The following is a 72089-nucleotide window of genomic DNA, read 5'->3' as shown; positions in this document are numbered from 1 at the left end:
GTTCAGTAAAGGCCCTGCACATCTTCCAAATGCGTTGCGGTGTCTTGATTGGCATGCATACCCTTCAGGCTGTCTGCCAGCAAGTTTTCAGGCAGAGAATCTTGTTGAACTTAGCATGTGTCATAGCAGCATTAAACAACTTTGGAAGAAAGTAAAGGTATGATCAATATTATATATTTTAACTTTATTGACTATATGACTATACTGTCATGTTCTTGAGAGGCAGTTATTCTAATTTTTTCCATTTGTTTCAACAGCCTCTGCCCAAGTTGAAACTCATCAACCTCAGTCACTCCCATAGGCTATCCAGAACCCCGGACTTCACACTTTTTCCAAATCTGGAGACACTGATTCTTGAGGATTGTATGAGTTTGGTAGAGGGTCACCCATCCATTGGAGTTCTCAAAAGGCTTGTTTTTCTAAGTCTGAAAGACTGCAAAAATCTTAAGAGATTTCTGATTGGTATTCATTTGGAATCTCTTGAGACTTTTATTCCATCAGGCTGCTTGAAATTATGTAGGTGTGCAGAAATCTTGGGGGATATGGTATGCTTATCAGAACTTTATTTGGATGGAACTGCCATAAAAGAACTGCCCTCGTCAATTGAACATCTAACTAGCCTTACTTTGATGGATTTAAGTGAATGCAAATACCTTACGAGTCTTCCAAGAACCATTTGTAGGTTGAGTTGTCTAAAAACTCTCTCTCTCTCTGGGTGCTCAAAACTTGATGAATTGCCAGATGACCTGGGAAATATAAAATGTTTAGAGGAGCTTCACGTAAATAAAACTGCTATCAAACAACTACCATCCTCCTTTAATCTTTTGGAAGACCTTAAAGTTTTATCCCTCAGTGGTTGCAAGGGACCAATATCTCAATCATTTTTTTCATCTTGGTTTTTACCAAGGAAATGTGAAGATTCTTTGTGTTTGGTGCTTCCTTCTTTAGCAGGTTTGAATTCCTTAACGAGACTAGATCTTAGTGATTGCAATCTGTTTGGAGGGATCCCCAGTGACCTTGGCAGCTTATCCTCTTTGAAAAAGTTGAATTTAAGCAGAAACAATTTTGGTAGTTTACCTGCAAGCATTTCCGGGCTTTCTCAACTTAAAACCCTCAAGTTAGTAGGCTGCAAGAGGCTAGAAGCATTACCAAAGCTTCCATCGTGTATTCTTAAATTAATGGCAGATGATTGCCAATCATTAATAAGCATTGGAGATCTGTCAACAAATAATAGATCACTGTGCACGGTCACATTCACTAATTGCTTTCAGCTGTTAGAGTATAACTGGAGTAAAAATGTGGTTGATGTGTTGCTGAGATTGCTCTTTCAGGTTACTCTCTCTTCCTCTTTCTATATACTACGTATATATGAGTATGTTGTATTTGAATGAATGACATGTTTTCTTGGTACAGAGGATCAGTGTCTCAAATACTATTTTTGTTGTTGTTTTACAGGGAAGAGAGATTCCAGAGTTCTTCAGCCCTCAGAATTTGGGTACTTCAACATATCTGCAACTGCCTCCAGATTGGTGTAACGAGATGAGATATGTGGGGATTGCCTTTTGTGCTGTTTTTGACTTGGCAACTGCAAACTCACCTTTGAAGATGTCATTCGGTTTCGTAGAAGATCCTAATAAACCAAGTCCTGTTCTTGTCAGTAGTCACTTATGGATTCCCACAGATTCCGAACGTATCTTGCTGAGCTATGTTCCAACAGATTACCTTCTGAGTCTGGATCCAAATCCAAAATGGTGCCAACTTGAGGTTTCCCTTGATTTTGAAGATCCGAAAATTGGTTTCAGGAGTTTGCCGATGGAGAAGTGGGGATTCCATCTAGTGTGCGTGAAAGATGTGAAAAAATGGAAGGATGGGTGTGGGAATTTGGGAATCATTGACGAGTCTGATGAAGCCGCAGCAGTACTGGAAGACAAAAATAATAATACTCTCAAGAGAAAGCGTGATGGTTCTGATGATGATCAAAGCCCCCTGGCTAAGAGAGAGTATGTATTTTGAGATCATTATCATATTATACATTCGTGTTTCGGTTAATGTTTTTATGGTTTCTTGCTATAACATTTTGAAAAGTTATTTGTATAATGTGACGTATGGTGTGAATTTACTAAGGATGTGTTCGGCTGTATGGAATTGAAGAAAATTTTAGTTTAATTTTAAGAGTCGTTTTTCTCCATTTCCACCAATTTTAATTTTAAGACTTCAACTCCATGCAGCGGCACATCTCCTCTTGCATTGTATGCTTTTAAGTTCTACATTTTTATATCACCACACCTACTTGAGAAAGTCATTACTTTTGAACAACATTTACATCAATGACAAACCAAACCCACCCCTCTAACCGCGGTCAAGGATATTTTTGAAATGTGGAATTCTCTCATCAATGTAAAATTTATACAGTTATATGAGTAGTTAGTTTATATAATATTCTTACTTTCATTTGTCCTTATGAAGACTTGAACCAGGTCCATACTACTCAGAGGTGCATGAAATTTTTTTCTTATTTTTATACATTCTACAAGAACTCTCTGGTATCTTAAAAAAAATGTTTACTGAATAGTTTTACATTTTTAACGAAATAGCAAACCCTCACAGAAAGTGAATAGCATTCGAAGTGTTCCTTCTTCTACTCTTCAAATTCTTCACACAATCACAAGCTTTTTGGTTCCCAATTAATAATGGCTTCAGAGGTGAAGACACTCGCAAGAAGTTTGTAGACCACCTGTTCGCTGCTTTGTCTCGTAGAGGAATCTAAACCTTTAAAGATGATAAAGAACTCAGAAGAGGGGAAGACATTTCACCGGCGCTGCTGAAAGCGATCGAAGAATCGAGGTTAGCTCTCATCAGCCTCTGTAAAAACTATGCTTCCTCCAAGTGGTGTTTGGATGAAGTCGTGAAAATCGTTATGCAAGAAGACGATGGGGCAAACAGTGGTACCAGTGTTCTATGATGTGGATCCTTCGGAAGTGCGGAAACAAACAGGGAGCTATGGATCAGCCTGTGAAATTCATGAGAAAGTTCAGTGGGAACATGGAGAAAGTGCAGAGGTGGAGACTGCTCTGGTGGAAGCAGCAAATATAAGCTGGTATAGTGTTCCGGATACAGCAAACGGGTAATTATCACAAGTTTAGGGCATTCTATTTTATTATGCCTGGTCATAGCACCATCTCATGGAAAAGTAAGGAGCAATCTACTGCAATCTACTGTTTCTCGTTCATTTGCTGGAGCTGAATATCGTGTAATGACTACAACGACATGTGTTCGATTATGAATGATGGATACTCTAAAAGATCCGACATCACCATCATTAGTCAAAGGACTATAACTCAATGGTATAATCTCTCCGACCTTAGAGCAACTCCAATGCTCTCTCATTTGGGTCTCTCAAAACTCAAAATATGAGAGTTGGGTAAAAAATGACCTTTCCAATGGGCTCATATTTGAGCTCTCAAAATTTGAGATTCTCAAATTTCTCATATATGGCAGCTGCCAAATTTTTTTTAGTAAGTCTCTCATTTCCCAAAATGGTACCGTTTCTCACCAATCATTACCCACTTGCATCTCTATATGTATATTATATATATAATATATTATACATATATATTATATATAAATTTCAAAAAAAAAAATTATATAAAAAAATTAATCCACAAATAGTGGTAAAAAAATAATAAAAATTTTGTTTTGTTTTTGTTCTTTTTTGACCAAATATTTTAAATTTGTACTTTTTTTTAATTAGATTTAATTTTAGTTTCTTTCTAATATCTACAACTTGACTTGGAATGTGCCTAATATTAATATTACTGATACAAATATGAATGGTAGGAATGCTAGTTGAAAAAGAATAGTAGTTGTGTTAAAAAATAGCAGTTTGAGTGAAATGTACTATTGGAGCAGAATTGCTAAAATGTAGCATTTTGGCACTGTAGCATCTATCAAAATATAGATTTGGCATGCGAAAATATGTTTTAGCATTGCATATGCTCTTAAAAAAGAAAGAGAGGGATTCGAGCTCTAACATCAAAACCTCATGTTCGGAGATACTAGGGGTGGCAATTCGTATTTGCAGGTCGTAATCGTGTCGTATCGATCTAAGGGTATTATACTAAATAGCTCAATTCGAACACGACCAGTTTAATAATCGTGTCAGAAACCCTCAACACCGCGACCTTTTTCTTTTTAATGACATGTTTAATAAAATTAAATATTTTATTATTTAAATTATTAATAATACTCGATCAAACATTAAATACTAGAAAAATATAAGTTTCAATCCATCCAAATTACTAAATAATTTCTAATATACAAAAGAATAAATTATAAGATACAAGTTTAGATAGTTATTTTGAAATTTAAATATAAATTTGCTTATGACACGTATAGTTAAACGGGTTACACGGGTTAAACCCCTCAACCCAAATACGACACGATTAACTAAACGGGTTAATCATGTTGACCTGTTTACTATCCGAACCCGTTTAAGATCAACACAAAACCATTTAACTCGTGTCGTGATCACTGCAGCTGAAACCCTCTTCAATTGGCTCGCGAGTTGGTGTGTTTGGATGTGTTTGGTTTTCCCTTCTCATGAGTTCCTCTCTCCGTATACTTTCTCTCTCTTTCTATATATATTTATATATATATATATATTTGCTTTTATATAGAAATTATTATGTGTAATTTTATATTTTCTAATATATGTGATTATATGTGTAATGTTATCATTTCTAATATATTTGTGTGTGTGTGTATATATATATTGCCCATGGTGGTGATGGGGATTGTGGTAGTGTGAATTGGTATTTTAGTCACTAAAAGTGGATTCTATGGGTAGTTAAGTCTTTTCATATAATAAATAAGTTTAGTCTTTTAGTATATTTCTTTAATGCCTTTTATTTTATAGTTGTTACGGTATATATATAGTTGTAAATTTGCAAAATATTTATGGATAGTTTAGTCTTTTAATATATTTCTTTAGGTTAAAGTTTTTTTTGACAAAGTTAAAGGACATTTAAGTCATTTTATATAATGTCTTATGTCTAAAGATAACAGTTGGGGTGTAAGTGAAAAACAGAACAAACGTTTGTAGCATGAGTGATAGTAATTTTTGAAAGTTGTTTCAATGTCATATTTGACCAAACTTAAAAGGGTGTCAGTGAAATTATCTTATTTAATAATATTAATTAGTAAATAATAAAATAAGATATTAAGATAGGAAGTTAGAGTTTATCTATATTTAGTTTAACGTGCAAATCACCATCAACTTTGACCGGTCAATGTGAACAAACATTGAGATTTACACTATTCTGGTCATCCTAATTAATTAAGGTTGCTTAATTTGGACTTACTGCATATTACAAAAGTCCCACCTGCCACAAATTAGACTCGTTTCAGTTTCCTTTTTGAATTAATTAATCAATCGATAAGTTTACATTGTCCAATAAATTGTTTACTATATCAGGCACAATGCTAATTATGCTCCTTCAACCACTATTTATGGTGTTCAAAAATAAAAATAAAAATTAATACTACACTAAAAACCTAATTTGGTAAGTGAATATCTATTCACCATCTTTGATTTGGTAATTAAAGATTACATGTTTATTTTTTATTGATTCATATCTCACTACTGTGGACACAAGTATTGTCTTTTTTTATTTATATCATATCATATAATTGATTGATGATGTAAATGATAATATATTTCTCATGTAAAAAGTTCTTTTTCTTTTTCCAGATTCACACTATTCTCTTCAACCTAATTAAGGTTGGTGATTTGAACAATAAGACAGATAATTAGAGGTCCTTGAAAGAAAGGTTAACAGCTAACAATGGGCATTGGAAAAAAATTTGTGCTCTTAATTATTTTGCCACCATTCTAATTTTACTGCATGTTTACAAAAAGTGCACAAATTAGACTTTTATCATTTTCGATTTTGAATTAATTAATCAATCAATAAGTTTACATTGTCCAAGAAATTGCTTACTACACCAATCACCGTATACAAATACCAAACCCTGCGAAGAGCATTCCGAAGTGTTCCTTCTACCCTTCAAATCCTTCACACATTCTTACCAATGGCTTCCACGAGCGCACACACAGTGTCTTCCTATTCTACTTGTACCCCTAAGTGGCATTATGAAGTATTCTTGAGCTTCAGAGGTGAAGACACCCGCAAGAACTTTGTAGACCACCTGTTCACTGCTTTGTCTCGGAGAGGAATCTACACCTTCAAAGACGACCAACAACTCAGAAGAGGGGAAAATATTTCACTGGCGCTTCTAAAAGCAATTGAAGAATCGAGGTTCGCTCTCATCGTCTTCTCCAGAAATTATGCTTCCTCCAAGTGGTGTTTGGATGAACTTGTGAAAATCATTGAATGCAAGAAAACGATGGGGCAGACAGTGGTACCAGTGTTCTATGATGTGGATCCTTCGGAAGTGCGGAAACAAACAGGGAGCTTTGGATCAGCCTTTGAGATTCACGAGAAAGATTTCAGTGGGAACATGGAGAAAGTGTTGGGGTGGAAGACAGCCCTGGTGGAAGCAGCAAATATAAGCGGATATAGTGTTCGGGATACAGCAAACGGGTAATTATCACAAATTCAGCGCATTCTTAGTTCACTTATCTAGTAATTATATCGTGTTTTGGATAATTGAAAATAATGCAAAAAAACAATTTTGAATATATTGGGTTTTGCATGATTGAAAAATAAAGGGATAATTTCACTCATACCCCCTGATGTTAGGTCATATTTCACCTAAATGAAGATTTGGTTTTTAACTTTCACTTACATCCCAATTTGCTTTTTGGACTCTGACACATGTGAATTGACTCTTTTATCCTTAACTTTTTAATACAAAAATATACTGTGTATAATTTTAAAAGACAAAACTACCCAATGATATCATACACACAAACACCTACCATTACCTCATCCCTCTCATACAAGCCTTCATTCTCTTCAACCTCTGGAATTATACCCAATAAGGCCCACAGTTCTTTACGTCACAAAATATAGAAGATTAGAACAAAAAGACCAGTCACAATAAACCCTAATTCGACCACTACCTTGGACTCGGGACTCTCTCCTTTGACAGAATCTAAACCCGGCGTGCTCCCACCATTGCCGACGAGCTCCAAAGCTTCACTACCTAATTCGGCAAGCCCAAAGAGCAACATCGTAGTTCGGCGACCTAACTCCTCAACTATCCATCATCACCACAGAATTAAACTCACAGGCAAACCAGTACTCTCCACAGCCGTCCTCACCGCCATTCCAAGCTCTTTTGATCACTATTTCTCTTGAGCTTTGTTCTATGCTTGTTATTTAGTTGCTCTATTTTTCTATTCTCCCGTTTTCTTTACTGTTCTAACAAGTGTAACAATGTTAATATAGTTGTTTTGAAATAAAAAATAAAAATCATTTACTAACAATCTATTTGCAGACAACTTGTATCAGTTTATATATGTATAGATATACACACAAAATTACACACAAATATGTATATAGATATATACACACACATACAAAATAGAGCCGGGGAGCCAACAAGGTCAGCCGGATCGATGATAGGGCGACGACACCAACTCAGCTAACATCGATCTCAAGAGGTGTAGGCGGTGGCGACACCAACCCTCGATCTCCCAACCCTCTCAACCGCCGACCTCCCAACCCTCTCCGATTTGCCTCCCAATCGACGACGACCTCAAGACCCAACATCCAATCTCTTCGATTCATCTCCCAACCCTCTCTGACGCGCTCTCTCTCTCAAAATCCCTCCACGACGACGCCGTTCTTCAGTTGCCGTTGAAGATGGAGTCCTTACGAGTCAAAGAACTCGGTCACAGCTTAGTGTGGGTTAATTGGGATGATTGTCTGAGAGGAGGAAGAAGAGGAAAGGTGTGTTGGGGGTAGTTTAGTCACAAAAATAGTCAACATAAGGTCAAAAGGTAACATAGTCATTTAACACCTCAAAAGTGCTATGACCCCACCAAAAATTGACATTTGGGGTGTAAGTGAAATGTTAAGTCACTAATTCAAATATGGCTTAACCTCAGGGGGTCTGAGTGAAATTAACCAAAAAATAAAAGAGTAGTTTTGAATATTTATTTTTTAAATGAAGTTTCAGAAAAGAGGCATTTTTGGATAACAATCTTTAATAATTCTATCAGAATTGCCCCTTAATGTAAATTTAATAAAATTTCAATTGTCCTAAAATGATTTTCATTTTAGGTTTTCTTTTTCTTTTTAATTTTTTTTTTCTAAAAATTAAGAAAATTTTAAAATTGTTCCAAGGTATTTTTATTTTCTTATAGACGCACCATTAATAAAAATTTCAAAAAAATTTTATAACCACTATTCAGGAAAAAAAGTTATAACCACCATGCCAAATGAGTTATTTGTATTAATTTTAATATTATATATATATATATATATATATATATATATATATATATTCTTTAGAGCACGTGTACCAGCCCCACAGCACACGCACCATTCAAATCAGGAGTGTAGTTTGAAAGCGAGACCTCAAGGACTTACGTTCCGGATCCCTACCAACGCCGCTATGCCCCTGGGGACATTTTAATTTTATATTAAGAGAACCCATTTTCTTAAATTTATATTAAGGGGCATTTTCGTCATAAATACATCACTTTCCAAAAACTTGGATAGTTAAGGGGGTTTAATGTCAACTTTTTCCAGTAGAGGGGTTTCTTGCCATAAATTGAAATTTGAGATGGTTTTATGCAATTTGCCCTATAATTAAAAGAGAGAAAATAGAGGTGGTGGCGGTAGTGGAGAGGTGAAGAAGAGAGAACATAGGAGGGGTGGTAGTTGAGTGCAAGAAATGGTATAAGTGGGCAAGGGCAATTTTGTCTTTTTAATATTTTGAGTTGTTTATGCTAGCATGACACATAGAATAGTTGTATTAGAGATGTGGTAGTTTGCTGATTTTACCGCTACCATTCACAAATTTGATGACTTGTAGCTTTGACGGGTGTGTCGCACTTTTATTTTAAAAAGTTTAAGCAAAGTAATAAAGACAAACCTCATGAGTGGTAATAGTATTCATCCTTAATTTCATTATACTTTACATACATATTTCTTGGGCTTGGCGCTTGGGTTTGAGAAAGAGATGTAATAAGGGAGTGGGCACGTTCCAATATCACTTGTAACAGGTTTGTTGTTATCATCCAACCCAAAAGTTTAAAATATTAGGTGGTGCTTCCTACCGAGCATAGCTTCGGCAAGTCGCTTAGCCTCATTCGTCTTTAGGGTAAGAGAGCTTGATAAGTCAGCTATTACACACTCTTTCTAGGGTGATTGTTTCTAGGCACCCCTTATAAGCCCCGACCCTCCCCATCCGTATCCAATGTGAGACAAGATCCTTGTGACAATAAGCCAATTTGCAATATAATTGGTTAACGTCTTTAATGTTAATTTGGCTTACACAAAACGCCAAAGTCATAAAGAAAAAAAAAAAAAAATTACTCTGACGTGCCTTGAGGTTTGGAATAATATCCCATAGATGAAACTTTTGCAAAAATAACTCTTACATCCCTTGTCAGAGTTTATTGGACAAATGTTGTTAACTTATTAATGTGACTGACATTTTTACTCTTAATATCTTAATAGTTCTTGAATAAAAAAAAAATAACAAGAATAAGGAAAATTAAAATACCATTGCTCCCTTTCAAAACCCTTTATATTTCTCTAATACCCATCTGACCATTTTCTTTTCTCTCTCTCCACCGCCACTCCTCTGTCTCTCTTTAAACCCGGCCTCCACCACTGCTCCTCACCAATGTCGCGACTCTCTCTTTGTCACAACCTGCCACACAGTGTAGATATTGCCTGCTTTTCACACTCTCCTCTTGGTGGCCACAGTTTGCTCAAAACCCGTCTACATGGTTAAGGGGTGTTTACACATGTAAGTCTTAGCAACTTATTCCTCCTAGGCAAGGGGTGTTCACAATCTAGAGGTTACATTTGATGTAATGAATCTAATTTCTTATAAATGATTATGATGAATGTATTATCTTATCTTAGATCTTATTTTCTCATGATTGTATAGCTTGCATTTTCATAGTGACAATGGAAATGAAATTGTTAAATGGGTTTCTTAGCATGTTGTATGAGAATCTTGATATTCCATAGCTTAGGACCTCCTTTGATGGACTATTCTTGACTCTTAACTTCATGTGCTCTTACCGTGTGATTAAAGACTTGATAATCTCTAGCTTAGCAAGCATGTTCAAGACTACACCCTAGTTTAGGTAGTTCAAGCATGTGTAACTTTGATAGGTTATTCTTGCAATTAATTTCATGAATTTCTTGAAGGAATGTAGCAATTTTGTGTTGTAGCATTTCATAGTCACATATTTGTGTTGTTTCCCCTAAGTTTACCTCAATTAGCATACTTATAGGGTAGGTAGTGGATTCACTTCCGTAATCTCCTCTACTTATATCTCTTTCCTCTAAGTTCTTACAAATTATTGCTTTAAGCACATTTTAATTTCAAGTGACAAACCCAACAAAACTCTATACTTCTTTCATCCTTCTAAAAGTGATTTTAAAACCTTGGTTGCCATAAACTAGCAATCCCAGTGGTTCGACTTACCCGACCAATAGCCCTATTTTACAATGATTTGTGCTATTGCAAGAGGGTTGATTTATAAATTGTAATCGATCCGTCGATCCATTTTTGGCGCCATTGCCGGGGATTGCAAACGGTTTTGTGACTGAGGTTTAAAGATCACCTTTAGTTTGATTGTGAATATTGTGTTCTTGTAGATATTTTCTTGTTTGGTTTCGGTAATATTGTGTTTTCAGTATTCCTGTGAGATTCTAGTGACTCAAGACTTGCCGAGGGAAAGCTAAAAAAAATTCGTAAGTCTAGAGGACTCCCGGTAAGTTTTTCAAAGTTCTAGTCTCAATAATTGTGAATATTTTGCATGTGTTTAACTTAGTGATATTTAAATTGTGAAGCCCTTGTCGAGGCTATTCCCATTTACTATATTGTAAAGCATCGGTCTTTGTCGTGTCCATTTATTTTTTTGTCTTGTTGATAATTGAGGAAAAAGGAATCATTGCATGTGGATGTTTTGGTGAATGGTTGTTGTGTATCTTGTTTGTGTTGTATATATGTTGTGTGAATTTATTTTTTTTTATGTATCTCAACAAGAGGTTGAATTAGTTCTAAATGGAAGTTAATTTTCCTTCAACTCAATTTTACACACCACATGAGTTTTGTGCAATTTGCTCTAGTCATACCCATCATACAAGAGATTGTCCTCCACCGGGACAATTTTCAGATTTTTATCTAGAGCAACCAAATGTAAATTTCTTTGAATCGGGTAATGATCTATATTTAAATGGTTATGACTCGGGTTGGGGAGATCATCAAAACTTCTTGTGGCATGACATAGGAAATTCTGCCTCACAATCTCATGGGCAACATTTTCATGCCAATTTTCAACCCAGTGATCATTATTTCCAGCCCTCTTCTCTTTTTCCACCATCTCAATTGGATGAGTTTATTGCTGCTAACAAACAAATGATGGAGTCTATCAACATGCAAATGCTGGATTCCAACAAACAAATGTTGGATGACACTGTTAGCAAGCAATCCACCACCTATTCTCATTCCCAATCTAGAGTTGAGTTAGATAACCAAATAACCCAAATTCAACAAATGGTTAATGCTCTAAATCATGAAAAGGAAGAAGAATTTCCCGTTGAACTTGTGGCCAATATAAAAGAAAATTCTATGAATGATGAGATTACTCCTAGTAATTTTCATTATGAGAATGATCAAATGGTTACCACATGTGAAAATGAAGAAATGGTGGTTTAAAATGAGGAAAATAATGATGAAGAGATTGTCTCCCTTGAAAATCCAAAACAACCCCTAAAGAATCCTTTGCTTGATATACCTCCTTCAATGGAGGATCCTCTAAAAGTTTGCTTGGCTCATTTCAATTGTGAGGATTTTGATGTTGACAATTCTATTTGGGAGGTAAATTCTTTACTTGATATTCCTTCCCCCATTCACTCTCTTCCTTGGGCGACATCGAATGTATCTCTTTCTTGGGAGCTTGCATCTCCTCCTATTCCCTCTCTTGAGTTATCTCAAACTGTTGAGCCCGAACCACCAGATAAGTGTAAGGAGGATGTTAAAAGTGTGAAGGATATTTTTCCAGAAATTCCCACGCCAAATCTAACCTTTCACCAGTCTTTGCTAGATGTGCTCTCACTTGATCCACCTTCCCATAATCCAAATCAGCCTCATAATCCAAAGTTCTTCATTGAGGATGAAGAGTGGGTTAAGGTCTTTCCTTTACCTCTTTTCATTTTTTTTCTTCAAGCTCTTTTTCTTCCGCTTCTAAAAGAACTTTCTTATTTGGGGAAGTATAACTCTCTAGAGAGACTTGGTGTAGGGTAAAACCTACTTTGAGATTCATAGTTAGATTTTATTTTATGTTATTTTAGATTTTATTTTATTTCATTTTAATTTTTAGATGTTTTGATTTTACTAGATAACTTTTTTTATTTGGTTTCTTGCATTTGTGAATATGCTTAGTTTAGTTTCCTTTGCACATTTTTAGTTTGTTTTTGTGCGCCTATGCTTTTATACTTGTGCGCTTTAGTGTTGTTTTCATAGGTTCTTATGTCCAAGTTTGGGGGAAGATCATTTTGGCATCTCTTCATGGGATTGCATGTGGCTACAATGCCAGAGTTGCCTCACTCACTTGGTATTATTGTTCCTTTTACCCCCCCTATGCTATTTATTTATACATCTTTGCCATTCAAGTTTGGGGGTATTGTGTGTTGTATAGTGTTTGCATTTTGCTATTTTGTTCAAGTAGACATTTTGCTGTTTTGTTCAAGTAGATTATTTTAAAACTGAAAATTTAAAAAAAAAAAATTGGAAGCAATGATTTTGGAATTTTGGAATTTGTTAGAGATTGAAGCATGCGTTAAATACCTTGTGTATAGATGTAAATGATATTTATGAAATGAGGAAAAACTAAAATGAGTATGTGGGTTCCAAATGGTTGTATAAATGTTTCAATTAGATTATCTTCGAGTATCACTCTCTTCTATGCTTCACATTTCACATATGCACACCGGAAACTTAATTGTGAGGCATGCAACCTGATTGACCTTGACCTTGACCCAGTTGATTTGAATTGATGACCCTAATGAATGGATACCTTTGGCATGTTGAAATTAAAAATAAATAAAAAAAAGAAAAAAAAAAAAGAAGTGAAGTTGAATAATGATAATGACTAGTTTAAATATGTAGCCTTGCTAACTCGAGTTATTAAGCCTTAGGAGTGTCTTTGCACTTAGCACCCTAAAGCCATCTGGCTTGGGAGTTGTTGGCCTAACACTTGTTACATGGGTTAGTTAAAAAGCTTAAGGGACTTAGGCATTGCACGGTCATTCACGAAATAAAAATAAATAAATATGGTTCGTTGGAGTTCGTAGCCTTGCTGACTCGAGTTATTAAGCCCTAGGAGTGTCTTTACACTTAGCACCCTAAAGCCATCCGGTTTGGGAGTTGTTGGCCTAACACTTGCTATATGAATCGGTTAGAAAGCTTAAGGGACTTCGGCATTGCACGACCATAATATGTATTTAAAAAAAAAAAAAAAAGCAACAAAAGTTGTGTTTTGAATAAAATCATGCCTTAGAGATCTCATTTAAAAGGAAATTCAATGAATTGAAAAATTGTTTTCTTGAAATTGGAACAAGAGAGTAAAAGCTGCATATTGGGAATCCGGTTCACTTTAAATGAAACTAGAGATGATTTCTATTATAGATATAATAATTGAAGTATTTACATAGACTATGATGTTGATACTTGAGAACTGAAAGATGATTAGCCATTTTGTTCTATCAATGCTTCATATACACAAGGTAGTCTTCATAATGATTCCATCTCTAATGTTCTTTATGTTCCAAGTTTGCAAATGAGCTTTGTGCATCTTCATGCACCATGTTGATGTTTATGGGTAACATTCCTGTTAAACCCTCACGAGACTTCACTCGTCCTCTAGGGATGCCTAAGGGTTTAAAAAGCTTGTTACATATGCTAAATGCAACCGTCACTCCCACGAAAGAGGAGAGTTGTTGTTATTTCATTAAGTATTTTCATTCTAGTTTTGCTATGGGACTAGCAAAATGTAAGTTTGGAGTGTGATAAGCGTCGAATATTGCATATTCAAGTGCCTTTATTTGCATTAGTTAAGTCCATTCATTGATCATATTATACATATTAGCTTCATTTGCGTGTTTTTGATCATTTTCAGGTTGGTGCCCCAAAGATAGTTAAGAGCGCTGCTTTGTTGAGTTTTTGAAGAATCAAAGCATGCCGTTGCCGGGGACCTTCACTTTGCCAAGCCAGTGACCCATTAATCTCATGTTTTCCCTGCAAAAAGTGCTAAGGAGGATGCCTGCCAAAGTGGAGCCAAAAGCAACCTGGCAGCAGTGAAGTTCAACTTTGTTATTCATTTTCGACCCATCACAATTGAGATTTGGACTCCCATTAAAACATGACATACTTAGATCATTAAGTTAGCTTTCCAAATCATCAAACGATTCGTCATTTGGAGTTTGGAGCAAAGAGTTATGTCATTTTTACCCCTGGTGTGCAATGCTGAAATTTACAGCCTGGCAGCAGTGAAGTTTGACTTTGTTCTTCATTTTCGACCCACCAAACTAGAGAATTGGACTTCCATAAAAACATTACGTACTTAGATCTTTGAGTTAGCTTTCCAAATCATCAAACGGTTCATCATTTGGAGTTCAGAACAGGGAGTTATGGCTATTTTACCAAAGGTGCGCAAAGCTGACAAGCACCCGCGGGCGCCCGCCAAGAACCCGTGGGCGCCCCCTATTTGGGCAAAAACTTCATGCATCCGTGGGCGCCCGCCGTTTTATAGACCAATAGGCATGGGCCTCCATTTTCTTTATCAAATGTTATCCCCTTTTTTAGGAGATTGCTCTAGTCTTGTCTAGGGCTTTTAGGATCACAAATTTGGAGTAGATAAAAGGCTAAGGTTGATATAATAGAGGGTGGTTACATTGTAAAAGGGATATCTCACATTTTTGTAAAGTTTCGAGAGAGAGAGAGAGATTGTAAGCTTGGGTTTAGAGTCTTGGAGCCCTTAAGCACGAAAATGGAAGGGGAGATCTCTCCTTCTCCTTCATCCATTGCTCCTATGGGTAACTAACTCCCTTTCTAGGGAGGTGATAAAGCCCTACATTGTAAGCATGCTCTAGCTTTTGGTTTATTTTGGGGAAAATGATGTATATATGTGACTACTTCACAATCTAGAGGTTACATTTGATGTAATGAATCTAATTTCTTATAAATGATTATGATGAATGTATTATCTTATCTTAGATCTTATTTTCTCATGATTGTATGGCTTGCATTTTCATAGTGACAATGGAAATGAGATTGTGAAATGGGTTTCTTGGCATGTTGTATGAGAATCTTGATATTCCATAGCTTAGGACCTCCTTTGATGGACTATTCTTGACTCTTGACTTCATGTGCTCTTACCATGTGATTAAAGGCTTGATAATCTCTAGCTTAGCAAGCATGTTCAAGACTACACCCTAGTTTAGGTAGTTCAAGCATATGTAACTTTGATAGGTTATTCTTGCCATTAATTTCATGAATTTCTTGAAGGAATGTAGCAATTTTGTGTTGTAGCATTTCATATTCACATATTTGTGTTGTTTCCCCTAAGTTTACCTCAATTAGCATACTTATAGGGTAGGTAGTGGATTCACTTCCCTAATCTCCTCTACTTATATCTCTTTCCTCTAAGTTCTTACAAATTATTGCTTTAAGCACATTTTAATTTCAAGTGACAAACCCAACAAAAATCTATACTTCTTTCATCATTCTAAAGTGATTTTGAAACCTTGGTTGCCATAAATTAGCAATCCCAGTGGTTCGACTTACCCGACCAATAGCCCTATTTTACAATGATTTGTGCTATTGCAAGAGGGTTGATTTATAAATTGTAATCGATCCGTCGATCAATTTTTGGCGCCGTTGCCGGGGATTGCAAACGGTTTTGTGACTGAGGTTTAAAGATCACATTTAGTTTGATTGTGAATATTGTGTTCTTGCAGATATTTTCTTGTTTGGTTTTGGTAATATTGTGTTTTCAGTATTCCTATGAGATTCTAGGGACTCAAGGCTTGCCGAGGGAAAGCTAAAAAAAATTCGTAAGTCTAGAGGACTCCCGGTAAGTTTTTCAAAGTTCTAGTCTCAACAATTGTGAATATTTTGCATGCATTTAACTTACTGATATTTAAATTGTGAACCCCTTGTCGAGGCTATTCTTATTTACTATATTGCAAAGCACCAGTCGATCCAGCTGCTGAGCATATAGATATTTACTTAGAGCGTCCTGCAGACGACGCAGAGCAGTACTCTCCAGCCAGGTCGCCCATTCACGACCAGGAGCAGACTCAGGAGCTTTCTTCTGATTCATCTATGCCTGAGGCTCTAGATCTAACCCCTTGCTTTGGAGTACGTCTGCAGACGCTTGAGGATGCTGTTGTTATTGGGAAACGTGCAAGTTTTTAAAACTTTTGAGGGATTTGCAATCACGGATCTTGATTCATCACACAGAGACAAGTTTTATGCAAAGATAAATAAAAGATGATGCATAATTCAATAAACAGATTGAATACTTACATCAAAGGTCTGAGTAAACCTTTTGAACTTTCCTCTAAAGTGAATGTTCTCACTTATTGTAGATCCCTTTAGCAAGATCCTTTCTCCTTCCGTTCGATTATTATCTTCCCTTTAGGAATCACCAATATGCCTTGATGAATGACCTTGGAATCTAGGCTGGTGGTAGCCTCCTTTAGAAGAGAAAACAAAACCCTAAAATCTAGAGAGAGAAAGTGTATTCCTTTTTCTTGTTCTCCAAGTCACCCCTAAAATATACATGAACTCATGTATATATAGGCAAAATAAAAATAAGAATAAGGAAACAATAAATCATTCTCCATCTCTAATTCAACTTTCTCAATCCTAACATGACTCCAATATCAACTTGGGCTATTGGTGAGAATCCTTTTGGGCTTACTATTTTCTTGGCTCTTATAAATTAATAATTGGTCCGGTCCATTAAACCATGGACCCAATTCAATTAATTCATAAATTAATTTCTACTCCACTAAAAGAAATTAATTGCACTCCAATTAAATAGTAAATAACCTCTAAGTCAATGTTGCACTTTGACCCCTCTATGCTTAATTATTTATCGGATAATTAAAACCATCAATCCGACAACATAATTAATATAATTATTTTGTTACCTTTGATTATTTCCGGCTCGATCACAATAAAATATTTATTTGACAAAAAATAATAATAATTTATTAAATAAATATATATATAAAACATTTGTCTAAAACATACGAAGGCCTTCGAATTTAATTTGTGATCAACCATAATCAAAACAAAATAAATACAAATAGCACTGATGCAAATATTGAGAATATAGCCCTCTAATTATTAGTTACATAACTACCCAAAGTGTCGATCTAAAGATCCCGAGGTATCCGCCGAACAAATCAAAGTAATTATTAATTAATAAAAGAGTCTGTACTTCTCTCATGCTTGAGAGTCAAAAGCCATGACTGTGATAAAGAGCAATTGCATACGACAGCTCTCGCAATATATCTCAATCTATCGTGGACTCGGTTTAAGTCTTAACTAATTAAATGTCCATCCATAATTACCGACTTTAAACCATTTATGATTACTAATTTATATCATAGTATTAATTGCCATTACATACATATATAAATATATATTGTAATCAAGCGGACACCATCAATTCCATAAAGAATCGAAAAAATAATACATTCCATTCACCAATTGTATAATGCTTTAATAATAATATCCAGACAAGAAACCATGACTTTTACAATCCAAAATTAGAATTTGCTATGCTAGGGCACACATATCCTAACAGCTCACACTTGCACTTATAGCCAATTCAAATCACATCTAACTCCCATGTTCTCCGTATGACGATCAAACATCTTGATCGGTAAAGCCTTTGTGAATGGATCAGCAAGGTTATGTTCCGATGCAATCTTGGCCACAAGTATATCTCCTCGCTTTACTATATCACGAACCACATGATGTTTCCTCTGAATGTGTCTTGTTCCTTTATGAAATTTTGGGTCCTTGGTTTGGGCTATAGCTGCACTATTATCACAATGAAGCGTCATAGGCCGATCTATATGCTCCACAACCTCCAGTTCAATTAGAAAGTTTCTCAACCAAACAGCTTCTTTTGCTGCCTCAGAGGCTGCAATGTATTCTGCTTCCATGGTTGAGTCAGCAGTACAACCCTGCTTGACACTCTTCCAACTAACTGCCCCTCCATTGAACTTAAACACATATCCAAATGTAGATCTCCTGGCATCTGGATCTGATTGAAAATCAGAATCCGTATATCCGACTGGAACCAGATCATCACCTCCATAAATGAGCATTAGATTCTTAGTTCTTCTAAGGTATTTTAAGATATTCTTCACAGCTGACCAATGATCAAGTCCAGGATTGGACTGATATCTACTGACAACCCCTACCGAGTAGCAGATGTCCTGTCTGGTACAGACCATGGCATACATGAGACTACCAACTGCCGAAGCGTATGGTACCCGCCTCATTTGCTCAATTTCCTTATCAGTCTTGGGAGACTGGTCATTAGAAAGAGCCAACCCATGTCTAAATGGCAAAAACCCTTTCTTAGAGTTTTCCATTCCAAACCTGATCAGAACTTTGTCAATGTAAGACTCTTGAGACAAGCCTATTTTCTTTTTAACCCGATCTCGCATAAGCTTGATCCCAAGAATATAGCTTGCTTCTCCAAGATCTTTCATCTCAAATTTATTGAACAACCACCTTTTAACTGATGACAATGCTTCTACATCATTACCAATGAGCAAGATGTCATCAACATATAAAACGAGAATCATGATGACATTACCCTGTTTTTTCTTGTAAACGCAAGGTTCAAACACGTTTTGTTCAAAGCCAAATAATTTGACTGCCTGATCAAAACAAATGTTCCATGTGCGTGAAGCTTGCTTAAGTCCATAAATAGACCTATTCAACTTACATACACAGTCCTCACGACCTTTAACCACGAAACCATCTGGTTGCCTCATGTAGATGTCTTGTTCAAGATGGCCATTTAAAAATGCCGTCTTAACATCCATCTGCCATATCTCATAGTCATAATAAGCACTAATGGCCAAAAGAATGCGAATAGATTTAAGCATTGCAACTGGTGAGAATGTATCCTCATAATCAATACCTTCACGTTGAGTGAAGCCTTTGGCAACCAGTCTAGCTTTGAATGTCTCAACATTCCCATCCATTCCTCTCTTTCGTTTGTAGATCCATTTATAACCAATGGGCTGAACCCCACTAGGAAGTTCTACAACATCCCAGACTTTGTTAGAATACATCGATTCCAACTCTGATTTCATGGCATCTTTCCAACGATTCGCATCTATATCGGTCAACGCTTCCGCATAGCTTACTGGGTCTGACTCATGCTTATCGGGGACGGCCTCATAGACCTCACCCAAAAGTGTGAGTTTTTCGGGTTGGATGATAGTCCTCCCACTACGCCGAAGGACCGGTGCAAGAATCGATGTACTAGATGATGGTAATTCAACAGGGACTTCTTGTGTCTCATCATTCTCAGTATTTATATTAGGTGTGTCCACAGGGGGTATATCTGACGTGCCAACCATCTCCTCTAACACTATTTGGCTACTAGGTTTGTGGTTCATAATATAATCCTCCTCCAGGTAAACAGCATGAGTGCTGACAATAACCTTATTGTCCCTGGGATCATAAAATAATCCACCTCTAGTGCCCTTAGGATAGCCAACAAACAAGCATGCATCTGATCTTACTTCCAACTTGTCTGCCTGTTTCTTTCGCACGTGTGCTGGACACCCCCTTATATGCATGTGATTTAAACTAGGTTTACGTCCAAACCACAGCTCATATGGCGTTCCTGAAACAGACTTGGATGGAACACAGTTCAAAATATACATCGCTGATTCTAAGGCTAATCCCCAAAATGATAGAGGTAATGTAGCAAAACTCATCATAGATCTAACCATGTTAAGTAAAGTTCCGTTTCTCCTTTCTGCCACTCCATTCTGTTGAGGGCAATCAGGTGCGGATAACTGGCGCACAATACCCTCATTGACCATATGATCCTTGAACTCCCCCAAGAGGTATTCACCTCCTCGATCAGATCGAAGTGTTTTGATAAGTTTACCTAATTTACGCTCCACTTCCGCCTGAAATTCACGGAATTTTCCATAAGCTTCTGACTTGTGTCGCATTAGGTAAATATATCCAAAACGTGAATAATCATCAATGAAAGTGATGAAGTACTCAAACCCTCCTCTCGCTTGGGTGTTCATGGGACCACACACGTCTGTGTGCACCAACTCTAATTGTTCTTTGGCTCTATATCCTTTGGCTGAGTAAGCCCTTCGAGTCATCTTTCCTTCAATACAGGATTCACAAGTTGGCATAAGCTCCTCTGCCTCACAAGGTAATAAACCTTCTTTAACCAACCTTTGAATCCTATTTTGATTGATGTGACCCAATCGTAGATGCCAATGATACAATGAGTTTGGAGAAACTGCTTTTCTTTTAACATTCAATCTAGATGAAGTTGCATTTAATTCATAATTTTGCATTTGATATGAGCTAGGAGTTAAAACATATAGATTATCTTTCAATGCACCAGAAGTTATAACACAACCATTTAATTTAATTAAAACATTTTTTCCAAAAGTAAAAATATAATTTTTGCAAACCAACGAAGAAACTGAAATTAAATTGTGCCTAACATTTGGCGCATAAAGACAATCTTCTAAAATAAGACTCCTCCCACTATCAAACTGCATATGAACCACTCCCACTGCTTTAGCTTCCACCTTGGCATTAGATCCCATATGCAAGTATATCTCTCCTTCATTGAGGCTTCTGGACTCCTGGAATCCCTGCAATGAATTGCAAATATGATTAGTGGCTCCAGAATCTATGCACCAGGAATCTATAGATTCAACCACATTACATGCCTCAACAATGAATATACCTTTTCCTTTGCCTTGTGTGCGAAGTATTGGGCAGTTAGGTTTCCAGTGACCCGGTTGACCGCAATGGAAGCAGTTTCCTTCGCCTTCAACCCGCACTTTCTTCTTTCCCTTATCCTTTTGGATTACTTTGTTTGGCACAACCACAGTTTTGGCACCATCCTTCTTCTTTTTCTTGCCCCTCCTCTTGGGCCTAGAAGTGGATGGTCCAACAGACTGAGTGTAGTTGATAGATTCACCCTTGCTTTTGTTTATCCCTTCAAAGGTTACCAACTCATTCAATAGTTCAGCGAGTGTGTACTCAAGCTTATTCATATAATAATTAACCCTAAAAGAGTTAAATGAGTCTGGCAATGAAGCGATAATCATGTCAACCTGAAGTTCACCATCCAAGTTGCATCCAAGGATCTCCAGTTCATTTAAAAAACCAATCATTTTTAAAGCATGTTCCCGAACTGAAGTACCTTGGACCATCTTAATGGTCATCAAATTTGTCATAGCATTTTGGCGTGCACTCTTACCAATTTGCCCAAACATTTCCTTAAGGTTAAGCATGATGTCTGCAGAAGTGAGATATTGAAGATATTGACTTTGGAGTACATTCGAGAGTGAAGCAAGAATGTAGCACCTAGTCATCTCATCTGCTTTATTCCATTTCTTAAAAACTTCATGCTCCTCAGGAGGATCCTCAGGCAAAGGTGGAGAAGGTCTGGGAGTAGTAAGCACATAATTCAACCCCTCATATATGAGTACAATATCTAGTTGCCTTTTCCAATCGATATAATTAGGTCTAGTTAATCGATTTTCTTTTAGTATGTTTGCAAGTGGACTGAATGGACTAGTCATGATAAATCTGAAAATAAAAGCATTCATACAATAAATAAAGTGAATAATAATAATCATGCAAGTATAAAATAATTAATTAATTGTAGGTCCCTTAACCACATTGCACGAAAAATCGGACAATCAATATGCCAATAACTTATCCGGTTGGCGGAATTCATTATTGCTTATTGACAAGAATAACTCATTATTTCCATATCTCTTTTGACAATGCCTTATCTAAATATGAAATAATTCCCGATTAGATTTAGCCTTTCTAAAATCACCTAGTATAGACCACTCTGTTGGGGAGCTAATACTATTGATTTTAGATTGAGTGTATAACATAATTAATGCTCCAACGGAAAAACAAATATTAAATATATTGCCATTAATAGCTTAGACTCTTTAAATCATGCGTAGGGCCCTATTTTTAAAGATCTAACTATAATGGTTATTTAATAAATATATTTTCGTGAGACAACCATTCTTGTAATTTAGACTCTTTAAATCATGCGTGGAGCCTTATTTTTAAAGATCTAATCATAATGGTTATAATTACGAAGGCCATGGGGTAATGTATAAAAAATCCCCGCTCCCACTCAATTTTTAATAATATAAAACTAGGGTTTTTAATTCATGATTTAATGCATGCAAAACGCCTTGATTTTAATCCAATTAAATTTAGAAAATATATGGATTTTAAATGATTCACTAATCTTTAATTTGAGGCAAAAAATAATTTCTAAAAATAATTTTTCTGTTTCCCAATAAATGCCCTCAAATTAATTAGCAATCTAATCCAATTTATCTTCATAATTTAATTAATATAAATCAAGCCATTTAATTAAAAATCATGGATCCAATGTATGAACAATTATAACAACTATTAAATTATTCCATACATCAAATAATAGACCGAAGCAATATAAATGGCCAATAGATTCAGCTTTTAACATTTAAAAACTATTCTTGCTGTACGGGCATCCTTCAACTGTCTGTAAACACCCATAGGAAGCTTGTACGCGTCAGGAGAAGCAAAACGCCGCTTGGAACGAGCCCGGAGGACCCCACACGCGCTGGCACGCGCCTAGGGCAAGCTGCACGTGCTCTCACGCGCCCCCACGCGCCGGCACGCGCTTGGGGCGCATGGAATGCACCCTCACGCGCTCCCACGCGCCTGGGGCGCGTGGGACGCGCCTCCACGCGCCTTCACGCGCGTGGAGGTCAAGCTACCTTGGCTGGCGCGTGCAATGCACGCTCCAGCATGTGCACTCTCCTGGCGCATGTGGAACACGCGCCAGGCTCACCATCTTGACGCCACACCTGATCCGGGCCACCTCCGACGCCCCTTCTCGCCGCCGGCGAAGCTCCGGCCACCGGAAAAACGCCGAAAAAATTCCAAAAAATCCAGAAAAATCCCAGAAAATTAAATTAAGCCTCAAAAAATTCCCGAAAAATTCGGAAAAATTTCAGAAAATTACTGAAGCATAATTTAACCCTTTCGGACCCTCTTGAAGCTTCATAGCATCCTTTAATGAATATTACATGGCTTTAATAAATACTTACAATTTGAAATACAATGGAAAAAATTAAATTACATCATTGAATTTTCAAACGGCTAAAACAAAGCCTTAATTACATTCATCCAAAAATAAAATTACATTCTATATACCTATAAGCTTCATCCATGACCCAAACACACATCATCATCCATTCACAATTATACATACATCAACATGTATTAATATATATCAACATAATAAATCATACATCAACATATATCAATAATTTTATATATGTATATATAATTTGGATCCATGAATATGATTTTTATAAACACATGTTCTCTAGTAATGAATCAAACCATGTGCTCTGATACCACTGTTGGGAAACGTGCAAGTTTTTAAAACTTTTGAGGGATTTGCAATCACGGATCTTGATTCATCACACAGAAACAAGTTTTATGCAAAGATAAATAAAAGATGATGCATAATTCAATAAACAGATTGAATACTTACATCAAAGGTCTGAGTAAACCTTTTGAACTTTCCTCTAAAGTGAATGTTCTCACTTATTGTAGATCCCTTTAGCAAGATCCTTTCTCCTTCCGTTCGATTATTATTTTCCCTTTAAGAATCACCAATATGCCTTGATAAATGACCTTGGAATCTAGGCTGGTGGTAGCCTCCTTTAGAAGAGAAAACAAAACCCTAAAATCTAGAGAGAGAAAGTGTATTCCTTTTTCTTGTTCTCCAAGTCACCCCTAAAATATACATGAACTCATGTATATATAGGCAAAATAAAAATAAGAATAAGGAAACAATAAATCATTCTCCATCTCTAATTCAACTTTCTCAATCCTAACATGACTCCAATATCAACTTGGGCTATTGGTGAGAATCCTTTTGGGCTTACTATTTTCTTGGCTCTTATAAATTAATAATTGGTCCGGTCCATTAAACCATGGACCCAATTCAATTAATTCATAAATTAATTTCTACTCCACTAAAAGAAATTAATTGCACTCCAATTAAATAGTAAATAACCTCTAAGTCAATGTTGCACTTTGACCCCTCTATGCTTAATTATTTATCGGATAATTAAAGCCATCAATCCGACAACATAATTAATATAATTATTTTGTTACCTTTGATTATTTCCGGCTCGATCACAATAAAATATTTATTTGACAAAAAATAATAATAATTTATTAAATAAATATATATATAAAACATTTGTCTAAAACATACGAAGGCCTTCGAATTTAATTTGTGATCAACCATAATCAAAACAAAATAAATACAAATAGCACTGATGCAAATATTGAGAATATAGCCCTCTAATTATTAATTACATAACTACCTAAAGTGTCGATCTAAAGATCCCGAGGTATCCGCCGAACAAATCAAAGTAATTATTAATTAATAAAAGAGTCTATACTTCTCTCATGCTCGAGAGTCAAAAGCCATGACTGTGATAGAGAGCAATTGCATACGACAGCTCTCGCAATATATCTCAATCTATCGTGGACTCGGTTTAAGTCTTAACTAATTAAATGTCCATCCATAATTACCGACTTTAAACCATTTATGATTACTAATTTATATCATAGTATTAATTGCCATTACATACATATATAAATATATTTTGTAATCAAGCGGACACCATCAATTCCATAAAGAATCGAAAAAATAATACATTCCATTCACCAATTGTATAATGCTTTAATAATAATATCCAGACAAGAAACCATGACTTTTACAATCCAAAATTAGAATTTGCTATGCTAGGGCACACATATCCTAACAGTTGTTGCCATACGTGCTGATCTCACAGCCCACAGAGCTGATTTTGTTGCCTTTCGCACGGATGTCGCGACTATATTCCGAGATCTATCCAGAAATATCCGCGGAGCCCGACCTGCCCTTCCTACCTCATCCTCCTAAGTTCCCAGCTCCTTCTATCTCATGATCCTTCTCTCCTATTGATACTTTACTTTTGTCACAGTTACTCAAATATGCAAACTTTATATTTTGATGTCATAACCTTAAAAAAAAAATAAATAAATAAACTTTGACATATTAAAAATAAAAGCATGCTAAACAACATATATGATAAAACAAAGTAAAAAAATAATCAGTGTGGACATTTTCATTACTAATCAAAAGATCAGTTTTGTTAGTTTGGTCCTCAAAAATTTGAGCTATTAAGATAAGAAATGTCCACATGCTCATTATAATCAATGAAATTGATTTCTATCTTTTTTCCATTTTCTTTTATTGAGGCTCGGTAAAGATCAGCTCAATGCTTAAACGCATAACAAGTATGCAACCTTTTTCTCCTTTGATTTCACACCAATAACAAGCAATTTCATGTGCCCTAGGAGGTTGAGGCAAATCCTCCCCCTTTGCTTGTTTAATATTATTTTGTTCCACTTTTGGGACTATGGTGTGAAATTCTTACTATACTGGTGGTAATTATTTCTACCATGGCTATACCCACGACCACGTCCTTGACTGCGAAATGAGACAATATTCACTTTGAGGATTGTGTCAATCCGATCGGACGTGACTAGTATTTTCTCTACAAAAGATTATTATTTTGCTTTACCACAAACATGCATGATATCAACTGTAAATATTTCATATATCTATGCACTTGGTGTAATAAGTGGAGAATCTCTTATTCAATATATCTTCTCCACATAAAATATTTCATCAATCTACGTCATCGACATGATTTTTTTGTCAACATATACTAATGAGTAATAATTCCACATCATTTACCATAGAGTCATTTTAAACAAGGTCAAATTATATTCTCCAACAGCTTTATAAATGTTACAATCGCAGTTGTATTCACTCATATCGAGCTTTTGGGAGGATTACGATCGTATCACTCCTTCAACTTTTGCCACAAAATAAGTGGGTCTTTCACCGTGAGGAATTCAAGTTTCAATTTCTTATAAATTATTATTTTTGTGCAGTCCTACAAGGATGCTTGATTTCTCCATTTACTTGTAATTTCATATCTATTAAAATGGAACTCATTAAGGATTTATGATAAATAATTTGTGCTCACAATATTAAATGAAACATAATTAAGCCTTTTCAGTTTCAAAGTATTTCACGATATTATAAAGGAAAAACAACACAGTTGGAATAAAATAATAAAATAAGCATATATTCATTGTTGAACTAAGATATACATTTATCACAAAAATGACAAACTATATTTAATAAGATTTCCGATATATAACATATGCTTAATTTGAACTTCATTTAACTACTCAAATAAACTTTTAAAAATCGCCTCATACATATGGTAAGTGTTGCCTACCATCTTACATGGTCACTGCCTTTTTTGTCACATTTTATAATTGTAATCATGTGTATAGCAAGAGACGCGTCTGTATGACTTAGAGCGTCTGTATGACTTAGAGTTAGTCACAATTTTCAAAGTCACACAGACCACATATGTATTTGTTTATACTCCTCTCCGTCTGCCCAATTATTTTGGGACCGAGAAAGTAGAAACAACGTCCAACTATTTTGAAACGAAGGAAATAAATTTTTTTTGTAAGCAAATTAAAAGTGAATTAATGAATTATTTATATAAGCTAATCACGAAAGCATATATATGTGTGTGTGTATAACAAAGGCAAATCAGGCACACACTTCTCCTTAGGACTTACCAATCAGAATATAAAATCAATTCTTTCATATGTTTTTCTTTACATAATTTCAATATAGATCTAATCTTTAAAAAAAGGCAAAATATCTTAAGAACAATAAAAGACTATGTACCGAAACGGGACCATAAAGAAAATGATTCATGATGCTAATGGTGAATTTTGCAATTGTATAATAGAATAAAAGGATAAATAATCTCAAAGTTAATTCTAATCCAATAGAATATAATAAGCTTATCTAATCATTTGATCACATAGGCGAGGTATTTACTTTACTATATTCGTAAATCAGAATTTTTCAGTAACCTCTTTCTCGGACAATCCATATAGAAAAGAATAAGAAAGTAGATATAAAATGATAATATATTTACTTTATCCAAAAAAATCCATATAGAAAAGAATAAGAAACAACCTATAAGATGATAATATATTTACTTTATCCAAAAAAATCAAAATAGGATCTTTTACTCTTATGCTTGCATCCTACTCTTATACTTGCATCCTCAGTTGGCCAGGTATAATAAATAATTAATTTGACTGCTCTATGGTTTTTTTTTCTCTCAATTGAGCAAAACAAGGAAACACAACAATCTAGAGTTGAGACAACGAGTTTCGTGTTGATAATTTTTACATATATTTTTTTTGCAACCGGGGAATTATTCATAAAAGCTAATCATGAAAGTAAGTATATATATATATATATATAAGAAAGGGAAATTATACAACACACGTCTTCTCCTTCGGACTTGCCATTCAGAATATAAAATCAACTCTTTCATATATTTTTCTTTACATAATTTCAATATAGATCTAATCTTTAAAAATGAGCAAAAAGAAGTTTGCTACTTCTCCATTTTATTCTAGTGTACCTTTCGCCGAAGTAATTTCCTGTTACTCTAAATGCACGGAATGCGACAGACTAATTTATCAATAAGTTATTATTATTATATATATTTTTTTATGTGTATTAGTTATTATTCTGTAGTTAAAAAGAAGTTTCCTTCTTCTGCATTTTATTTTAGTGTACCTTTCACCGTAATTAGATAGTAATTTCCTGCTACACTAAATGCCAGGGAATGAGACAGACTAAATTATTAGAAAATAGATCAAACCTTATAGATTCAAGTGTTCCTTTAAATTCTTCACACAATCGCAAGCTTTTTTTTTTCTTTGTTTTTGTTCCCAATGGCTTCCACGAGCACACACACTGTGTGTTTGTCTTCTAACCCTGTCCCTGGGTGGAATTACGATGTATTCCTGAGCTTTAGAGGTGAAGACACTCGCAAGAACTTTGTGGACCACCTGTTCGATGCTTTGTCTCAGAGAGGAATCTACACCTTCAAAGACGACGAACAACTCAGACGAGGAGAGGAAATTTCACCAGCCCTACTGAAAGCGATCGAAGAATCTAGATTCGCTCTCATAGTTTTCTCCAAAAACTATGCTTCCTCCAAGTGGTGTTTGGATGAACTTGTGAAAATTGTTGAATGCAAGAAAACGATGGGTCAAACAGTGATACCAGTGTTCTATGATGTCGGTCCTTCGGAAGTAAGGAAACAAACAGGGATTTTTGGATCAGCCTTTGAGATTCATGAGAAAGATTTCAGTGGGAACATGGAGGAAGTGCAGAGGTGGAAGACTGCCCTGGTGGAAGCAGCAAATATAAGCGGATACAGCGTTTCGGATACAGCAAACGGGTAATTACAACAAATTTAGCGCATTTGTATTTCATTCACTTCTCTCGTAATTAATTATATTGTATTTTGGATAATTAAAAAAAAAATTGCGTGTGTTCCTTCCACCATGTCTCATCAGACCGTAAACATTTTTATTTATAGATAAAAAGAGCATATGCTTATATTACAAGAAAGGAAACTAAATCAAATCAAAACATATTTTATGGCATATTCTATAGCATCATCAAATCTTTACTAATATGGTAAGTCATTCCATAAATTGTGGCTATCATATTCATAACACTCTCCCTCAAGTTGGTGTATGAATATCTGAGACGCCCAACTTAGACGGTGAATCTTCAAACACGATGTTGCTAGCACCCTTATTCAAAATCTACAAGTTGTAGAGTGCAAATCTGACTAGTGAAGATTTTCTCTCAAATGAAGTGTCGTGCCGATCAACAAATCAGCAATGTCTCCTCATATCATAAATAATCAACAATGTCTCCTCAGACCATAAACAACCAATCATGTCTCATCAGACCGTAAACAACCGTAAACAACCAACAATGTCACCTCAGACCATTTTCCTTCATACACATGTTTAAACAATGTAGATGAAAGAATCAACAATGTCTCCTCAGACCATAAAAAAGAAACAACTATGTCTCTTCAGACCATTTCTGAATGGGTGGTGCCGAACTCGCAAGTAAAAATATAAGTAAAAGAAAAAGAAGAGAAATATGTTAAAGGTTTAAATGAGATAAATCACTCATTCACAACTCTGGTTTTTATAAATAAAAAGAGCACATGCTCGTATTATAATAAAGGAAACTAAGTCAAATCTAGATCAAATCAAAGCATATTCTATAACAAAATCAAATCTCTGCTAATATGGTAAGTCATTCCATAAATCGTGGCTATCATATCTGTTAACGATATCCGATGTTGGACAAGACCTTGTGACTGTTAGTCTGTTTTAAATATAATCATTTGACATCTTGAGTGTTGAAAAGAAAGTAAAATCAGAAGGGGAAAAAAAATCAAAATAGCATAAACCAAAAACTATATTTTATTTGTTTGTAGCAATCCTATGCATGCCTCAAATGATTTGATATATCTATAGTAAATTATTTTTTCTTCACACGTTCGAAATCGCTCCTTTACAAACACTATTTCTTCATGTCACTTGAACTCAATTATCTTTTATATGAAATCAATTTACATTTCAATTTCTTGATCAACATTTGGTTAATCTTGTATTTTATCCAAAAGCATGCCATTTTGCTGGTGCAAACTCAACAGGTATATAAAAAGATCTTCCAATTCTTTTATATGAAATAGGGCTGTTTTGGTAATTTTACAACAAATGTGCTTTGCCAAAATACTATTTCAGCTAAAAGTAACAACTCAAAGAAAATAATTCTAAAAAGGATAGCATAACCAAGTCTTTCACCACACTTCTTAGAAGAAGTTCGAATTTCCTTGGAGCATACTATTTTCTATCATGATTCTTGGTTCTATCTTGGGTTCATTGCATTTGTCGTAACAGACACAAGTGTTATCTATAGGTTTTTAGGCTATTGTATGTATTGTGGCTTATATATATACACACCATAATTAACATTGCATTTACGTTTTTACATATACGCAAACATGTACTATGTGAGAGGTGAGAAATGGTGTTAGTGGACAAGGCCATTTTTATCTTTTTATTTTAGTTGCTTAGGTTAGCATGACACATACAATAGTTGTATTAGAGATGGGGTAGTTTGGCAATTTTACCGCTACAATCCGACGGCCAAAGGGTGCTCAGATTGGATGGTAAGAGTAGACCTATTACAATTGATATCAGAACATGCCTGGTCCCATCCGTACATAAAGTACATTTAAAATAAAGCCCAAATACCCTTCCCATCCGTATCCGATGTGGGACAAGACCCTTGTGACTATTAGTCTGTTTTAAATATAATCAGTTGACATCTTGAGTGTTAAAAAGAAAGTAAAATCAGAAGGGGGAAAAAATTAAAATACCATAAACCAAAAGCTATATTTTATTTGTTAGTAGCAGTCTTATGCATGCCTCGAATGATTTGATATATCTATAGTAAATTATTTTTTCTTCACACATTCGGAATTGCTCCTTTACAAATACTAATTCTTCATGTCACTTGAACTCAATTAGCTCTTATATGAAATCAATTTACATTTGAATTTCTTGATCAACATTTGGATAATCTTGTATTTTATCCAAAAGCATGCCATTCAGTCAGCACAAACTCAACAAGTATATACATAGTTGTTAAAGGCGCCGGAGGCGCGCGCCTAAGGCGCAAGGCCCCTCCAGGCGCCATCTTGTCGCCTTAAGTGACTTAAGGCGTCTGGGCTAAACAAGGTGTGCGCCTTTACGTAAGAGGCGAGAGGCCCCAGGCGTAGAAAAGGTGCGCCTCCTTCTATTTGTTACTATTTGTTATTTGTTTATTACTTATTATTTGGTTATTATTATTGTTTTGGCAACTTTACAAAAAGAAAAAGAATAGAATAAAAGCAAAAGCAAAAAGGAAAGTGTAAAAGCAAAAAGAAAACTGTAAAAGTGAATCGAAAAGGGGCTAAGAAACTTTAAAGCAAAATTCTGCAAGTTTGCGATTCTGCCGACAGAGGAAGCTTGCGATTTCCAGGTAAGTCCTTCTCCTTCTTCTCTCCTTCTTCTCTCTTCTTCAGATCTTCTTCTCTCTCTTTTCTTCTTCTTCTTCTCTCTCTCTCTTTTTCTCTCTCTCTTTTTTCTCTCTTCTTCTTCTTCTTTTTTTCTTTCTCTCTTTTTTTCTCTTCTTCTTCTTCTTCTTCTCTTTTTTTTTCTCTCTCTTTTTTTCTCTCTTATTCTTCTTCCTTCTCTCTCTCTTTTTTTCTCTCTTCTTTTCTCTCTCTTTTTCTCTCTTCTTCTTCTTCTTCTTCTTCTTCTTCTGCTTCTTCTTCTCTCTCTCTTCTTTTCTCTCTCTTCTCTCGGCAGAATAATCTTCTTTTCTCTCTCTTTTTTCAACTTCAACCTTTTCCTCCTTTTCTTTTGCTGCCACGTAGAGACATAAGTTACATAACTTCCCTTAGCCTTTTCTTTTACTGCCACGTCTCTTCAAAAGCAAAATTCAAGAGATCCTTTTATAACTGGCCTTTTCTTTTACTCCTCCTTTTCTTTTGCTTGATTTTCTTATTAAAAATACTATTTTTATGTTAATTAAAAATAACTGGCTTCAATTACTTTTTGTTTTCCAAAATTATCTTCTCTTAATTCAGGAAAAAAAAAAAATTGTCTTCTCTGAATCTGGTTGTTTAATTATTAATTTATTAGAATCAATCCCATTTTTTATACTGCCTCTATGACCTCCAACATAAATGGTACTATACATAAATCATTGGACGTCCCATAATTGGTTTTTAAAATTTAAAGTTTGACTGTGTGTATTTGAAAGTTTAGGAAGTTTCACAATAGAGTAGTAGACTACTTAATTTTACTTTGAAACAATGCTTGAAATCAAAAGTGAGAGTAATATTCAATCTCAATTTTTTTTATTCAACATTTCATTTTTTTTGTACTTGATTTAGTTGGCTTTGGCATCTTTATGTTGAATATTAAACTTAAGTAATTGATTTAGTTAACTTTTGCATCTTTATATATACTATTGAATCTTTATTGGGTGAGTTTTTTTTTTTTTTTTTTCAACGTGAGCCTTGCTTCAGTCAGGCGCGCGCCTCAGGCTCCAGGAGGCCTTTGTGCTTTTGTGCGCCTTGAGCCTTTAACAACTATGGGTATATAAAAAGATCTTTCAATTCTTTTACATGAAATAGGGCTATTTTGGTAATTTTGCAACAAATGTGCTTTCCCAAAATACTATTTCGGCTAAAGTAACGACTCAAAGAAAATAATCCTAAAAAGGATAGCATAACCAAGTCTTTTACCTCACATCTTAGAAGAAGTTCGAATTTCCTTAGAGCCATCTTTAGAGAATTTCCTGGTAATTGTCTGGTATATGTGGGACAGGGAAACTGTATGTACTCAGTGGTGAAATATGAGATGCTATACGAGGCTTGACACCACCAACTTTGATAACAAATAAATAAATGGAAGAAAAAAGGGTTGAATGGAAAAGGAAATCAGAACTTCTTCTTAGTTGAGAGGTGAAAGACTTGGTTATTGTTAGCATATATGATAGCCACGATTTATGAAATGACTTATTATAATAGCAGAAATTTGATTATGTTATAGAATATGTCATATAATATGCTTTAGAATATGCTATGATTTGATTCAAATTTGATTTAGTTTCCTTTCTTGTAATATGAGCATGTGCTCTTTTTATCTATAAATACTAGAATTGTGAATGAGTGATTCATCTCATTCAAGCATTTACACAATTCTCTCACTTTTCTTCTTTTTATATTTCTACTTGGTATCAGAGCCAACACCTTTCCTGTAATACCCCGATAATTTTAAAAGATTTATTAATTAGGATTAATTATTTTATTTTATTTTTCAATGATTTATTTTATTTTATTGAGTGCTAGATTAATTATCTTATTTTAATTAAGTTATATTTCGTGATTATGTATGATGATTGATTGTTTGTGTGGTTGATTATTGATTGAATTATTGGTGTGTTGATTTTATTGGTATTATATGACTTAGTTGTAAATTCTTGTTTGTTTATGTGCTTCATGTAATTAGTTATTTTAATTTCTGTATTTAATTAATTATCTTATTTATTTAAATTAATTGGATTGGGCTTAAGAAAAGTTGGACCAAAAGATGTGGTCTTGGGCTTGTATGAAACCTTATTGGGTTAATTAATGAAGGTCCGTGGTTATTTAATTATTTAAATGATCACTTTTGTATCAATTATATATATATATATATATATATATATATATATAATTATATATAAATATAATTAATTAATAATTGTTATGGAAAGATATATATATAGATATATATTTATTGATATTTATAAGTATATATGATTTAATTAACTAATGAGTTAATTATGGAAGGAATATATATTTATATATAATATATGTTTATAAATATAAATGATTTAAAGGTTATTATTTTAATTCATAATACTAGTTGGAATAGGATTTGGAATTTAAGGTGTATAAAAATACACATAAAGCTTTAGGGTTAAAGGTTTTACACGTTAGAAAAATAAAATAGACAGAGAGAGAGGAAGAAGAAGGGCTGACAAGGAGGAGGTCGGATCTGAAAAGGAGGACGTCGGAATTGGAAGAGATAATTAAAGCTTGAAGCGTCGGTTTCGTTTCGAAACCTTCAGGCGAGTTTTCTCTAACTTTCCTCTTAGAACTCATAAGGATTTCACCTTGAGTATCAAGGCTTTAATTAAATTTATTTGTTTAAAAATTATGGTTAGATCGGAATAATTAAAAAGTATAAACTATTATATTTGATTTTTAGATTATTGGATTTTAATTGATATATATAGGTGTTATGTATATTTTAAAATCAATCTATAGGTGGATTTGTGACCCAAGAGAGTTAATTATGGTTTCTTTATTTTCTAGAATTGTTCTGTAATTTTCTGGAATTTTTCTGATATTTTTAGGAATTTATTAGGATTTATTTTCCTATTATTTGTTAGGAAAATAATTATATATATATATATACATATATATACTAGGTAACTGGCGCATGTGGAGCGGCGGCACAATAAAGAATTGATCCAGTGCAGCGCGGTGTAGGATAATAGGGTGTATACGCCAATTAGGGCCATTTGATTAATTAAACTTATGTGAATTGATATGGTGCATCGCGACGCATAAAAGTTTGGTGCGCAGGTGTATCTGGACCATAGAAGTGGTCTGGTCAACTATGGGATTATTTGGTGTATTGCAGACCATGAGAAGATGGTGCACTCGCTGATCTGGACCTTAGATCTATTATAGTTAATAGAAAATAATCTAGTGTGAGCGTGTTCATTTGCGCACTCATTTATGACCATTGGATGCGGCATAAAGGAAGTGATGGATTCAGTGTGGTGAGCTCACGGTAGCTGAAAGATCTTAGCCAATACCAGCACACAAGGAGGCTTGAATCCAGCGCGTGCAAGTGCATAGTAAGCACGTGGGCGCGCGTGGGAAACTATGTTGGCCTAATTCGACACTAGAAATTAAAACGGTCATAACTTAGTCATTTTAAATCGAAATTGGGTCATTCTTGAGCTCAAATTCAAGGATTTTTCGTCTTCTTTCCAATGGTACCAATTTCATTATCAGATTCCCATCCTACTAGGAGATATTTATGTTTTAGTGAGAAAGTGTCGGAAAACTATTTAAACCAATATGGAGTATTTAAAGGAAACTATTTCTGACATATTTAGTTGCACTAATTTGTGTAAATATAATAAATTAATAATTTGTTATGGAAGGAAGTGTATATATATATATATATATATATATATATATATATATATATATATATATTCATCCTTCCATACAACTCATAGACAAATTAAACTATATATACACATATATAAAATCCTTCCATACAACTCATAGACAAATTAAACTATATATACACATATATAAATAATTTTATATATATATATATATATATATATATATGTATGTATGTATATTGATTTTAAATAATCAAGGATTATTAAAGAAGGTGTAAACACATATATACATTAAATAACATATGTGTAGGTATATATATATATAAATCATTTAAGATGATTAATATTATCATTCTTATTTGGCATATCTTAATAGGCTGGTTGTTAAATTAATGATATGCGTATAATATGCATGTGATGGCTATGTATGATTTAGCGTATTATTAATTTTAAAGTTAATTCATGGTTAAAGTGTGGGCATGGATGAATTGTCAAATGATTAAATATATTACCTAAATATTTGTATGAATAGAATACATATATGGAAAGTATGGATGAATTGCTAATTAAATGTATGAATAAATATACCTGTGGAGGCATGGTTGAATTGCCAATGTATAAATATACATACACGGAGGCATGGTTGAATTGCCAATGTATAAATAAATATACTTATGGAGGCATGGTTGAATTGCCAATATATAAATAAAAATATTTACAATGGCATGGTTGATTTGCCAAAGCATAATTACGTTGTTATGTGTTAGATGATTAAAATATCATCTATGGTTGTTGTATGTATGGATTGGATTAGGGTTAGATATTCTTAAATGAGAATAGTTTAGTACTTACTGGTTAGTGTATTATTTTACATTAATAAAATAATATTGGGGAAGACGTGGATGATTTGTCAAAACTTGGATTTTTGATATGTGATTTAAACAATTAAAATCATTATCGGGTTGGGATTAAATAGAGTATTTCTTTTATTATAATTTGTTGTTTAAATGATTAGACAACTGACTAGGATGGGATTAAGGTCAAAGGAGTTTTTATAAAATGAAATGGTAGATTGGTCTAGGTATGAATATTATTTTAATAATTATTTAATAGGTATGGAAATTTAATAAACCTATTAATGGATGTGATTAGTATAGTATATATAATTATATATAGACATGTATATCGTGCTTTATTAAAGTTAAAACTTTATTAGGTTTGGTTTTGATCAGAGATGATCTGCTTATTGGTTTTCAGAGGCCTGGTAGAGTGAACTTGCTCGTAGGGTTTAACCCACGATTTATTTTTCAGGTTATTAGAGGTTCCAGTCTCGAGGTTGAGGATCCGCAGCTGGGAGACTGTCATTCGTCTATTCATCTTGTGTACTTTTAAATAGTATTGGATTATTGGATAATGTTTTAAGGGGTCCTTGAGTTATGAGATTTCCGAATTGTAATTGTTGGAGAATCATTAAGTAATATTTATTTATTAGTTTTCTTCAGCGGTTTATTTATTCTTTATTATTCATCTTTGTATTCTGTGCTTGTTAAATACTTAAATTGTTTTGATATCCCTTGATTTTGTGCGCGGACTTGATCAATCCGTGTTCCAAAATTAGGGGGTATCACAGTTGGTATCAGAGCACTCCAGGTTCAAGTGTCCCTAGGGTGTCTTTCGTTGTGTGACTTCCGCGTTGTGTACTCTTTTACTTAGAGCTTAAGTTTAGGATTCATTGTATTCTATATTCGGTCCGTTAGTGTATCCTAATGGTAAATCATTGAGTCTTATCAGGAAAATGATAAGACACCGATTTAAAAGGTATTGGTAAATCGTTGAGTCTTCTCCTAATTTTGCAGTATGGGTTTTATGGATTTATGCACCAATAAAATAATATGGAGGTATTTTAGGGACGGATTAACGGAATAGTTAAGTCCTACCTATTTATTTATGGATTGTATGGTTTAATACACCGGTATGGGACGGTGGCATTTCAGGGACGGATTAACCAAAGAAGTTAAGTCCTACCTATATATTTATAAGGGAACGGATTAACCATAGCGTTAAGTCCTACTTATTCGTGTCAGGTCAACGGAATAGTTGGATGGTATGCCATTAAAATAATAAGGTTGGATAGTTTACTTTTATGTGGATATAATGGATTATATATATATATATATATATATATATATATATATATATATATATACATACACACACACATATATGGGCCATGGTATAAGCTTGAGTCTCAGGATCAGTGGTTAGGATGGAGGCGTATATTGCCGATTGAGATGGGTAGCTGGGTTTAAGGATGTGTGGGCTCTGGTAGAAGGAGGACTCGTAACCACCTTTGTGTGCGTTTTACATGAGATACCCACTATCCGGTTGAAACTGCTTTAGTCCAGTGAGAGTCTCTAGTGTGTACTTATATTTATCAATTATATAAATATGGAATTAGCTAATTACGTGATGTGTCTGCTAATAATGAATATGTGTGGATGGGTTAATTTCCACACGGATAAAAGGAATAATGAAATTTGAAATTAAATAATCAAAGTTTTTATTTCATGGATTTGTGAATTCCGAGGACGGAATTCCGTTTGTTAGGGGGGAAGAATGTAATACCCCGATAATTTTAAAAGATTTATTAATTAGGATTAATTATTTTATTTTATTTTTCAATGATTTATTTTATTTTATTGAGTGCTAGATTAATTATCTTATTTTAATTAAGTTATATTTCGTGATTATGTATGATGATTGATTGTTTGTGTGGTTGATTATTGATTGAATTATTGGTGTGTTGATTTTATTGGTATTATATGACTTAGTTGTAAATTCTTGTTTGTTTATGTGCTTCATGTAATTAGTTATTTTAATTTCTGTATTTAATTAATTATCTTATTTATTTAAATTAATTGGATTGGGTTTAAGAAATGTTGGACCAAAAGATGTGGTCTTGGGCTTGTATGAAACCTTATTGGGTTAATTAATGAAGGTCCGTGGTTATTTAATTATTTAAATGATCACTTTTGTATCAATTATATATATATATATATATATATATATAATTATATATAAATATAATTAATTAATAATTGTTATGGAAAGATATATATATAGATATATATTTATTGATATTTATAAGTATATATGATTTAATTAACTAATGAGTTAATTATGGAAGGAATATATATTTATATATAATATATGTTTATAAATATAAATGATTTAAAGGTTATTATTTTAATTCATAATACTAGTTGGAATAGGATTTGGAATTTAAGGTGTATAAAAATACACATAAAGCTTTAGGGTTAAAGGTTTTACACGTTAGAAAAATAAAATAGACAGAGAGAGAGGAAGAAGAAGGGCTGACAAGGAGGAGGTCGGATCTGAAAAGGAGGACGTCGGAATTGGAAGAGATAATTAAAGCTTGAAGCGTCGGTTTCGTTTCGAAACCTTCAGGCGAGTTTTCTCTAACTTTCCTCTTAGAACTCATAAGGATTTCACCTTGAGTATCAAGGCTTTAATTAAATTTATTTGTTTAAAAATTATGGTTAGATCGGAATAATTAAAAAGTATAAACTATTATATTTGATTTTTAGATTATTGGATTTTAATTGATATATATAGGTGTTATGTATATTTTAAAATCAATCTATAGGTGGATTTGTGACCCAAGAGAGTTAATTATGGTTTCTTTATTTTCTAGAATTGTTCTGTAATTTTCTGGAATTTTTCTGATATTTTTAGGAATTTATTAGGATTTATTTTCCTATTATTTGTTAGGAAAATAATTATATATATATATATACATATATATACTAGGTAACTGGCGCATGTGGAGCGGCGGCACAATAAAGAATTGATCCAGTGCAGCGCGGTGTAGGATAATAGGGTGTATACGCCAATTAGGGCCATTTGATTAATTAAACTTATGTGAATTGATATGGTGCATCGCGACGCATAAAAGTTTGGTGCGCAGGTGTATCTGGACCATAGAAGTGGTCTGGTCAACTATGGGATTATTTGGTGTATTGCAGACCATGAGAAGATGGTGCACTCGCTGATCTGGACCTTAGATCTATTATAGTTAATAGAAAATAATCTAGTGTGAGCGTGTTCATTTGCGCACTCATTTATGACCATTGGATGCGGCATAAAGGAAGTGATGGATTCAGTGTGGTGAGCTCACGGTAGCTGAAAGATCTTAGCCAATACCAGCACACAAGGAGGCTTGAATCCAGCGCGTGCAAGTGCATAGTAAGCACGTGGGCGCGCGTGGGAAACTATGTTGGCCTAATTCGACACTAGAAATTAAAACGGTCATAACTTAGTCATTTTAAATCGAAATTGGGTCATTCTTGAGCTCAAATTCAAGGATTTTTCGTCTTCTTTCCAATGGTACCAATTTCATTATCAGATTCCCATCCTACTAGGAGATATTTATGTTTTAGTGAGAAAGTGTCGGAAAACTATTTAAACCAATATGGAGTATTTAAAGGAAACTATTCTGACATATTTAGTTGCACTAATTTGTGTAAATATAACAAATTAATAATTTGTTATGGAAGGAAGTGTATATATATATATATATATATATATATATATATATATATATATATATAATTATTTATATATGTGTATATATAGTTTAATTTGTCTATGAGTTGTATGGAAGGATGAATATATATATATATATATATATATGTATGTATGTATATTGATTTTAAATAATCAAGGATTATTAAAGAAGGTGTAAACACATATATACATTAAATAACATATGTGTAGGTATATATATATATAAATCATTTAAGATGATTAATATTATCATTCTTATTTGGCATATCTTAATAGGCTGGTTGTTAAATTAATGATATGCGTATAATATGCATGTGATGGCTATGTATGATTTAGCGTATTGTTAATTTTAAAGTTAATTCATGGTTAAAGTGTGGGCATGGATGAATTGTCAAATGATTAAATATATTACCTAAATATTTGTATGAATAGAATACATATATGGAAAGCATGGATGAATTGCTAATTAAATGTATGAATAAATATACCTGTGGAGGCATGGTTGAATTGCCAATGTATAAATATACATACACGGAGGCATGGTTGAATTGCCAATGTATAAATAAATATACTTATGGAGGCATGGTTGAATTGCCAATATATAAATAAAAATATTTACAATGGCATGGTTGATTTGCCAAAGCATAATTACGTTGTTATGTGTTAGATGATTAAAATATCATCTATGGTTGTTGTATGTATGGATTGGATTAGGGTTAGATATTCTTAAATGAGAATAGTTTAGTACTTACTGGTTAGTGTATTATTTTACATTAATAAAATAATATTGGGGAAGACGTGGATGATTTGTCAAAACTTGGATTTTTGATATGTGATTTAAACAATTAAAATCATTATCGGGTTGGGATTAAATAGAGTATTTCTTTTATTATAATTTGTTGTTTAAATGATTAGACAACTGACTAGGATGGGATTAAGGTCAAAGGAGTTTTTATAAAATGAAATGGTAGATTGGTCTAGGTATGAATATTATTTTAATAATTATTTAATAGGTATGGAAATTTAATAAACCTATTAATGGATGTGATTAGTATAGTATATATAATTATATATAGACATGTATATCGTGCTTTATTAAAGTTAAAACTTTATTAGGTTTGGTTTTGATCAGAGATGATCTGCTTATTGGTTTTCAGAGGCCTGGTAGAGTGAACTTGCTCGTAGGGTTTAACCCACGATTTATTTTTCAGGTTATTAGAGGTTCCAGTCTCGAGGTTGAGGATCCGCAGCTGGGAGACTGTCATTCGTCTATTCATCTTGTGTACTTTTAAATAGTATTGGATTATTGGATAATGTTTTAAGGGGTCCTTGAGTTATGGGATTTCCGAATTGTAATTGTTGGAGAATCATTAAGTAATATTTATTTATTAGTTTTCTTCAGCGGTTTATTTATTCTTTATTATTCATCTTTGTATTCTGTGCTTGTTAAATACTTAAATTGTTTTGATATCCCTTGATTTTGTGCGCGGACTTGATCAATCCGTGTTCCAAAATTAGGGGGGGTTACATTTCCACACCTTTCAGCAGCCTTGCTACTTGTGCGACAGCTACCTTAGGCTGTTTGTGACATCGTGTGACGTTGCCTACACATATTTTTCTGTGTTGCTGTTTTGTGATCGAAAATAGGTATTTTTAAGTTTTACAATTTCTTTTTTGTTCTTCTAGGGTTGGGTAAATTGGGATAGTTGGTCTCCAACACCTAAAAGGGTTTGGGTAAAAAAAATATAGTCTACAAAGAGGTTCCGGATGTTAAGACGGAGGCTGTCTGGCTATATGTAAGCAAGCAATGCTTCTTAAAAAAAGTATGTATTTGGATTTTTCGGGAATGGTCTGAGGAGACATTGTTATTGTTTATGATCTAAGGAGATCCTTTGATTTATTAAGAGAATTTGTGGTGTTTTTTTGGAGTTTTTCATTGTTGCATGACAGATTATGGCAGATTCAGGGTCCTTAACTGTTAATTCTCTTGGCTCAAGTTCTGTAGGTGGTCGTGCCATTTTTCCCACCAACTCATCAGAAAATCCAGGACTTCAAATCACCACAGTGAAGTTGGATGGTTCCAACTATTTGATTTGGGCACAGTCTGCCAAGATGTTCATTGGTGGCAAAGGCAAGATTGGCTATATTACTGGTTCTGATGAGAAAGAGCCAGCTCAGTCAAAGAATACATATCCACGGTGGTTTGCAAATAACGCTATGGTTATGTTTCGGCTAGTCAATTTGATGCAACTAAGCATAGTTGTTGGCTATATATTTATAAAGACTACTAAGCAAATTTGGGATTCAGTTCAACGCATTTATTCTCAGAGGCAGAATAATGCACGAATTTTCCAGCTGGGGCGAGATATCACCAGGATTTCTCAGGGTGACTTGACAGTTTCAAGTGACATCGCCAAGCTTCGTGCTATTTGGGAGGAGATGTCATATTATGATTCCTTCCACACTTGGAAGTATCCAGATGATGCAGTTTTATATGCAGGGATTGTGGAGAAGAATCGAGTGTTTCAGTTTCTTGCCAGGTTGAACGACGAGTTTGAGTATGCTCGTGTTCATTTATTAGACTTATCTTCATTCCCTACTCTTGAGGATGCATACTCCTGTGTGTTGTTAGATGAGAGCCGTCGAACTCATCCATTAGGTGTTGCTTCTGTTGATTGTTTTGCTACAGCAGTTCGGGTTCCCAACCTTTCAGGAACTGCACCATCCCAGATAGTTCAGAGCTCTACCAACGGTCCTCCTCTGGTACGACAACGTGGACAGTGGGACCATTGCGGAAAATTTGGTCACATCAAATCTCGTTGTTATGCTTTACATGGACGCCCACCGCAACAGAAACAACAGTCTCGATCCTCTGCACATTTTGTTACACAACTAGTCTCGTTGTCAACTCTTGACAACTCTGCCTTTACATCTTCTACCACAGTTACCTTAACTCAAGCTAATTTGGACAAGTTCAAACAATTCTTCAACCAAATAGAGGCATCATATCAGCCAACCTCCACTTATGCCACTCAGGTACTATTGCGTCTGCACATAGCGTATCTACATCTTTAACACAATGGATCATTGATTCTGGTGCTTTAGATAATATGACTGGTATGTCCCCAGTCTTCCAATCTTATAGTATCTACTCTGGCCAACACAAGGTATGCCTTACGGATGGCTCTCCATCTTCCATTGCTGGGAAGGGTCACATATCAGTTACTCCTTCATTAACTTTGTCAGATACGCTTCCTGTTCCATAGTTGACTACAAATCTTATTTCTGTTAGTAGCGTTACCAAACAATTAAATTGTAGTGTAATGTTCTTTCCCTCTCATTGTATTTTTCAGGATCTGGTGTCGAAATGGACGATTGGCAGTGGGCATGAAGTGGACGGTCTATACCTGTTGGATGCTCCTTTGTCACCTCAACACATTCAACTTCATTTTCTAATTTTGTTTTATCTAATAAAGCCCAGCTTATGCGTTGGCATATGCGTTTAGGATATATTTCTTTCGGTTATTTAAAACATTTATTTCCTTCCTTATTTTGTAACGTGGCAGTGTCAAATTTATCCTGTAAGACATATCATATGGCTAAACATATTCGTTCCAATTATCTTTCTAGTAGTGATAAATTTGTTTTAACACCTTTTGATCTTGTTCATTTAGATGTGTTAGGTCCTTGCCCAATTACTTCTAGTCTTGGATTTCGATATTTCGTGTTGTTCATTGATAATCATAGTCATGTTACATGGGTTTATCTTATGAAAACCAAAAATGAGGTGTACACCATGTTTAAAAATTTTATGGTAATGGTTCAGACTCAATATGGTCATACCATTAAAAAATTCAGATCTGACCAGGGTACAGAGTACACTTATGGGGAGGTACAAAAGTTATGTACATAATTTGGGATTGAGCATCAGATGGCTAATGCTAAAACTCCTCAACAGAATAGAGAGAAAGAATAGCCACATCCTTGACTTAGCCAGAGCAATCTGTATTGGCATGAATGTTCCCCAATCATTTTGGGGAGATGCAGTTCTTACAGCTATTTACATCATTAATAGGACTTCTTTTAGGGTACGTTCTTAACTTTGTAGCCCCACTCTCAATCTTACATCCCAGTTCATCTCTTTTTTTAATTCCTCTGCGAGTCTTCGGGTGTGTGTGCTTTGTTCAGTAGTTGGGGCAGTCTCATATAAAGCTTGACCCTAAGGCTTTGAAGTGTGTGTTTTTAAGCTATTCTGACTCTCAAAAAGGTTATACGTGTTACCATCCTCCCATTCGTTAACGGTTTATATCCATGGATGTTTCTTTCTTTTAGCATATACCATACTATAAGGGTTCTCAAAGTGAATGATTCCCATTGAATATAATGGATGATCACCTTCTTCCGTCTTCAACTCCTCTACCGTTACCTTTTTCGTCTTCTATGATTCCTTCTCGTGATACCCCTCCAGTAGGGGGAATTGTTCCAGGTTTATAGTCGGAGACAACAGGTACAAGCTTCTACTCCCACGTTCGACTACCATGTTCCTTCGGCACCAACTCCGCCTTCTCAAGCTATTGTTTCGTATGATGATCGCCCCATTACTCTTCGAAAGGGTAAACGTTCCTGTACATACCCTATTTCTAATTTTGTTTCTGATTGTGCTCTCTCACCCTCCTATCGGAGTTATCTTGTTTCTGTTGCCTCAGTTCCTCTTCCTTCTAGTGTTGCAGATGTACTAGCACAACCTCGATGGCATGATGCTATGATAGAAGAACTACAAGCACTTGAGAAAAATCAGGCTTGGGACATGGCTCCGCTTTATATTGGACGAAAGGCTGTGGGTTGTTGTTGGGTGTTTACAGTTAAGCATAATCTAGATGGGTCAGTTGCTCATTACAAGGCCCGGTTAGTTGCCAAGGGTTATGCTCAGACTTATGGTATAGATTATCAGGAGACTTTTGTCCCTATTGCCAAGATGAATGCCATTCGTGTATTATTTTCCGTTGTTGCAACTCAATCTTGGCCTCTATTTCAATTAGATGTCAAGAATGCCTTTCTCAATGGTGATTCGTAGGAGGAGGTGTACATGGTTCCTTCTCCGGGCTTTCATTCTCCTGCTCATTCTAGTATGGTATGTCGTCTTCGTCGTTCTCTGAAAAGCCTCACGCAGTCTCCTCGAGCTTGGTCTGGTCGCTTTGGCACTGCCATGCTCAAGTTTCGTTTCCATCAAAGTGCAATTGATCATACCTTGTTTTTACGTCATTCAGGCGGTAAGACAATTGCTCTCATTGTGTTTGTCGATGATATTGTTCTTACCGGAGATGATACTACCGGAATTGCTGAGGTTAAGAGAATCTTGGCAATCAGTTTGAGATTAAGGATCTTGGTCCCCTACGGTACTTCTTGGGCATTGAGGTGGCTCGTTCCAAGGCTAGCATTTTCATCTCTCAACGCAAGTATGTTCTTGACTTGCTTTTTGCTTCTAGTCAGCTTAGCGCTAGTCCTGTTGATACTCCGATTGAGCATTATCATCGATTGGCTGATTCTGAGGGGGAGTTGTTATCAGATATTGGTCAGTATTAACGACTTGTGGGAAAGCTCATCTATTTATCCATGACTCGACCTGACATTGTTTATGTCGCGAGTGTCGTGAGTCAATTCATGTACTCTCCTCGTACCCCTCACCTCGATGCAGCTATTCGGAACCTTCGCTACTTAAAAGGGTGTCCGGGCCGTGGTATTTTGTTTGCTAATCATGGTTACTTACATGTTGAGGCTTGGACAAATGTTGATTATGCAGGATTAGTTTCAGATAGGAGGTCAACTTCGGGTTATTGTCCCACTATTGGTGGTAACTTGGTTACTTGGCGCAGTAAGAAGTAGGATGTTGTCTCTTGATCTAGTGCAAAGGCAGAGTTGCTATTGTTAAAAACCTTGATTACAGACTTGTGCCTTCCAGTGTCGCTTCCATTCTCACTGTACTGTGACAACAAGTCTGCCATTAGCATAGCAGCAAATCCCGTTCAACATGACAGGATTAAGCATATAGAGGTGGACCGTCACTTTATTCGAGAGAATATTATCTCTGGTCAAATTTGCACTCCATTTGTCACAAGCTCTCAGCAGCTTGCAGACATTCTTACAAATAGTGTCAGCAAGATTGTGTTTGAGAATGCATTGTCTAAGTTGGGTGTTTCAGATATCCACGCACCAACTTGAGGGGAAGTGTTAGCATATATGATAGCCACGATTTATGAAATGGCTTGTCATAATAGCAAAGATGTGATTATGTTATAGAATATGCTTTAGAATATTCTGTGATTTGATTTAGATTTAATTTAGTTTTCTTTCTTGTAATATGAGCAGTGCTCTTTTTATCTATAAATACCAGAGCTGTGAATGAGTGATTCATCTCATTCAAGACTTTACACAATTCTCTCTTTTTTCTTCTTTTTATATTTCTACTATTATTCTATCCTTTTTAGAATTATTTTCTTTGAGTTGTTACTTTTAGCTGAAATAGTATTTTGGGAAAGCACATTTGCCTAGAATGTCATAAATGTGTGTCAATATGCTTAGATGTGTTGTTGTTTCAGTTTCTCTTTACAGTTCATTTATATTTCTATAACTATTTCAAACATTGAATAATATTGAATTAAAAATCAACCAACATTGAATAATATTTCTTCATTTCATTATTATGAATTTTAAGTTCTCAACTTAACACATGGTCATGATTCTAACTCTACAGCCATGAGTCAAAATGTATTGTACAAATAATTGAAGAGATTTTCAATAAACTGAACCATACATCTCCACTTGCTGCCCAGTATCTGGTTGGAACAGAGTCTCGTGTGGAGAAAATGAAATCATTGTTGTCTGAAGGGTTGGATGAGATTCGTTTTATAGGAATATGGGGAATGGGGGGAATAGGTAAGACAACTATTGCAAGAGCTGTTTATGACCGGATCTATCATCAGTTTGAGGGTAGCTGCTTTCTCGCAAATGTTAGAGAAATCTCAGAAAAACAAGGTTTGGAAGCTTTACAAAAACAACTCCTTTCTGAAATACTTACAGGGAGTAATATAAATATAACTGATACTGTTAGAGGAGCAAGCATAATAATATCCAGACTACGTTTTAAAAGAGTTCTTCTTGTTCTTGATGATGTGGATAAACGGGAGCAACTAGATGCAATAGCTGGAGAGCATGGTTGGTTTGGCGTTGGGAGTAGAATCATCATAACAACACGAGATAAACATTTGTTAACTGCTCATGGAGTGAATGAAAGTCACGCAGTTGAGGCATTGAATGAAGATGAAGCTATCCAGCTCCTTTCTTTAAAAGCCTGATAAGCGCCGAATATTGTATATTCAAGCGCCCTAAATTGCATTAGTAAAGTCCGTTGTATGTTAATTTATGTAGATTATCTTCATTTCTATGTTTTTATGCATTTTCAGGTTCATTGGCCAAAATGGAACAAGAATAAGGCCTTGTGGAATCTTGAGCAACAAAAGGTGCCAATGCTGAATTCTGGCAGCAGTAGAACCTGGACTTTGCTCGCCATTTTGACCTTCCAAACTCGAGAACTGAACTTCCCTCATAACATTAAAGATTTAGAGCTCTGAATTAGCTTTCTAAATCTTCAAACGGTTTGTCATTCGGAGCTCGGAGGAGAGAGTTATGGCCTTGTTACCAGAGGTGCGCAGAACTGCCTGGCAGCAATGAAATTCTGCCTTGATCTTCATTTTCGACCAACCATCCTTGAGAATTGGATCTCCACCAAAACATGAAATATTTATAGCTCTGAATTATCTTTCTAAATCTTCAAACGGCTCATCATTCGGAGTTCGGAGCGCAAAGTTATGGCTATTTAACCAAAGTAGGTCTGGGCGGAGCAAGTGAAGCATGGAGCTTTTTACACTAAATTCGAGTGCTCGAGGCCTTGCTTAGAGTGCTCGAATTTTGGGCAGAATGCTCTTCGGAAATGGCTCATTTCAGCCCACTTGCACCTTGGTTTCTTCATTTTGTTTTCCTCTTTAATGAAGTGGTTGGAGATATTGGTTGGTGGCCTTTTGGTGGTAGATAAGAGGGATAAGAGCCACACAATACATTAAGCTTCATTTTGGCAAGTTAGAGGAGAGAGAAGGGAGCAAGAAGGAGGAGTTCTTGAAGCTTCAAGGAGGGTGCACAAAAATGGAGATAAGGATCAAGCTTCTTCTTCAATCTAGGGCCACCATGGGTAACTAAACCCTCTTCTAGGGAGGTGATGAAGCCCTCTGTAGTAAGCATGTTCTAGCCTTAGTTTATTTTGGGGAAAATGATGTATATATGTGATTATTTCACAATCTAGAGTTACACTTGATGTAATGAACCTAATTTCTTATAAATGATTATGATGAATGTATTATCTTGTCTTAGATCATCTTTACTCATGATTGTATGCCTTGCATTTCTATAGTGACATTGGAAATGAGATTGTGAAATGGGTTTCTTGGCATGTTGTATGAGAATCTTGATATTCCATAGCTTAGGACCCTCCTTTGATGGACTATTCTTGACTCTTGACTTCATGTGCTCCTATCATGTGATTAAAGGCTTGATAATCTCTAACTTAGTAAGCATGTCCAAGGCTACACACTAGTTTAGGTAGTTCAAACATGTGCATCTTTGATAGGTTATACTTGCCATTGATTTCATGAATTTCTTGAAGGAATGTAGCAATTTTGGTTGTAGCATTCCATGGTCACATATTTATGTTGTTTCCCCAATTTAGCTCTAATCTAGCATGTGTTTAGGGATGGAGCGGATTCATTTCCTTAGGCTTCTCTACTTGTATTATATCTCTTTACTTCCTAGCACATTACTATTTTATGCATTCTAAGTTCTAAGTTTAAGTGACAAACAAACAAAACCCTCTATAAACCCCTTATCATTCTAAGAACAATTCTAGACACTTAGGTTGCCATAGACTAGCGCAGTCCCAGTGGTTCGACTTACCCGACCAATAGCCCTATTTTACAATGATTCGTGCTATTGCGAAGGTTGATGTTTAGTTGATCAACCGATCAAAGCCTTCAAACAAAGTTTTCCTTCTGAAGGTTATTTGGAGCTCTCAAACCAGATAGTAGATTATGCTGGTGGCCTTCCATTAGCACTTACAATTTTGGGTTCTTTTCTATATGGTAGAAAAACAGATGAATGGAAAAGCACATTGATTAAGCTGCACAAAATTCCTAACAAAGAAATTCTTCAGGTGCTTAAAATCAGTTTCTACAGACTTGATGAAATGGAGAAGGAAATTTTCCTTGATATTGCATACTTCTTCAAAGGGAAACACAAGTGTAATGTAACAAGAATACTCGACAGTTGCGGCTTCTGCCCTGGAATTGGAATACCTGTTCTTATTGAAAAGTCTCTCATAACTATTTCAAACGATCGGTTTTGGATGCATGATTTGATACAAGATATGGGTTGGTATATTATTCATCAAGAATCTCAAGAATCTTGGAAACGTAGCAGGTTGTGGCTTCGAGAGGATGTTTGTTATGTTTTGACAGAAAATATGGTAAGATAGCTTGTGAAAAATCAGCTTTTCGACTAATAGATATTTTATTGAAGAAGCCAAATTTTATAATCCTAACCGACATTTTATATTGCTTCTTTACTTCTGCTTTGTGCTCTCGGTTGTTAGGGGACAGAAAAAGTTGAAGCCATGTGCTTGGAACTGCCTAAACCTGAAGTTGTTGATCTTAATTCTGAAGCCTTCAGAAAGATGAAGAAACTGAGGCTATTCAAAGTTTACAATGTGGTGTTCAGTAAAGGTCCTGCCCACCTTCCAAAAGAGTTGCGGTGTCTTGATTGGCATGCATACCCTTCAGGCTCTCTGCCAGCAAGTTTTCAGGCAGAGAATCTTGTTGAACTTAGCATGTGTTATAGCAGCATCAAACAACTTTGGAAGAAAATAAAGGTGTGATCAATATTATTAATTTTAACTATATTGAATATATTGTCATGTTTCATGAGAGCCTAGTATTCTAATTTTTTCCATTTGTTTCAACTGCTTCTGGACAAGTTGAAGGTCATCAACCTTAGTCACTCTCATAGGCTATCCAGTACCCCGGACTTCACAGTTACTCCAAATCTGGAGACCCTGAATCTTGAGGATTGTATGAGTTTGGTAGAAGTTCACTCATCCATTGGAGTTCTCAAAAGGCTTGTTTTTCTAAGCCTGAAAGACTGCAGAAATCTGAAGAGGTTTCCGAATGGTATTCACTTGGAATCTCTTGAGACTTTTATTCTATCGGGCTGCTTGAAATTAGAAAAGTTCCCAGAAATCTTGGGGGATATGGTTTGTTTAACAGAACTTTATTTGGATAGAACTGCCATAAAAGAACTGCCCTCGTCAATTGAACATCTCACTAGCCTTACCTTGATGGATTTGAGTGAATGCAAATACCTTACGATTCTTCCTAGAACCATTTGTAGGTTGAGCTGCCTTAAAACTCTCACCCTCTCTGGCTGCTCAAAGCTTGAGGAATTGCCAGACAACTTGGGAAATATAAGATGTTTAGAGGAGCTTCACGCGAATAAAACTTCTATCAAACAACTACCATCTTCTATTAATCTTTTGGAAGACCTCAAAGTATTGTCCCTTAGTGGATGCAAGGGAACATTATCTCAATCATTTTTTTCATCTTGGTTTTTAGCAAGGAAATGTGAAGATTCAATGTCTTTGGTGCTTCCTTCTTTAACAGGTTTGAATTCCTTGACAAAACTTGATCTTAGTGATTGCAATCTGTCTGAAGGAGGGATTCCCAGTGACCTTGGCAGTTTATCCTCTCTGACAAAGTTGAATTTAAGCAGAAACAATTTTGTTAGTTTACCTGAAAGCATCTCCCGGCTTTCTCAACTTGAAAAACTCAAGTTAGTAGGCTGTAAGAGGCTAGAAGCATTACCAAAGCTTCCATCGTGTATACTTAAATTATTGGCAGATGATTGCCAATCATTAGTAAGCGTTGGAGATCTGTCTACAAATTATAGATCACTGTGTTCGGTCACATTGTCAAATTGCTTGAAGCTGTTAGAGAATAAATGGAGGGAAGATGTGGGTGATATGTTGTTGAGATTTCTGTTTCAGGTTACTTTCTCTCTCTCTTTCTATATATATATGTGTGTGTGTGTGTGTGTGTGTGTGTGCACATGTGTATATATGAATGAATGACATGTTGTTTTCTTGGTACAGAGGCTCTGTGTTGTAAATTCTGAATTTTCTATGTTTTTACCCGGAAGAGAGATTCCAGAAATGTTCAGTCATAAGAATTTAGGTACTTCGACATATCTGCAACTGCCTCCAGATTGGTGTAGCGAGAAATATATGGGGATTGCGGTGTGTGCTGTTGGTGACTTTGCAAATGTAAAATCAGCTATGGATTTGCCAGATATAATTTTAATTTTCACAGGCCGTTATAATAGACAATATATTCTTGGGAAGGGTTTGTGTTGGAATCCCACAGATAGGAACGTTGATTCCGAACACATGTTGTTGAGCTATCTTCCAACTCATGTCCTTGGGATTGGGAGTGGGGCATGGGATCAAAATTCAAACAAATGGTGCCAAGTTGAGGTTTTATTCGACTTTGGTCCAAGGACGTTGCCAGCGAAGAAATGGGGAGTACATGTAGTGTATGAGGAAGATGTAAAAAAATGGAAGGATGGGTGTGGAAATTTGGGAATCATTGAGGATTCAGATGAAGCAGTACCAGTGGAAGACAAAGATAATACTCTCAAGAGAAAGCGCAATGACTCTGATGATGATCAAAGTCCCCGCGCTAAGAAAGAGCATGTATTTTGAGATGGCACCACAATTGTCTTGAATCTCTTTAAACCATCATCAGATTTTGTGTGTCCCTTTTTAATTTTTCTCTTCTTAGAATAAACTATGGCAACAATATACAATATAGTGGATGCACTCTATGGTTCTATCTGTTGCTTGTAGTGTGCGAGGAAGACAAAATAATACTCCGAAGAGAGAGCGTGATGAGTATGAGTCTATGACCCCCCCACAACACCACGATGAAGCACACAAGGCAATGGAAGTGCCTTTGATGATGATGAAAGCCCAGTAGCTACGAGAGAGTATGTATCTTGAGATCGCACTACAATTGTCGAGAAATGATTCTTAGGGATCTGAATCTGCCTCTCATTTATAAATTCGAGTTTTTTCCCATATAAGCATTTTGGATGGTTTTTGTTGTGTGCTGATAAGATAGCAAAAGAAGGTGAATGGTTTTTGTTTGAAGATTTTTTAATGAGAATTGCTGGGTTTCTACTGAAGATGAAGATGAAGATGAATATTTTTTCCTATACGATAAGCATTTTGGATGAGTTTCTACCACGTCAGGTTCAATTAACATTTTGTCTCGAAATTTTCATTGGTTTAGGGCTTTAACCATTGTTTTTAGTGTTGATTTTGAACTTGGGTATTTGAAATTCATGAAACAATTCAGTACTGTGGTATTAATGTTTCTTGTAAGTTCTTTGTATGCTAAACTTTCTCAATTATAGTTCGCTTTAGAATAATTAGAAGGATCGTTTCGTTTACTTTCGTCACATATAATTTTGATGTAGCATTTGACTTTGTATAGTCTTCTTTTAGTATTATCACAGCTGACACTTTTATATGAGAAAAACAAAAGGATGAGAACTGAGAAGAGTCAGGAAACACACGAGATCAAAGTAAAAGGTTGCAGCAGTTTGGGAAAATAAAAGGTGGTATGTTGAACAACCTCATTTATAAAGAACAGTTTAGGTTGTCGCTGCTCATCTTTCGCTCTTCACACACAAGAAAGCCTACTGACATTTCTTTTGTATCAGTTGCTATTTTGATTTTTTTTTTTCTTAGTTGGGACTCACATACACTGCCTCCACTGAGACTGGAACTAGTAGTAGCCTTGTACCGTTAAACCACAGTCCTGTTGGTCTATTTTGATTTTTAATGTATGATACTAATGTTTCGGCAAATCCAAAGCTTATTGTTAGACTATTTTTGTTCAAATTATATTGTGATAATTTTAGCATTTGTATATACTACTACTATTCTTTGTGTTAAAAAAATGGCGACTGCTGCAATAAGCTACAACTCTATCCCATGTCTGTGGCAAGTCTCGTGGCGGCAGATTTTCTCAGTTTTATATTTCATTGTGATGTTGCGATCGAAATTTGGTGTCGGGTCGCGTTGCGATCTATTTATTACTCGACGACCCGTTTGTTGAGTTTTGTGTGGGCCGTTTCTGTTCATGGATCGTGGGTCCTAATTAGTACTTTCTTGTAATCCGATATATAAGGATATTTAGGGTGTGAGAGAGACGAATTTCGTACAGAACTGAGAGCGAGGGGTTGAAACTTGTAATCTTCGATTTTACACACAGTGAACACTTTCGCCGAATCTCTACCGTGCATGTAGGCTTTGCCGAACTATTTATAAATCTTTATGTTCTTTATGTAGTGTACTTATTTTTCTGTCGCATTTCGTAATTATTACTTAATTCGCTGCGTTTGTCGGAACACTCATATTTGTTGCAGTGACCGAAAATCAATTGATGGAGCTGTTTGTATTTCTCATTTGAAAATGCCATGATAGATTAGTGTCTTATTCTTTTTATTACGGTGCCTAAAGTTCGATAATACCACATGACACACAATGTTTGATTTCGAATGTTTGATTTTTGAATTCACGTCGGATCTAGTTATTATAGTCGGATAATCTGTTAACCTTGTTTGTACAAATAAATACAAAGATGACAGATTAAATTTGAAAGAAATGACACGTCTTATTGATTGATCTTATGGCACAACAGTACACATTAGCTTCGATATGAAGGAATGCACACAACCACATTTCTCTCCATATATAGGGAGTAGGAATTCTTTGTTCATGTTTTCTCCATATTTAGTGAAAATGAAATTGTATGAAAAAACAGTACAATATGATTTCACATAATTGGAACCAAAATAAACAATCCAACTTATTTTTTTTATTTTATTTATTGATAAATAAGGTACTTGATTAAAGGAACCAGTGAGAGAGGCATGCCTACCCCCTCTATGTACAAGCAAAGAAAACATGAAGAAAGAATTCATACTCCATATATATGGAGAGAAATGTGGTTGTGTGCATTCCTTCTTCATATCGAAGCTAATGTGTATTGTTGTGCCATAAGATCAATCAATAAGACGTGTCATTTCTTTCAAATTTAATCTGTCATCTTTGTATTTATTTGTACAAACAAGGTTAACAGATTATCTGACTATAATAACTAGATCCGACGTGAATTCAAAAATCAAACATTCGAAATCAAACATTCTGTGTTATGTGGTATTATTGAACTTTAGGCACCGTTACAATATGATTTCACATAATTGGAACCAAAATAAACAATCCAACTTATTTTTTTATTTTATTTATTTATAAATAATCTACTTGATTAAAGGAAACCAGTGAGAGAGGCATGCCTACCCCCTCTATGTACTAGCAAAGAAAACAGAATCCAACCGATCTTTAAAATTATTCTAATCTTTAAATTGTTGGAACACTAATTTACAACCTTTCGATTTGGAATCAATATTTGAGTCGACGGTTATTTATTATAACTCAATATATAATATTATTTGTGTTATAAAGATAAAATACAACATATTGATAGAGAGGAACTATTATAGAAAGTGTGGAGGGAAAAATCTCCCCTCCAATAAGAACCAGCCACGTCATTAAAGTAAGTTAGAATCCCAATTGATCTCAAAAAGCCCATCAAAGCCCAATCTAGGTCAAGGCCAAATAAAGTTGCCACTGACCCAAGGTTATTAACATTAACCTCTTGACCTACTATAGATTCGTCCGGCCCATTCACATCCTAATCCAAGTCCAGTTCAAATTAATCAAAGTCCTGTTTACTTAAGGATTCTTCATATAAGGAAGTTATCCATGGGAAAGTCTTGCATGGAAGGAATTATAGAAGGAAAGAACTTTATAGGTAAAGAATTGTATATAGAATGAATTGAAGGACAAGTATGGCGAATTCTACCATAATTTCACTATCTTTTTGTATATAAATAGAGGCATAGACCTCCAATAAAATTCATGGAGCATTACAAGCTTTTTTCTGACTTATTCTTGTTAATTATTTTTTTATTTTGAGTGAGTTGTATTTATTCTTTTAGCTTTTTGGTTAAATGAATTTTTGCACATACACTTTGGCGCTATCTGTGGGAATCGTATAGAAACATACCCCCATGAGTGAATTGAAATATTTTATGCTACTATGATCCCGGATGTCAATCGGAGAAGCCGTAGCCGCAGCCGATCAACAGATAGAACTAATGCAAAAGATGCGAGAAGAGTTCTTGCAGCAGTTCTAGACCCTCCGTCAAGCAAACGAAGCTAGTATGGATTAAATTGCGTTGCTTCAGCAAAAGAACAATGCTCTCCAGACAACCATGGCGTAGATAGCACCACAACCACCACCAGGCAATGTAGCAAGAGCTCTCCCCAACCACTATTCCTCATGTTGACGAAGCTCAAGCCAACAAGAGTCGGCATGAGTAGAGAACGAGAACCGAGGCAGTAGCTTCGGACAACCACCCTCATCACACACAAGACGAACAAGTCGAATCCAGCTGCAAGCTCACAGTATGGACAAATGGCATTCAAGATGGTGTCCAGAAGGTCTTTGATGAAAAGAAGCTCCTGGGGATTCAGACACCCGCCGAGATAGCAAGGGAGCATAAGGCCTCTCTGGTGAAGACTCCATTCACTAATCAGATATACTACGTTGACAAACCTAAAAAATTCACCATACCAGCCTTCACTTAGTTTAATGGCACAAGAGACCCTTCCCGTCACCTCGATCATTACTCTCAGAAGATGGCTCTGGATAACCACAAAGACGCATTCATGTGCAAAGTTTTCCTAACTAGTCTGACGGGAGTTACATTAGAATGGTTCAAGAATAGGCCACACAAGTCCATCCAGAACTACGAAACTCTGTGCGCCATATTTCTAGCACAATACTGCAGTAATAAGAAGCAGAAAAAAACTATCGCTGGTCTTTTCGCTATAAGACAGAAGAGAGGAAAAATGTTACAAGATTTCTTATCCAGATACAACATGGAGGCTTCGGAGATAGCAGATTGTCACCCTAAGATTGTTGTAGAAGCATTCAAGATCGGCATGATCCAAGGGACTAAGTTCCATACCTCTTTAGTCAAATACTCCCCTCTAGATATGCAAACTCTAAATGCTAAGGTACAAATTTACATTCGGCTTAAGGAGAATGTAGCCCATCGAGCACAACATGCCACCCTCGTCACGGTAGAAAATAAGCCTCGGGAAAAGCTTCAAGTTCAAAAAGTCAAAGAAATCAGTATGCCTCAGCACCAGTTGCCCAAATACTTGAGACATAAGACCGAAGAGAGAGTAACACCTCTCCGTACCACATTGGCTCGATTATTCCAGGAAAACAAAGTAAGATTAATTCACAGTCCCTCAACCAATGCGACAACCCCTGGAGAAAAGGGACAAAAGCAAACACTGCGCCTACCACAGGGATTATGAACATATAACTAATGATTGCAAATCCCTTCGGCTAAAGGTAGAAAATATGATAGCCAGAGGAGACCTAGCAGATTATCTCAGGCAGAAGGAGCATACTAGGTCGAAGAAAGTTAATACTCGAAAAGTAGAAGGTAATCAAGTGAAGGTCATTCATGCAATACATGGAAAATCGGAGGAAGACCAAGAGTCAGAAGAGGTGTATCGCTCTAGGCTGAGGGCTGTCCACAAGCTAAGAAAGTTATCCTTAGTAAATACCATCACTTCGGGCAGTATCAGCATCGGATTCAGAGATAGAGATTTATCCAGAGTGCAGCTTCCCCACGAAGATCCACTCATTATTAGTCTTCTGGTAGCAAACTGCATGATTCAAAAAGTCTTGGTAGACCCTGGCAGCAGTGCCAATATTATAACTAAGGTAGCCTTTGAGTAGTTAGAAATCCCATCGTCGTCAGTTCGAGCTACATCCAATCTATTGATGAAGTTCGATGGAATGAAAGTGGACCCTATTGGGATAATCGATTTGTCAGTCACTGCTGCAAAAAGGACACTGAAAGAAAACTTTGTCTTGGCAGAAATTCATCCTTCCTACAATCTCATTATGGGAAGAGGTTGGATTCACCAAATGAATGGAGTGCCGTCTACTCTACATCAAGTGATGCGATGCTTATCTCCAAATGGAAAAGAAGTCATTAACCTTTGGGGAGATCAAGTTGCTGTAAAAGAGTGTTACATGTTGACATTGAAGGAATCAAAGAAAGGAGTTAAGATATCCAATTCAGATACAACCCCTGAAGGTGTTACTAAATAGCAATTACACAGCCCTCTGCCTAAGTATTCAGAAGCTGAAGCAGAGGCAGAAACAGTAAAGCCCAGTGAGGAATCTTTTGAAGCTGTAGAAGTTATCCTCAGTAATTCACAGAAAGTCACTTACATGGGTTTTTCTCCCTCAGTCGGAGAGAGGGAGGTGTTAATTGATGTCATTCGAAGAAATACAGATACGTTCGCCTGGACCCATTTGGACATGCCAGGGATCAACCCTTCGGTATCATGCCATAACTTAAAGGTGGATCCTACATACAGACCCGTCAAACAAAAACATAGGAGGTTCACTCCTGAAAGATATCGAATCATTGTTGAAGAAGTAGATGTTGGTGGGTCGCTACACCATAAGCTTAGAGAGTGTGCATTAAGGCGAGGGCCAAGTTTTACATTTATAGAAGCCACTACTACCTTCACTAAAAATATAGTTAGGGTGAGTCGGGATCGTCCCAAGGGATTGGAGTCGAATTTGGTTGTGGAATCGCTATTAGGGTTAGTAGGTCGATTGATCAAACAAATAGTTGGTTGGTTGATTAAACTAGAGAGCAAATTAAATGAAATAATTGAATGCAATAAAGAGTAAGTAAGAGAGAGATCTTGGGGTTTAGAGGTCACCACCAAATAATTCTTTTCTACACCCTTAACAAGTGACTAATGAGGGAAATGTGTGTTGCAATATTAATGTGTGTGTGTGTTTGGTTGATTCAATTACCAAGGATGACCAATTAAGTATACATTGTCTAAGCAACATGTGAAAAGCACAATGTATCTAACAATTAAGTATATATTGTCTAAGTAGCATGTGAAAAGCACAATATATCTAGCAAGTCATTAATCCTTTCATTAAGCTCACAAGTCAAATACACCACAAGGTTAGAGACATATGCTACTTGCATTCAAAAGTATGGAACATCAAACAACAAGCACAGATTGTCCTCCCATCTAACAACTATGCTACCACTACACTACAATTAAGCTAATGACATGAAATTAAACTAATTAAGCTAAGAGAGATGCACAATCCATCAAGAAATGAGCATGAACCATCAAGAAATGAGCATGAACCATCAAAAAAATTACAAGAGCATTTCATTAAGCACTATGTTTTGACAATCTCTAGATCTATGGCATTAATACACATAGGCATGCACCAATAACACATGAAATAGAGACAAACACATGAACATCTCTTCTAGCATACATAGACATATAGATAGAATGAAATGATCAATTGGAAGCATTAAATCACATAAATCATTGAATAAACAAGATCTATATATATAAAAGTACCAAAACATGTATTACAACACTAATCCCTCAATAATACACAAAATCAAGATGTAGAAAGCATGCTTGGGGCTAACTCTAGGCCCAAGAGGATGTCTAGCCACTCATGGTAGTGCTTCTCCAACCCTCAAGGGCTAACTCCATAGTAGAGATTTGCTCCTTGGTTGATGAAGAGTTCCCAATCTTATGTCTCTAGCCTTCTCCTCATTTCTTCCTCCCTAAGAATAGCCTCTCTTGTGATAGATGGTCTCCCCTCAAAAAGTGTATCATATTCTATATATAGGTAGGTCAAGTGACACACAAAATGAGCTGGGGTCGTGCACAAAACATTCCCCAATGATTGGATAAGGACAGCTTCCAATGAGCTGGAAATTTAACTTTTTCGCACTGGAGGAAGTTCAATCGATCGAACCTTGGACTTGGATCGATCGAACATAGCTGAGATCTATCGAACTGAAGTTGGATCGATCCTCAATGGCGGCGCCTTTTTGGATAAAAGCAAATCTGAGATATTTTGAAGATATTTTTGGGAAAAGAACAAAAGTGGTTGATAGGGTGGTACAACTGGATAAAATCAATCATTTGGATAAGGACAAGGTAGTTCGATCGATCGAAGAATGATGTTGGATCGATTGAACTTTTGAGATCTCTGAAAATGTCATCACGGCTCAGATCCATCTTGAAGTGCTGAGATCGATCATGTTGAATCGATCGAACTTTGATCTGAGATCGATCGAAGATATTGAATTTCACCTTTTTGCTTCCTTTTGCTTCCACTTGGCTTCTTTCTTTGATTCATCACAGAATTGCTTCATTTCTGCTCTTATTTGGCTGAATTAGCTTATTTTCGGGATAAGTGCCTAAAAATGTAAATAACACGAAATCAATTTAAAACGGTAAAGTAAGATAGATAAAGGTACTAGGATGCATAAGCTTAAGGGGTTTAAATACGCACTTTTTAGCGCTCATCAGTAGATAAGTTGCTTCAAGCGGGCTTCATCAGGGAAATACATTATCCACAGTGGCTTTCGAACGTAGTGGTGGTCCAAAAGAAGAACGGAAAGTGGAGGGTATGCATAGATTTCACCAATCTCAATAAGGCTTGTCCCAAAGATAGTTTTCCGCTACCGAAGATAGATCAGATGGTGGACGCTACCACAGGTTATGAAAGACTAACATTCCTCGATGCGTACTCCGAATACAATCAGATTCGCATGAATCCAGAGGATAAAGAAAAAAACATCCTTTATCACAGAGAAGGGAACTTATTATTACAAAGTTATGCCTTTCGGACTTAAGAAAGCTGGGGCAACTTACCAGCGCCTCGTCAATAAGATCTTCGATAAGATGTTGGGTAGGACAGTGGAGGCTTATATCGACGACATGGTGGTCAAAAGTGAGAAGAAGGAAGATCATCCCAAGCACCTCTAAGAAGTCTTCGACACTCTGAGAAAATATAATATAAGGTTAAATCCCTCTAAATGTTCCTTTGCAGTTTCTCCAGGACAATTCCTCAGCCATATTATTAACAAATGAGGGATATAGGTAAGCCCGGCTCAGGCCAATGACCTAGTACAGAATCAGGAGCCAAAAACTTGCAGAAAAGTGCAAATCCTAACCGGCAGAATAACAACTCTCAGTCGTTTCATATCCCGATTATCGGATAAGTGCAAACATTTCTTTGATGTTATACGTTTGAAGAACAGAGACATATGGGAACCTCAGCAACAAAAAGCTCTTGCTAGACTAAAGGACTACATGACTAAACCCTCTATTTTGTGTGCCCCAAAGCCTGAAGAAGTCCTCACCATGGATTTAGCAATTTTTGACACAGCCACAAGTGCAGTTCTAATACGAGAGAAAGAGGGGAATCAATATCCAGTCTTCTACATAAGCAAGACAATAATTGAGGCCGAAATAAGATATAGCAAGGCAGAGAAGATCATACTAGCTTTAGTAAATACAAAGAGAAAGCTTTGGCATTACTTTGAATCTCATCACATAGTGGTCCTCACAAATTATCCTATGCGAGCTATCCTCTCTAAGCCGGATTTGTTAGGCAGAATTACAAAATGGACAATCAAGATTAGTTCTTTCGACATAGCCTACGAGCCGAAGGTGTCACACAAAGGACAAGCCATGGACAATTTCCTCCTGGAGTATGAAAATAAGCCTAAAGAGCTAAAACTCCCAGAACCACAGTAGGAACTCCATGTTGATGGTTCCTCAAACTTGACTAATGTAGGGACAGGGATCATCATCACAACTCTAGAAGGAACAAAGTTACAACAATCAATCCGTTTGGATTTTCCCGCCACCAACAATGAGGCCGAATATGAAGCCTTGTTAGCTGGGCTTCGGTTGGCAAGTCAACTCCAGGTAAAGTGTCTAAAAGTTTTTAGTGACTCACAACTCATTGTGAATCAAGTAACAGGAAAGTATCAACCAAAGGAAGAAAAAATGAGGGTATACAAAGATGTTGTCGAAAGTGTTACGCGTGGATTCGATCAAATTGAATTTCACTAAGTACCAAGAGAAAAGAATTCTGAAGCAGACAGACTAGCTACAACGGCTTCCTCCTCAGATAAAGATTTGATCTACGTCGTGCCTATCGACACCCTGGAAGAACCTAGTTTAGGTCCTCAGCTGTCGGTAATGGTAATCCCAGAGATTCCAAGGGAGCCAAGCTGGATGGATTGTGATGACCCTGTGGGCGGGTGTGCCGTGGGCGGGTGCGAGAGACACTGTCAGGCTACCACACTGGCGAGCTACGGGTGCACAGTCCCACATCGCCTGGGTAGAGGAAAGGTGAAGTACTTATATGTAAGTGTGTCACCTCCAATTGGTATGAGGCCTTTTGGGGTAAAGCCCAAGAGCAAAACCGTGCGGGCTCAGGCCCAAAGCGGACAATATCATACCATGTGGTAGAGTGGGTTGTTACAAATGGTATCAGAGCCTGACCCAGCCGGAAGTGTGGCCAACGAGGACGTTGGGCCCCAAAGGGGGGGTGATTGTGATGACCCTGTGGGCGGGTGTGCCGTGGGCGGGTGCGAGAGACACTGTCAGGCTACCACACTGGCGAGCTACGGGTGCACAGTCCCACATCGCCTGGGTAGAGGAAAGGTGAAGTACTTATATGTAAGTGTGTCACCTCCAATTGGTATGAGGCCTTTTGGGGTAAAGCCCAAGAGCAAAACCGTGCGGGCTCAGGCCCAAAGCGGACAATATCATACCATGTGGTAGAGTGGGTTGTTACATGGATCCACTAGAAAGCTATCTCAAAAATGGAATCCTTCCGAATCAAAAGGATGAGGCCAGAAAAGTAAGGTTTGCAGCAGCCAAGTACTCCATCATTAATAACCAATTATACCGTAAGTCATTCTCAGGCCCGTAATTAAAGTGCTTAACTCCCACAGAGTCCCTCGAGGTATTAAAGCAGGTACATGATGGGGATTGTGGCAACCACTCTGGCGGAAGAGCCCTCACCCATAAAATTTTAACTCAAGGCTATTTCTGGTCGTACTTAGCTAGAAACGTCGAGGAATATGCCAGGAAGTGCAACAAATGTCAACGCTATGGCCCAATGAAGCATCAACCGGCTGAAGATCTGCGTACAATGGCAAATCCATAACCATTCGCTCACTGGGGAATAGATATGGTAAGTCCTTTACCCAAAACTCTGGAGCAAAAGGAATACGTGTTGTTAGCCACAGATTATTTCACAAAATGGGTAGAAGTAGAGGCCTATTCAAGTGTGACTCACGAGCAAGTGAAAAGCTTTCTATCGAACAATATAATCAGCTGATTTGGAGATTCGAAGGTCATCATAATGGACAACGGAAAGAACCTGCACAATAGGAGCACAAGGAAGTTCTTTGTTGAGCATGGAATCATACAGAAGTTGGCCGCAGTAAGCCATCCACAGGGGAATGGACAGGCTGAGATAACTAATCAGACCATCTTCGACTATCTGAAGAAGAAATAGGAAAAACTCAAGTCTAAATGGCACACAAACCTTCCCAATGTGCTCTCAACTTATCGAACCACTACACAAAGGCCAACAGGGGAGAGTCCCTTTATAATGGCTTATCAGTCCGAAGCTGTCATCCCAACAGAATCAGTAATCCCAACTTTTTGGACACATTTGTTACTCAAAGGGAATAATGATCAGCAGCTTGAACACAGCCTTGACCTCTTAGAAGAAAAGAGGGATGTTGCGGCAATCCGACTCGCTTCATATCAACAGCAATTGCGAAACAGTTATAACAAGTGAGTTAGGTTCAGAAGCTTTGTAGTGGGAGCTTGGGTGCTGAAGCAGGAGACAACACACGTAAAGAAATTACAACCCAATTAGACTGGACTGTACCGAGCTACAAAAGTAGTGGGGAAAGGAGCTTACAGGCTAGCTGAAGCTGAGGGGCGAGTGATTGCACACCCATGGAATGCAATACACCTCAAAATATACTACTATTAGAAAATTTCATCAATTTTTCAATGTTTCTTTTTACGAATAAGGCTTTTATAGCCCACATAATAAAATTTTTTATTTACTACATCTTTTTACATCCTCTCTTATAAATTTGTGATGTAGTGATACTCAGAAAGATGGAGAGCATTGGATACACAAGCGATCAATAGTCCCGTGTATCCAACTATCTTCATTACGATATGAGGTCATTCCCACCCATACAAATATATTGATATTTTTGTTATTTTCTATTTGATATAGGATATTTGTTTTTTAAGTCACCAATTTTTCTTTCATGATCGAGGGCAAAACCAGTACCCTAGATAGATATTACGACAAGAAAATTTTATCTCTTTTAAAACAAAAATATATATGAATGTTGTCCCACATCAGTAAAAAATAACTTTAAACATTCCTTTATATAAAGAAAAATTAAAGTATGCAAGCATGTTGCAAAGAGGGCCTACTGGTAACAAAAGCAGCCTAACACGAATTGTGTTTAAGCCCTAGTACCATCGGGCACTCTTTGCAATAATTCTCTATTTTTTAAGCTCAAAATACCTAGCCCAAAACTTAACTCTATTTTTTGTCTCACATCAACTAAAAATAAAAAGAGTGTATAGTTAATATAACCATATCGTACTATAAATAAATGCCATAAAACGAGTCTCCAAGACAAATAGATTCCTAATCATATGTTTGGAAAGTTACATAGTCTCAATGACTCTTTTTCATGGCCTCTTCCGTTTTTAAAAGCTTCGGACCTCAAGAGTCCGAAGACATCAATAAAAATCCTCTAAGGCATACACTATTTGTAATACCCATAATTTTAAAAGGATAGTCCCGGTATTTTAAATAAGTATTTTGTTGCATTTTTTTAATTATTTAATTGTTTTTGTTGCATGATTATTTGATTTAATTGCATTATTTGATTTAATTGAATTATTTGATTTAATTGGTAAATTATTTTTATTTATTATGTGTCCTTAATTCATTTATTATAATGGTTTAATTATGTAATTAAGTTAAATGAGTATTTTAAATACGTTAATTATTTAGGGTTTTCTTTGAGACGTCATGTATGTGTATCTGACATATATTATAACTTAGGTTGTTCTATGGGCCGACTAGAATTTAGTTAGGGTTTTCTCTCTAGTTATACATGGGTTAGGGTTTTATTTAACCTTTATATATAGAACAGTACGTCTACTACGGTTAAAAACAAAACCCTATTTACGTACCAAAGCTACAGAGAGAAACAGAGAAAGGTTTTGAGAAAACATAGCACGTTCGGTGAGGGTTTCGGCTGTGGCTTAAAGGTCAGACCTAGGAGAAAGGAAGAGCTAGAGTAGTAGGAGGCTTGACGGTGTTCAGTATTGCCGAAAACTTAGAGACGACGTCGAGATTTCATTACTGAAATCACAGGAAAGTTCATTTATTCCTCTCTCCCGTTGGCTTATGTTCTATGCACCTCGATAGTCTCTAGGGTTTTATTGATCATTAACTAAAATTTACATGTTTATTATATGTTATATTGATGATCTGTATGCGTTGAATCAATTCTGTTACAGTTCTTACATGTCTGAGTTTCAATTTTGTTCTTTAAGCATGTTAAATCAGTATGGTTGTAATCACTGTAATTGCTTTCAACTATTGTAAACAAACCATTGGGATGCATGGAGCCGGCTCGCTACACCCTTAGAGCCAGCTCCAAAAGGCATGGAGCCGGCTTCATGCATAAAAGAGCCTGCTCCCAAGTTTATGGAGCAGGCTCTCTCAAGTTTACACTTTCTGGAATTGTTTTGACACACTGTTTGACACTGTTTGAGGGTTTGAACTGTTCTGATTAATTCTAGGACTTCACAGAGGGATTAAATAGTTAATTTTGGGTGATATTAAGACCTTTAAGTGATTAAGCTTTACCTCTGAGTTAATGGGATGAACAGTATAAAATTAAACTACTTTTTATGTTGTTAATAGATGGAAGGAAATTAATTGCTTGGCTTAATTTTAGCAATATAATGGGATATAATATGATTATAAAACTTATTTTAAATGCATGATAGAGTTATTTATTTATTAGTTTTGATCTATGCATGCTCTGGATGCTAATTGTTGAAATATTAAACCTTTTTCTGCAATTACATGGATTATCGCTTGGATTTTAATTGCTGAAATATTAGACACTCTTCTGCAATTATTTGGATAATGGTTTTGGACTATAAATTCCTAAACTATTGTAATACCCCTAATTTTAAAAGGGACAGTCCTGGAATTTAATAAATTGTTTAAATAGTATTTTTATTTAATTAATTGTTTAAATTGTATTTTATGTAATCAATTGGTTAAATTGCATTTGTTTATTTCTTTGGTGTGGTTTAATTGTTTTAAATTGTTTTAGGGCATCTAATTATTTATTTGCTTTAATTTAATTATTTTATTTTATTTATCTGAATTTAGGGTTTTATGTTTCTAGTTTAACCGACACTGTTTTAAACCTAGAATATTCAATGGGCCAAGTTATTTATGGATTAGGGTTAATGTTTAAGTCTATAAATATAATCGCATGTGGGTTTAGGGTTTTAGAAAATTCAATAAAACCTATTTACGTAACAGAGTTCTACAAAGAATAATGAGATACAGAGAGAGAAAAGAGATGAGGTTTAGACCAAGGTTGGACCAAGAAGGAAGAAGGAGAGGTGTTTTTGGGGTTGAACCAAGGCATTGGAGGAGCAGACTTGCAGTATAGGACACGAACATAGCTTACAGAGACGGTGAATTAGAATTTCAATCTGAAATTCAAAGGCAAGTTCTGTTCTTCTCTCTCCCGTTAATTCGTGTTCTGTGCATGACTAGTTGGACTCCAGGGATTTAATAAATGCTAAAATGGTTGTAAATAAACATAATAACATGTTTTGTGCATATAGGAATTTATGTTTAATCTCGTGAATTAATTGTTTTGCATGATCTTACTATTCTGTTTTTGTTTCCTTCTATGGGTTACGATTAATCTTTGATGGTTGAGATTAGGGATGTGACTTGATGCCTTGTAACTAATCTGGGACTGAGTTTGAACTCTAGAACAAATTTTTAGAACATGATTTAGTTGCACTAAATTAAAAAGAAATAAATTTCTGTTGGAACTTGCTTAAAATTGGACAACAGAGGTTTTGTAATCGTAGCTTTGTGTTCCATGCATGTTTTAGTTGAATATCAGTGGTTTAATATGTGCCTAGGACTGAGCTTGAACTTAGAACAAAGTTTTAGAAACACCTCAGAGGCTCTGTAATCACCGGAGCTGGAGAAGATGAAGCTAGAACGGGCAAAAGGCTACTGAAGGGGATTGAGCAGGCTCTAAAAAGCCTTAGAGCCGGCTCAAAGGCAAAGGAGCCGGCTCTATCTTTGTTTAGAGCTGGTTCAATGCTAATGGAGCCGGCTCCAAGTGGAAAATTGAGCAGGCTCAATGTTTAATTTGAGCCTGCTCTCTTTTATTGCACACATATTTGGTTTTAAGGGGTTGTTTGGCTGTGCAGTGTTTTCTGAAGCCGTTTAAAAGCTACTGTGAGATGTAATTAAATGTTAGGGACTTAAATAAATGTTTAAAACATTTAATACCATAATGGTTTAAGGGTAGGAGCAATGAACAGATCAAATAATGGCTATACGTTGCACTGTTTTTACTAGGTTTATATAACTGGAACTTGGCAAAGTTTTTATATATAATTCAATTATATATAACCTTATATTGTTACTGTGTTATAAGTATGGTAAATTAATTATATTTATCTATACTTAGTTGGATTTAAATTGACATTTAACTTGTTTAATATGTATCAATTTATTGGCTGTTTTTGAGGATTCAAATGCTATGTCTTATTCTAGCTGTTTAAATGATTGGAGCATGATATTTAGGTTTTGTAGTGAATAACTAATATTGATATATGTATGAATTTATACCAATGCATATACTGGAGGATGGTTGTTGATTATATAGTGTTGTTTTAATAACTATGCTATATGGAGAATTTGTATGTACCGGTATGGGACGGTGACATACTAGGTATGGATTAGTCAAACACTAAATCCTACCTAATTTGGATTAAGGTATGAATTAACCCTATGAGTTAAGTCCATCACCTACTTGTGTCATATCAATCAAATAATTGAATGACTTAATATGGTTTCAGGATGGATTTGCTTTACATTTATCAAACCACTTTTCAGATGGTTGATATTTTGTAATAGGAGGACACGGACTTTATATATTTATTATATGTGCCATGGTATGAGCTTGAGTCTCAGGACCATGGTTAGGGTGCATATATTGCCTAGGATAGATAGTTGGACAGAGGTGTTGTTCCCCGGTAGGTCTAGATACACATGACCACAGTATGTGCGATTTGCATGGTATCTCTATTCAGGCTGAAACAGACCTTTTTGGACTAGTGAGCGTCCTATAGTGTGTACTTATACATATATGGACTACTCTAGATACTGTTGAGTCTTTCTAGTATGTATCCGCGTATCGGATTCCTGTTTGGATTGTAGTAGATCAGGACTTGCATGTGGGCCTGACCCACCCTTATATTTTTCAGGTACTCGTCAGTTCTAGGGTTAGAGTTTGATCGTGCAGAGCAGATACAGACTTCTATTCTACCGACAACGTAGGACTTCTTTCCAGATATTAGATTTGGATTGTATTTTCAGTTTTCTTCCATGCAGTTTGGGATTTTATTAGGGGTCCACTAGAGATGGATTCCCGAGTTGTTAAACTTATGGAGTTTGGATTGTCAAGGTTTAAATATTTATATTTGAGGATTTATTTTAGTTTCTTTCAGCTTAAATTTTATCTCTTTAATCACTTTTGTATTCCGTGTTCGTTTTAAAATATTAATTATCTGATATCCCTCGGATTTGGGCTTGGGCCTGATCAACCCGTGTCTCGGATCCGAGGGGTATCACAACTATTATTTACGTGTTGTAATTTACATGGATATTGAGGATTATATGCACTGGTATAGGACGGTGGCATACTAGGGATGGTTTAGCTCAAAACGCTAAGACCTAACCTATCGGAGTAAAGGAATGGATTATAAAATATTGAATCCTAATTATGTTTAAGTCAGATCAACTGACTAAGTTGATTGACTTCCTGGATTAGTTGGTTGTAGTTAAGTCATATCAACTGAATAAGTTGAGTGACCAACTGGATTGTATATTGTATGTTAGCTCAATAAATAATTGAATGACATATTCTGGTTTTGGACGGACTTTAGATATACAATTATGGTACCATGAGATAAGCTTGAGTCTCAGGCTCATTAGTTAGGGTGCGTATATGCAGTGTATGCGTAGTTGGCTATGATAGGTTGAAATGTACCCTGTTAGGTCTAGGTACTCATGCCCACCTTTGGGTGCGTTTTCGCATGTTGCCTTCTATTCAGGTTAAGACCCCTATTATAGTCTAGTGAATGTCCCTTAGTGTGGATATATATATGTATGGACTAGATAGATATTGTGAAGTATCTAGGGTGTATCACTGTATGGATTGCAGTTAGATTAGAACTTGTTCGTGGGCCTGACCCACTCGTTTATTCTTTTCAGGTACAGGACGGTTCCAGCCTTAGAGCTTTTTCATGCTTGTCGGGGACAGTCTCTCATTCATCTGTTTACGTAGGACATCTCTCTCTGTTCTAGTTTGGTTTATATTTTCAGTTATTTAGTTCAGTTGGGATTTTTGTTTAGGGGTCCACTAGATGGATTCCCAAGTTGTACTCTTGGAGGTTTTGGAGAAGTGGATTATTATTATTTCATTATCATTTGGAGGAGTTTATATTCATTATTTCTTTCGGTTTCATTATTTAAATTCTTATATCGATTTATATTCTGTGTTCGTTTTAAAATATTAATTGTTTGATATTCCCTCGGGTTTGGGCCTGGGCTTGATCAACCCGTGTCTCGGATCCGAGGGGTATCACAGTTGGTATCAAAGCACTCTAGGTTCAAGTGTCTCTAGGATGTTTCGTATTAAGACTTTCGCGTAGCGTTTTCTCTTGAATAGAGTTTAAGTTTAGGATTCATTGTATTCCTTTACGGTTCGTTTAGAAAGTACTGATGTCAAGTTTATTCTGTAATTGTAGAATGTTTGGCACTAGGAAAAGGATGTGGTCCGCAATGAAAGTAAAGAAGGACCCACAGAAGAAGAAGGTTACTCCGACGATTCCCCTACGAAGGCCGACCAAGAAGGCAGAATTGGAGACTAAGGAAATGATTCCAATATGTGTTGCTTCGGAGTACAAGTTAAGAAAGGTTTCTGGTATGCGAGATTGGCCACCATACTGTGGACCTAACATAACTTCGGTGGTACTCGAAGCTGAGCCAAACAGAGAGGAAAACCCCGAAGAAGATCAGGATGGAGGAGATACCGGAGAATCCAAGATAGAGGGCACCGAAGTTCAAGGATGACTGTTCTTTTAAGAGTAATTTTGATTACTAGTAGTTGTGGAGGTGTTAGAAAAGGTGTAGTATGGATTTAGATACGTACACTAGTACTATATTAAAGAATATTTTACGATTATTCGTTTGACAGTTTATGGTTTGGAAAAAGTTCTTAATAAAATGAAATAGCGGTTTTGGCTATCTTCATTGTGTTTTATGATAGCATTTTTGTGATATATACATGTATGATTTTATTAAGCTATATTGGGATGTGCATGTTGCGATAATAGATAATTATCATAGTGGAATGATTGGGTATTTTTGGAACAGGCAAACAAATATTTGTTTGTGGTACATTGTGTTGAGACAGGACGATTACCAAGGAGTTTATAAACGAACTTGTGTAAATTGATATGGTAGGTTTGTATTCGAAGGAGAAATTCCCAGGATAGCACGATAATCTAAAAGGGAATAGTTGCGGAGCATTTTGTTTTACCTTATGTGTTTTGGTTGCTTTACGGAGTATTCGGAAACATAGAGATATAGTTTAGGGATGACGACGCAAGTATGCAATAGACCTCAGGGTATTTCTACACCGTTAGGCGATACAACCATTCTACATGAAAGTGATGGGCCTATGACACTAGATATTGATAGACTCAGATTTCTAGCCAATCTTTTGGTCCTAGACATGCACACTTATGATGTGATACTTGGGATGGATTGGTTATCTCACTACCATGCCCAAGTTGATTGTTATGATAGGTCTGTTGTTTTCACCATACCTGGTCAGGATATGTACGTTGTTACTATGCCACGTTCTAACAAGGTCACTAGCACTTATTTGTTCCATATAGAAGAGGAAATGGATGAGGGGATTACTGTATTTTTGGATAGCATACCAATTGTACAGGAATTTTAGGATGTATTTCAGGAGATTCCAGGGTTGCCACCTAATCGAAAGATCAATTTTGTGATAGACTTAGCTCCAGGCACTACGCCTATTGCTAGGGCACCGTATAGGATGGCACCAGTGGAGATGCTAGAGCTGAGGGATCAGATTCAGCAGCTACTCAGCCAGGGTTTTATTCGTAGGAGTACTTTACCCTGGGGAGCACCGGTTTTGTTTGTGGGAGTACTTTACCCTGGGGAGCACCGGTTTTGTTTGTGAAGAATAAGGATGGTTCACTTCGCCTGTGTATAGATTACAGGGAGTTGAACAAGGTTACTATTCGTAACAAGTACCCTTTGCCCAGGATTGATAATCTTTTTTGATTAATTTAAGGGAGCTACGTAATTCTCTAAGATTGATCTGTGTTCTAGATATCATCAACTTCGGGTTAGGGAGCAGGATGTTCCGAGGAAAGCGTTTCTTAGTAGATATGGATCTTATGAGTTTCGTGTGATGCAGTTCGGGTTGACTAATGCACTAGCGGTCTTCATGGATTTAATGAATAGAGTCTTCAGGGCTTATTTGGATCAGTTTGTCATTGTTTTTATTGATGTTATCTTGATCTATTCTAGGTCTGAGGACGATCATGCTAGACATCTTTGGATTGTGTTGTAGACGCTTCGTGAGCACCAGTTATATGCTAAGTTCGAGAAGTGTGAATTTTGGCAACGGGAAGTGAAGTTTCTTGGTCATGTGGTGTCAGAAAAGGGAATAGCGGTAGATCCGGCCAAAGTTTCAACAGTGGTTGAGTGGGGACAGCCTACTTTACCTATCGAGATTCAAAGTTTCCTCAGATTAGTAGGATATTATCGTAGGTTCATTCAGGGATTCTTGAAGATAGCAGGACCACTCACTCATTTGACTAAAAAGGGTGTACGGTTCGTATGGGATGAACTTTGTCAGAAAGCTTTTGATGAGTGACCGATTTCGTATGGATCTCATAAGCTTAAGCCTTACGAGCTTAATTATCCAACACATGATTTGGAGTTGGCAGTTGTGGTCTTTGCCTTACGTATTTGGAGGTATTATCTGTTGGGTGAGTCTTTCAGATTATTTAGTGATCACAAGAGCCTGCAGTACTTGTTTACTCAGCGAGAACTGAATATGAGACAGCGCAGATGGTTAGAGTTTGTGAAAGACTATCATTTTTCTATACAGTACCATCCAGGGAAAGCGAATGTGGTGGTAGAGGCACTCAATCGCAGACCTGTTGGTAGTTTTTCTGCTTTATTCACCACTGAGTGGAATGCTTTGAAGACGGTGGATGAGTTATTGTATGCTTTCATGGCTTGCATGGTAGTTACACCTTCTATCATTCACAAGGTTTTGAAGGCACAACTCACGGATCAGCAGTACATTGACAGAGTTGCAGAGATAGCTTCCGGTGAGGTCCTATTTTACTATATTGGGACTGATGGAGGTTTGAGGTACAAGGGCCGTTTGGTGGTACCTTCTGTAAATGATTTGAGGAAGGGTGTGATGACTGAGACTCACCACTTTGAGTTTTCTGTTCATCCAAGAGGAGACAAGATGTATCAGGATATGAAGCGACAGTTTTCGTGGGCAGGTATGAAAAAGGACATTGCTATGTTTGTCTCTCAATGTAGTACTTGTCAAATGGTCAAGA

The 72089-nt window shown here is 35.9% G+C and overlaps 4 protein-coding genes and 1 pseudogene across 4 annotated transcripts; all 5 read left to right on the top strand.

Annotated features, from left to right (window-relative positions):
• Positions 1-2219, top strand: part of LOC132271325 (TMV resistance protein N-like) — a 14411-nt pseudogene extending 12192 nt beyond the window's left edge.
• A 3871-nt stretch (positions 2220-6090) lies between these two features.
• Positions 6091-6606, top strand: LOC132270063 (disease resistance protein RPV1-like). The gene has a single exon (XM_059771274.1). It carries the CDS (start codon positions 6091-6093, stop codon positions 6604-6606), a length of 516 nt encoding a protein of 171 aa, XP_059627257.1.
• Positions 6607-27992: 21386 nt separating this feature from the next.
• Positions 27993-29066, top strand: LOC132271326 (TMV resistance protein N-like). Its single transcript, XM_059772673.1, has one exon. The coding sequence runs from the start codon at positions 28408-28410 to the stop codon at positions 28921-28923; it is 516 nt and encodes a 171-aa protein (XP_059628656.1). The 5' UTR covers positions 27993-28407; the 3' UTR covers positions 28924-29066.
• Positions 29067-45499: 16433 nt separating this feature from the next.
• LOC132270062 (TMV resistance protein N-like) lies at positions 45500-52532 on the top strand. Its single transcript, XM_059771272.1, has 7 exons — positions 45500-45758; positions 45846-46071; positions 46638-47236; positions 48943-49454; positions 49581-49856; positions 49920-51026; positions 51132-52532. Exons 1-7 carry the CDS (start codon positions 45500-45502, stop codon positions 51738-51740), a joined length of 3588 nt encoding a protein of 1195 aa, XP_059627255.1. The 3' UTR covers positions 51741-52532.
• A 3276-nt stretch (positions 52533-55808) lies between these two features.
• LOC132270061 (uncharacterized) lies at positions 55809-56928 on the top strand. The gene is made up of 2 exons (XM_059771271.1): positions 55809-56408; positions 56536-56928. Exons 1-2 carry the CDS (start codon positions 55809-55811, stop codon positions 56926-56928), a joined length of 993 nt encoding a protein of 330 aa, XP_059627254.1.
• Positions 56929-72089: the final 15161 nt, after the last annotated feature.

This window comes from Cornus florida, unplaced genomic scaffold (assembly GCF_030987335.1).
Source record: "Cornus florida cultivar Cherokee Brave unplaced genomic scaffold, ASM3098733v1 CherokeeBrave_3.0.0_Hap2_Chr08, whole genome shotgun sequence".
Classification (NCBI taxonomy): domain Eukaryota; kingdom Viridiplantae; phylum Streptophyta; class Magnoliopsida; order Cornales; family Cornaceae; genus Cornus; species Cornus florida.
Note: the sequence above shows the minus strand (reverse complement) of the source record. Positions and strands in the feature narration are given on the sequence as shown.

What these genes read in the sequence shown, in the direction of transcription:
- LOC132271326 (XM_059772673.1), top strand. Translation starts at nt 28,408, where the DNA reads ATGGCTTCCACGAGCACACACACTGTGTGTTTGTCTTCTAACCCTGTC.
- LOC132270061 (XM_059771271.1), top strand. Translation starts at nt 55,809, where the DNA reads ATGGCTCTGGATAACCACAAAGACGCATTCATGTGCAAAGTTTTCCTA. An exon ending in GATTATTCCAGGAAAACAAA is followed by an intron (nt 56,409 to 56,535) that starts GTAAGATTAATT and finishes CTTCGGCTAAAG; the next exon opens with GTAGAAAATATGATAGCCAG.
- LOC132270062 (XM_059771272.1), top strand. Translation starts at nt 45,500, where the DNA reads ATGACTCGACCTGACATTGTTTATGTCGCGAGTGTCGTGAGTCAATTC. An exon ending in TTTGAGAATGCATTGTCTAA is followed by an intron (nt 46,072 to 46,637) that starts GTTGGGTGTTTC and finishes CTAACTCTACAG; the next exon opens with CCATGAGTCAAAATGTATTG. An exon ending in TGTTGAGATTTCTGTTTCAG is followed by an intron (nt 51,027 to 51,131) that starts GTTACTTTCTCT and finishes TTCTTGGTACAG; the next exon opens with AGGCTCTGTGTTGTAAATTC.
- LOC132270063 (XM_059771274.1), top strand. Translation starts at nt 6,091, where the DNA reads ATGGCTTCCACGAGCGCACACACAGTGTCTTCCTATTCTACTTGTACC.